This window comes from Papaver somniferum, chromosome 7, assembly GCF_003573695.1.
Source record: "Papaver somniferum cultivar HN1 chromosome 7, ASM357369v1, whole genome shotgun sequence".
NCBI lineage: Eukaryota > Viridiplantae > Streptophyta > Magnoliopsida > Ranunculales > Papaveraceae > Papaver > Papaver somniferum.
In genome coordinates, this window is record NC_039364.1 from 18,633,458 (window position 1) to 18,704,351 (window position 70,894).

A 70,894-nucleotide genomic window follows, 5' to 3' on the forward strand; every position below is an offset into this window, starting at 1 on the left:
TACTACCACCCCCATAGTTCAGGCACCCAACTGTAACCTACCCTTTGAGATCATGTGTGATGCTTCAGATTACGCTATTGTGTTGTGCTAGGTCAGCGAGAAAACAAATTACTTCATGTGATTTACTATGCTAGCAATACTCTGAATGATGCCCAGTTGAACTATACCACTACCGAGAAGGAACTTTTAGCCATTGTGTTTTCCTTAGACAAGTTTAGACCCTATCTCTTAGGTTCTAAGATCGTAATATATTCTGATCATGTTGCTTTGAAATATCTTCTGTCTAAAAAGGATACGGAACCTAGATTGATTAGGTGGATCCTTTTGTTGCAAGAGTTTTCTCCAAACATTAGAGACAAAAAGGGTGCCGAAAATGTAGTAGCAGACCACTTGTCTAGGCTAGTTTTTGATTCCCCTGATGATTCCCTTCTTATAAGGGATGGATTTCCTGATGAAAAACTGTTCTTTGTTACCCAATTACCTTGGTATGCAAATATAGTGAACTATCTTGTTACTGGTCGAACGCCCCAACACTAGGATAAACAAGATCGTTCTAGGTTTTTAGCCGAGGTGAAGCACTTCTTTTGGGATGATCCTTATTTGTTATTGTCCAGACCATATTATTAGGAGATGTATACCTGAGAGTGACCAGTCCAGTATTATTTCCTTTTGTCATGATCATGCTTGTGGGGGTCACTTTAGTGCTAAGAAGAATGCTGCTAAGATATTGCAGTGTGGATTCTATTGGCCTTCGTTGTTTAAAGACTCCCATAGTCACTGTGTTACTTGTGAGAGTTGCCAGAAATTAGGAACCATTTCCCGTAAGAACATGATGCCCTTTAATCCTATTTTAGTTGTTGAGGTCTTTGATGTGTGGGGTATTGACTTTATGGGTCCATTTCCTAATTCTTTTGGTAACTTATACATCATTGTCGCTGTAGACTATGTCTCTAATTAGTGGATTGAGGCGGTTCCATGTAAAACCAATGACCATAGGGTTGTGGTTGAGTTCTTGAAAGATAATATACTTACACGTTTTGGTACACCGCCTGCTATAATTAGTGATGGAGGGTCGCACTTTTGTAATGGACCTTTTAGGCTTTTGATGAAGAAATATGGTAATACACATAAGGTAGCTACCTCATATCATCCATAAACTAGTGGTCAAGTAGAGGTTTCTAATAGGGAGATAAAACATATATTATAGAAAACAGTTAATCCTAATCGGAAAGACTGGTCGTCTAGGCTTACTGATGCCTTATGGGCTTACCGTACTGTGTTTAAGACCCCCATTGGAATGTCACCTTATCGACTTGTATATGGCAAGGCATGTCACTTACCTGTTGATTTAGAACATAGAGCATATTGGGATGTTAAGCAGCTAAATTTTTCACTTGACAAGGAAGGAGCCCATAGGAAACTCCAGCTCAATGAGTTGGAAGAGATTCGTAGAGATGCATACGATAGTGCTAAGGAGTATAAGAACAAAATGAAACTTGTGCATGATAAGAATATTTTAAGAAAGTCATTTTCTCCAGGTCAAAAAGTTCTTCTGTATGATACATGATAGACGCATTTATGTGTCTAATATAGCTCAATTGTATATAGTGTTAGTGCTCAATTTTGTACTTATTTGGTTATTTTATTTATTTGTAGGTGTTTTTAGAAGAATAAGGTTTTGCGGCGAAATTGGCTGAAAATGCGGCGTTTGGGCCTCCGTCGAAAGTGTACCGGAAGCGCCCCAGAAGTGTACCGGAAGTACCCCAGAAATACCCCCGAGGAACCCCGAAAAAGTGCGGAAAATGTCCCAGAAAAATCACTATACGGACCCTCGATTTTGGATAAGGGGTAACCTAATTACTAAGGGGTGACCTATTTCCAGGCAGCTTCTAAAGGGAGAACATCACGGGATAGGGGGACACCCACCTTCTTCACGATTTGAATCAAAAAGATTTGGCGGGAAAAGATACCTCATGTCTGCAGATTTTGGACGTGAAGCTTTGGGCAGTTTTAAAGAGATTCAACACCGGAAATTGATTAGGCTGGACTTGATATGACTTAACAAGTTCATTAGAAGCAATTGGATCGATCAACTTGGGCTACAATAGCCGGGAATTGGAATCAAAGTCAAATAAGGAAACAAGGCTTCATGGGTTCAAAATCTGTTATTCAAGGAGATTAAAGGCAAGTAAACTCTTTCCAAAGATACATATATATATATATATAAGGAAGAGTTTGAGATAAGTTTGGAATCCCAGAAACGCGTGAAACAATTTTTAGAAGAGATTATTGCCGTGACTGCCAAGAAACAAAAAAAAGGAATTTAATTCAATTCGGGAGGTTTCTGAGTGATATAAAAGGATGGGTCGAGTCCCATAAATCATAATCGAGGTCTGTCGAGAGTTTGGGGTCGAGAGGAGAGCTTAGGAGGCGAGAATCAGAGATTACAGGAAGCTTGTCTCTGCTGCTGCTGCTGAAGAACAAGCGTTGCAGAACGAAGAACATCGTCTCAAATTCGCAACACTGCTACAATGTTCTCTCTGTAACAGCTGAACAACCACATTTATCTTCAGTTATCCACACCTCCTGTAACAGTGAACTCTGTAACGCCAGTACGTCGTTGCATATTCACTGAATCATATCATCTCTTCAATAAAAACAACTTTTGAGCCATGATTTATTCTTTTGAGCCTGTTTTTGATATGAGAAGCTAAACCCCAATGCTGGGATGACGGAGGAAGCCCTATTTCATGCATGTGGTAATTCTAATAATTCTTTTATGACTATTTGCATTGATTTTTAATCTATTTATGATTTTTATTGAATGGGTGTGATTTCGTTTGATGGTGTATGCTTGGTCTATGTATTTTTGATACATCATGCTTTTGATTTACAATCATTTCTTTTCAAAAATCTAATTTTTGGCAAAGAATAAGAGTCCATATTTTTAATATTTGATCTATAATTTATTGGAATTATTATTTGAATCACATGAATGGAATTTGGTGGAATCCTGAGTCTCAGTACCTCTCGATACTGTGAAAACTTTATTGTATATATTTTATTAAGTCTGAAATTGAATCTTACAAGTACGAGTTTGAACGAAACTCTACTTACCACTTTCAAAACTACATCAATACCGCTTGCATCTTTTCCCTGGGAAGTTACGTTCTCGGTGGACGGGTCCTTTTATTGTTCGCACTGTCTTTCCTCATGGAGCTGTTGAGATCGAGACACCAGATGGTAGTAGTTCTTCGAAGGTTAACGTTCAGAGATTGAAACCCTTTTTAGAGCCCTTTCCTATAGGTGATGTTGAGGAGGTCCCTCTGGAGGACCCTGTTTACCCTTGATTGACCATCGAGGCGATTGTATGTTGTATATTAGTTTTGATTTCTCTCTTCACCCAGGTACTATCTTTCTGCCTTCTCTCTTTACTGATTCCTCATGTTACTTTACTTTTTGGTATTGATCTTTCATTAGAAACATTGAGGACAATGTTATATTTAAGTTTGGGGGTGGGGAAGAAACTTTTTGTTAGCTTTTAGTTGGAATAAATAAACTCCAGAGCCTAGAAATTTATGGTTATTAAGGTTGGCACCAACCAATCTAAGTGGATGGGAACATCTTGGTTGTAGGAGTTGAGGAACCAATCTTATTAGATGGAAACATCTAAAGAGTCTATTCATAAAATCACAGAGCTCAGGTGTTAGAATTAAAAAAAAAACATGGTAGTTTTTCCATATCTCGTTGAATCCTAATTCCTTCTGTTTTTATTTCTTAAGTGATTTTGTGGGGCATACTGGTGCCATTGTATATGCCAGTTGTGTTGACCTAGAGTTAGGCTTATCGACCACTGGTCCCCTTGTATATGCCAGTTGTGTTGATATTAGTTAGACCGGTATCTCAGTCCATTAGGATAGGTTCATCTTGGCAGAGGCCTTCAGACAGATATGGGAAACACCATTCACTTTAAACCATCGATTTTTTCTTTTTATACATCTTCTTAATCTTTCCATGTGATTGGTTGACTCCGGTTATGATGTCCAGAAACTATCTGAGTAGAGCTATGTCACTTTTATGAATTTTAGTATGCTGAGTGCAAACTCGTGTACAACAATTGGAGTTTCGCATCAGGGTACTTCCTCCTGTAGTCAATGAGAGTATGCCAACCAAGGAGATTCTTAAGTGCCTTCTAAGGTTCTCCGCAGATAGCTAGGGTATGGAGTAAAGGTTTTGTGTGTACACCTCTGGTAAAACCTCCGGAGACAACACTCCGCCGCTAGGGCCACCTAGCGGTTTAACGGCTTGCTGCACGTGCTAAGTGTAGTCATTTTATTTTCTAGATTAGTTTTGCTCGAGGACTAGCAAATAATAAGTTTGGGGGTATTTGATAGACACATTTTTGCGTAGAATTGTCCTAAGTGTCTCTATTGTTAGCACTTGAATTTGTACTTATATGGTGTTTTTATGTTTGTGTAGGTGTTTTTGGAGAAATACACTTGTGTGGAAAAAGTTGCTCAAAAAGTGCTATTTGGAACCCCGAAGGAGATTTTCTATTCAGACTCTCAGTTTGGATAAGAGGCACCTCAATTACTAAGGGGCAACTTATTGAATATTTGCACCCCGGGCGCCAGTCACTATTCACACCCCAATCTCTGTTAGGGGGAGCTCATCTTCTTCTTCACGGGATTTTGGCGGGAAAATGAAGTCTGCAAGCTGCGTAACTTTCAGGGCAAGAATTAGACGTGAGTTTTCCGAGTTTCTCTCGGATTTGACTTGGAATAATTCTGTTTCACTAAAACAGGGAAGGTAATTGATTCATGCACGCGAATAAGGGAAGATTTGGGTTGATTCTCGATAAAACATGGAAGAAATATTATGGGGTTTATGGTTGATTTTCTGGTGATTTTTATACGGACGTTAAGTGCAGTCTAGGGAGGATATATTCTCTAGATTTTATACCATTGATTGGGAGAGATATTATACAGCTGGAGAAGGCGTGTAGAAGAAATAAAAAAAAAGGGAAGAATAGCTGGATTATTTCCATGACCTGCAAGTAAGGAAAGTAGATTGATCGGAGTTATTACGAGAGATTTTTTGATGTTGTTGGGTTATAAATAGTGCTAAGGTAGCATAGAGGCGTTACAGAGAGAATTTGGAGAAGTTCAGAGCATCACAGAGTCGGGACGATCACTTGCAGGAAAATTCTTTTCTGCTAGTGCATGAAGAACATAAGACGCAAGAGAACAGTCGTTCATCAACAGTGACAACGACAAACACCAGTGGGTCGTAAAGCTACAGTGACAGTTTTCGTTTATCGTTCTCTGTAACAGCTGGTTTGTAACAAACATAAGTGTTACAAACCCGATTTTATTAATTTTTCTCCCATTTCATCATTTGTAAACCATCTTTGAGCAACGAAATCAACTTTTGAGCGTGTTTCCAACATGATGATGAGCTAATTCTCCCACAACCAAGGCAATGAGGAAGCTATTTACGCATGAATAATTGGTAACTATTTTATTTTCTCTAATTTATAATTTATAATCCACTCAATCACTGCTTTTGCGGAGTTTTAAATTGTTTTCATAATTTTCTTAAATAGTTGTGATTCAATCTGATAGGTTATACTTTGTTTAGTCAATTGATAATCTATGCTTAGGGAATACAATTGATATTTGAGAATTTTCCTGATTATTTGTGAGTTAAGAAAATAAGGGACTTAAAAGATAATTAGAATTTTGGGTTATTTACCATAATTAATTCATGTGTAATAGTGGAATCCGTGTCTTGGTTATTTTGAATATCCTGAAATCAATTTTGCATTAAGTTCTCTTAGTTTTTTTTGGTTTTCCCTATTTGTTATCTCCACTTTTCCTATTTCCTACCCTCTTCACAATTTCTAAAGTCTATCTATTTTTTATTTCTGATTTTTCCTAAGTACCACCTAAAAAGTCAAAATATTATGACTACTAACATTTTTTATCTATCTTCATCATTAACCTCACATCTTCCTTTCCATTAAACCTTCACTAATCTCTCCTTAAACAAAACCACTTATAACAATCAAAGCAGAAACAATATACGAATTGATCGGCAATTGATTAGTAAATCATTATTATGGAAGATTTCATTATTGAAAGTCTAGAGAAAAATATCCAAACCCTAACCCTAGCTGAATCTAACATCGGAAGGATTATGTTAATTTTATTAAAAACCCATTTTGTGAATGAAATTTGGATGATGGTAACCTAATTTATGGCCGACCTAGCTATCAAGCAATCCTTTGAACGAGCTTAATATCTTGCCTCCACAGCACTTCCAAGCTCTCCCTAAGTTCGATATGCATACCATGTTTGTTCCAAACTCTCCACAACTACCAGGTACAAGGTTTTAATTTTATTATTAGTGGCCATAAAATGTACTGCACAACATCATCCAAGGTGAGCTTGCATCAGGAATGAGTAAGACGAGTTTAACTCAAGTCCATTGATACTTTCCATGTATTTTAATGGAGATTGGTCATGAACTTTATCATGCATTATAATCGTCAAAAGGTTTTCGGTGCGGCGCTAATTTTTGAATTTTATACCATTATAACCACCACCACGATTAGAAGTTAACTTTATCATGCATTATAAGTCCAGTTTAAGACGACAACAACTACCATGAGTTGGACAAAATTGGACGTCTACGGGTACCTAGCAAATATATACAGTTGATGAAGGACTACAAATGTTAGCAGTCTCGATAAACGACTAGTTCTCTAGAAAATAGTTTAATAAAATTAGAATGGTTGTTCAAAATAGAACAAATCGATGCAAAGCAAGATGACCAAAATCTAAAGCAACTAGAAACGACGATCAGAAAAAGTGATTGAAGGTGGGGGTGTATCGTGGAGATAGAGTAGAAGATGTAGTTGTCAGAGGCGGAGAAGAATGAACAAGTGATTCGTGATTTGGTTTCGTTTTCTTCACTTTTGATTAGTAGTTGGATTGTGTATTTATTTATTTTTTTGCTAATTTTATTATTGGGTGTACATAAATTGTCAAAAGATGGTATTTAGGATATTTGAAAATTTATGTGGGTGGCACTTAGGAAAATTGGGGATGGGAATTTAGCTGGATGGGAAATAGAGAAAACCTTATTTTTTGCTAATTTTATTATTGGGTGTAAATAAAATGTCAAAAGATGGTATTTAGGATATTTGAAAATTTATGTGGGTGGCACTTAGGAAAATTGGGGATGAGAATTTAGCTGGATGGGAAATAGGAAAAATGGGGATGGAAAATAGGGAAAACCTTTTTTTTTTAAGTTTTATAAGTCTAAAATCTATTGCTTTCACAAATCTTAACGAATATTTTACTACAACATCATTGAAAAATACCATCACGTGTCCATCTAGAACTGCATCCATACGTGGCACATGCAGCACTCTAGCTCGAGAAGGCACCCAAAAGTTATGTGAGTAAGGTTACATATGAACTTGACGTCCCAATGTAAGCTTAATTTAGTTGATATGCTTGAGCGCAAAGGAATTAGGCTATATAACTCTTGTGTAGTCTGTGGTGATGGAGTTGAGACTCAACACAATCTTGCTGGAGTGGACATCAGATTAGCAGGTATGTGATTGTCTGGATGCCCCAAGACAATTTTCCTACATTGCAAAATTGCTCATAGATTACGGTCTGTGATGCACACTACCAGCTGCTGGGCGTGGGTTGTTCCTAGCTCTATGAAAATGCTGGCAATTGGTCGGCATCATTCTTTCTTATCTAATTCTGGACACTTCATTTTAAGCTTAATTCCGACGGCGGTTGGGAAAGGAACTGTCGTATCTTTAAGAAAAAGCATAACTTCAAAAACTGATTTGGACTTGGGTATTGATGCTAAATCTCTGTTGCTAGAGTTCACTTGAACTTTGCTAGTTCAGTGCTCAACAATTGGGGGGCAAATATTTATTTGTTTTATTTTTTCTCTTTTTTCTCCCCCTCTGCCTCTGTTAGACTTTTCTATTTTTCTCTACCTCTAATGTGATTTTTTTGCATCTAATGCATCTTCTCTTTCGATCAAACAAAAAAAAAAAGACTTAACCTCTCAATGGAAGTTCGTATATATATCCAGTAAAAGGGCAGTAGTTCTGACTATTCTATACTTTAGTACCTATTGCCTGATCAAATGGAGGGAGAGGATGAGATATCGATGTGCTGAAGGTTCAAAGAGGTCCTAGTGACATACATCTCTACAAATTCAACTTTTACATGTATTTTGGTTTCCCTTCTCAACCCTATTAGCTTCTACGAACGGGTGGCCTGGAAGGGCAAAGATAAGTCAATTCCTACACTACGAATTCATTGACAAGAAAGAAGATACACATATTTATAGACAGGGGAGAACATACACAGCAACTGAAAACTGAAAAAACAGGACTAAACAAATTCTTTAAAAGAAAAATACTTTTTTTTTCTTCTTTTCTTTATTATTTACCAGATTCTTAAAGTGCATGGATTGCGTTACCCTCGCTGTTCTTTCCCAAATCTGATGCAGTTGCTGGCCGACTCACATGAAACGCCGACTGCCTGGATGGAGCTCCAAGCAACTCCATGGAAAGTGGCGATGGTTCGATACGAGTTCCACCTATACCACTCCCGCCTCCTAAAGTAAGTTTAGACATGCCCAATTCATCAACATTTACACGGTCTGTTCCGAGGATAGGTGTAGGCTTCAAGACCCGATGATTAGATATGGTAGTCTCGTTACCACATTGTTCCTCTTCAGTGCTTGGAGAACCAAGGTTTGGCTGCCAGAATGGGTATTGAAGTGGTATATATGCTGGGAAGAATATTGGGATTGGAGTGAAATTGTTACATGCTGCAGTCTCTTCTTCTATGGCTTCTACTGACGGTGAGGTTTCGTTGCAAGTGGTTTCCATATGTTCACAAACATGGTCGAGGGAGAGGTTCAAAGAAGGTAATGATTTTACATTGTCGGTTTCACCCATCTCAGACTCAACAAAGAATGGTTCTTCTTCAGGAACTGCTGGGGTATCAGACTGACAAACAGAGAGATAGAATATGAAATCAGTAACAAAACTATACAAAGAGTAAGTGAAAATCAACATGTTGATGAGTACTCCTAATCCAATTCCAGTTCTGTTCGATAAGCAAGTCCCAGAATCCCACCCTTGATCAGTTTACCATAATTTAGATGAAACTTATTACTTACAGGATATCAGAAACTCACCATGTCTGGAACCATGTCGAATAGACTAGACCGTCTCTTTCTTCTTGCTGCATTACTCTGTCGGATGAAATATTTCTGGGCATGGCTGGCGACCTGAGTAGGAGTCCTTGAGACAACATAATTACGGGCAATTCCACGCCAATCTCCTTTACCCAACTTCTGCAGACCCAGTAAGAACAGTCGGTGTTCCTCCTCTGTCCAAGGAGTACCTAAACACCGAACCAGATGACAACACAAATCAAAATTTACGCACTGTTTACCGAAATTTAATCAAAATTGAATTTCCAAAAAGCAATTACAGTGACACTTCTATAAGAAAACACTTCTCACTTTCAAGTGAGTGCATCAAAGACTACATAACGGGCAGGTAAGGCAAATCCCAGAATCAGCTAATTCAGATAAACAGGCAAGTCAACTCTCACAGTAAATAAAGCTCTCCGTGTACCCTTTCCAGAAATACAGGAATGTCTTCACAAAAAATGAAACTTTAGAAAATGCAAGTGCATGTCATCTTTTGCACCAAAAACCGGTTTAACAGTGAAATAAAGGAGAGAACAATCACTAACACTAAGACAGTCTAACTAATACGCTGACTACACCTATCTAGTTGAAATTTAGTTGTTCTACCTATAAGACTAAATGTACCCTCGAGACACTTAGCATTAGTATCTATTCGCAGGACAACCAATTCTTTTTTATAAAAAGCGTACACCGAAGTCTTCTGATTTCTCAGAATTTCTACTGAAAAAAACAGGGAAAGTACATAGAATGCTCATAAGAGCAAAATGCAGCAAAGAAGCTACTCTAAAGAACAATTGTTAAAACATATACATCATTGAAGATGATTCATGGATAAACTAGCATCCACTTCAGAAATCCTATCACAGTAAGAAACAAAATTATCTGCACAAACTTTGGAATTATAGAAAACTGTTGACATAAGTGACAACATTTTCTTGTTGCAAAGTTGTAACAGAAAAAAAATGATGTAATGGACAAAAAGCAATTCATGAAAATTCCAAGAAAACAAAATTAAGTTAAGACATGCAATACACCCTCCTTTTGGACATCATTACATCTCCAAGAATCACCACCAACCAAGCTAGAAATTGAGTCAAAAGACACAAAAACTAGATAAATTGAGCACTAACATAAATCATGAAAGTAGAATAAAAAATCAAATCAAAATGGATATTCTTATATGCTAAAAAATTGAAACACTTATTATGGATCAAAAAGATAAGTCAAAAGTTGTAACTAAGATACCAACAAGATAAGTTTTTTTTTTTTTTTTTGTATGATTATTATTATTGAGTAAAATACACTCAAATTTCAATTTTCTCAAAATTTCTCCACAACCCAAGATCTAACATTTAACAAACCCATTAACCAAAATTAACAAAAATTTCCATGCCCAATAAGATATATTCAGTATCCACAAGCAAATCCAATCTACATGAACCCATTTCTCAAAACACAAAAATTCAATCAAAAATGACCAAATAAGTTTAAAAAGAGGGTTACCTTTTTTGCGCTCAGCAGCACCCCGGCAATTAGAAGAACAAGAAGTATGAGCAGGATCATCAGAAACATACCCTTCTGGTATAGAATGATTATTATGATCAGGAGAAGAAGAATTATGAAGATTATTTGGTGATGCATTATTAGAAGAATTAGAACCATAATGAGATGACAAATTCCCCATACTAGCACTTTTCTTCATACAAGATCCATCTGTTAATCTAACACCAAACAATTTCACACCTCCTCTTGTTGGACATGTTCTTGAGTTATGTCCATTGTTACTACAATGAGAACACCTCCTTGTCATCTTCTCAACCAAAAACAAAAAACCAGGGGTCTCAAACTACAAATCCTCACACTAAAAATCAAATCTTTTTGAACAATTTACAGAGATATGATTGACATAAATAATGGGTTCTGCTCAAATTTTTTGTTTTTTTGATTAGAAAAGGATTGAAATTTCAAGGGAGAGAGAATGGGTCTCTTGGCAGAGAGAAAAAATAGAAGGGGATGAGAAAATGGGAGAGAGGGATTTTATTTAGTTTGGATTTAATTGATTTTTCTTTTTTAAGGTTTTTGAGCAACACGTGTCAGAATCAGAGGAAATGGTAATTAGGGTTTTGTTTGGATTTGATGATGAATTGAATTTGATGGATGGATAGATAGATAGATAGAGATAAATGTTACGTCCACTTGTTTTGTTGGGTCCGTACAAATGTTTTGTGTAGAGATGATGATGATAAATGAAGGGATGGTTTGACACGTGGAACGGTGCCAACTTGAACTTTTTTTGTTTGTTTTGATTATCTTGTCTTATTTTGGGATCAAATCGGTTTCGCACCTTGCTTCTAAATTGGTTGTTACATCTTATCTCTCTGCTCTGCGGTTGAATTTGTGAATAATCGGGATGTTTTACTTATCATGTTGATTTGTTTCCATTTTATCTGAAACTCTAATTTCGGCGATGCATTATATGTACAGGTTCATATAATTGGTGTTGCGGATTTTTCGTTTATCATGTTGATCATTTTATCTGGAAACCTAATCTCGGCCACCAATGCTCTTTATGAGGTGCCTATGGATGGTGTCTCAGATTCTTGGTTCATCATGTCAATCGTATTATCTGAAAGTTTATTTTGGGAAATGGTTTCTTTTTAGAGGTGCTCTTAAATGAAACTGAAAAGTTCTACGATTTGGTTCAGAAGTTATGGTTTATAGTGCGTTTGGATGCACGTTCAAAAGCTATTTTATGATTTCAAAAAGTCAGAAAATAAGAAATCAGTGTGGGTATAAAATTTTAAAACGAGTTTCAGAAATAAATAAGGTTTTGTTTCTGACTTCCGATTTTAGTATCCGAATGCGCATAATAGTAATTCGAAAAAAAAAAGCTGGGAAGTGTAACACATAATATGCATGCTGTAGCACATAAATGTGATTAAGATGTGTAACAGCAACAGTCTCAATCCAAAATCTTAGGTTTACTACATGTTTGGTGTGTGTTTTTTTTTTGGATGGTGAAATATGTATTCTTCAGATAATCTACTTTTCATTTGTTTTTCTCATTGTCTTACTCACGAAAGTTCAATTATATATCCCTTTTGTTTAGTTTAGATAACTTAGTTTTATTTATCCTTAATGGAAAATAAATATCTAGATATGTATAGCATATTCTAATATCCAAAATGTTCTCTCTCTGTATCACACCTTTGGAATAGAATAATGTTTGAAAATTACAAACCCGTATTATCTTAATTAAGAGTGCTAATTTTTTACGATTATCTAAACCTAAACATGGCAGCAGGGTATCTGTTTTTCATAATTTGGACTTTAAACCTTAGTCGACTATATTGTAGGCCTGAATCTTGATCAATTCCGTCATCGAACTCAAAGACGAATGCACAATTTCATTACTTTGTAGAAAAATGCACAAGTTATTTTCGTCTTTTATGATTTAATTTTCCGATCTCTTGTTTGATTTTGTGTATGTTTCTTTTGAAAGCTTAATTAAGAAGCTAACATAGTGTTTGGATGCCCTCACAAAATTTTGCTTTTAACTTTTGAAAGTAAAATAATAATAATCATCAGAAGTTAGGTTGACAACAAAATTTGAGAATAATCTAGAAACAAATTTTAAGTGCTTCTACTTATATAGAACTAGAAGTTGAATGTTCCGCAAAGAGTTAACTTTTTTGTTTCTAAAATCGTATTGTCAAACTAACTTTTGACTTTTAAAAATCGAATTTGAATAGATATTCAATGAGGTTTTTTGTGAAGAAATTTTCTTTTTTCTTTTGACTTCTACTTTTAGTCCAAACTCTATCAAAGAAACTTAAATGTTATATAATGCAGCTACACCTACCTGGGGAAACCCCGAGAACAATTTCGTCACTCTTTCTTCGTAAGTGCCAATAATCTCAGACGAAAGCGATGTAATTGTAAACCCGATATCATTCTTTGAATTTAGTTACGGAATTTTCCACGAAATTTCACCCAATCAACTTAAAATTATTTCAATGGTTATGAACATTTCTGAACAAACCAAGCCACAGACGCTTTGGAAGTCATGACCTAATTTGAACACAAAATTTAAGGTCTTGTGGTTCACACTTGAATAATTACGCGTGAAGTGACTGCTAAAACATGCAAAATCCACCTACTCAGAAAATTCAATCCTGTTGTCAGACTTGAGTGGATAACTTGTTGGACAGTTGCTTTAGATGTTCCTTTAAATGGTAACCGTCAATTATACAATGAATCTTAGATCAGCATCTTTTCTTCTCCCCGAGAAATGGATATTTCTCCATCTGGTCCCACATAGAGATATTTTTGACTCACTAGTGGGGGTCCATTCGGTTAACCAATGTGGTGCACTTTTGGTTAGACAGTCGACGGAAGAGATGAGATAAGGTGTACTGTTTTAGAAGGGTACTCCTTTATATACCCCTAAAAACACTAACAATACCCCTTTATCTGCCTACCCTCCGAGGTAATCTATCTACCCCATCAAAATATTTTTTTTGCGTACCCCGATAAACTACTGATATCTTTTCATTCACAATTATATACACAGTATATTCTATGTTCCACACTGGGTCGTTAGGGTTTTTGGTGAAGACTCGTGAGATTCATCTCATCAACCATACGAAGTCCATCAGTGAAACTCATCATAAAATTTGTTTGTTTTTGATCGATTAATAGTGATGATGGATGGGATTTTTTTAGTAAAGTCCTCACTGAACAACAATAAGTTTATCTTGTGATGGAAACCAGAACAAGTTGTGATTCATCCCAATTACCAGATTCTTGTTCGCGTGCACGTTATTCATTGGCCGATTAAAAATTTAAGTGTTGGACACACTGCCAACAAACACATATCAAAAGAACAAGCTTTCTTTCTTCTTCATTCTCTATTTTCTTTCATATAAAAAAAAAACCAATTACAGAAGCAAAAATAATCCAAGAACAGAAACGTATATATAGTTTTCCAAACTGATGTCAGGGAGTGTTTAACTTCTTTCAAACAAAGAGAATAATAAATAGAAATGAGAGCGACAATCTCCAATAATCCTAGTGTAATCCAAAATAAGGAAGAAAAGTAGAAGGAATCCAACAAAGCCAACATGAATGAACATGAAAGAACAAGTTTTCTGAAAATTTAAGCACAAGACCAACTGCAACTCCATCAGCAAATTCATCTCCTGTCTAAGCTACACCTGGCCAAGCTCCACCAAGATTTCACGCTTCTTTCGTTGCTTAGTGTGTATGTACAGTAGTAAACATATAATCATGTCACTGTTAAAAGAAATATAAGCCCCACAAATTTCAAATGCAGCATCAAAAAGTAAGAAATAACATAAGTTCACTTACAATATTCAAGGATCATCGAGGTCTACTGCAAATTCTCGTCGAGGTCTATGTCCTCTATAACATGCAAACCTTGCCCAGGTTGTTTTTGCTCGATATTTTCCCATCCTCGATGCAGCATTTCCATGTGTGGAGTCCACAATAGAGCCTCCTCGGTGCATATAGAATTCCATCCGTTGAGAACATGTGGTAAGGAAGCACCCGGTTTCAGTATTGCCTTAACGAAGTGTTCGTTGTCGAGATTGAAAATCGTCACAACCTTGAAATATTCTGGAGGTTGGGTCCTCAACGGTAACCATGTTGCGCATCCCATATTCGAATACGATGAGAAAATACATTTGAATGCAGAGGCAAAAATATATCCCATGTCGGGAAAAAACCATCCAGTACCTACGGGTTGCAGTGGGTTGTTTATATTGGATAGTGCGGAGTATACTGTTGTATTCCGTCATTCCATCAATTATAGGTACGTACATGTCTGGGTACATGGTCAGTTCTCGCTCCATTTCTATCTTGACAGTCTTCCATCCATCATCAGCACTCAACCCCAACATTTCGGCACAAGCTCGAAATCCACAATGCCCATCAGGTGCAACATTTTCCAGCCTCTCCACAACATCACTCAGAATCTTTGGATTATAAATATTTATTCCTCTAACCATATGTTGCAAGTACTCGTCGTCATACGATATATCCGGACTGTTTTTCTTGATCTTTTTCGTATACTTCCTTCTTTGTTTAGGCTCGTTTGTACATTGTGCTTTCTTCCTTTTCGACATTGTTTTACTGGGAAGAACACCATTTTCTGCTACTTCGTTCAAATCTGGTGGTGCATTCAGATCCGGCAAGTCAATACTATTGAGCTCATCACCCACTACATGAGATTTCATTGCCTTCTTTCGTGGCTGCACTTTCTTTGATGCTGCTGCAGAAGCCTTTCCGGTAGATGGTCTTTCCCAATCAGAAAGATCCCTCTTTGTAGATGCATCTCTCTTCTTTTGTGCTTATGTTTGTGCAATAGTTGGACGACCCCTGCTTGCAAATTTTTCTTTAGGTTCTTGCATATTTGTTTTACCCGGATCTGCAATCTCTATCAGCATTTCCAACATAAAATGCTTTTGAAACTCTGTGCAAGCTTCATATTTCATTCTGATCTTCCCAGACGAAAATTTCTGCCATCTTTTCATGTACAGGAACCATAGAAAGCTGCTTCCAATGGTCATGTATAGAATCTATAGAAATAGGATTACAATTCTTATGGTTGTTGACGATTTCACAAACACATGGTAACCCATGAGTTTTCCGGATGACACACAAGCATTTTCCCCCAAAACGACTTTTACCCATATTAGTTAGTTCCATACTAATCAACTGCAAGCCAGCATGAGACACTTTATACACCAATCTCTTTGTAACCGGGCTTTGGTTATATGCGTGTATCGCGACGGTTTTACTTTTCTCTAATGAAGCTTGGATATTGATAACGCTTGTTATCCATTGGTTGCCCATATCTTGCCTACATTTGAGAAAATCACCAGTGGAGCATTGAAGAATTTTTTTTAATGCTGCATGTTCGCTTTCAGCTCGATTTGTTGTGGTAATACCCAAGTGTAAAATATTATTTGTCCATGCATGAACGAACTGTTCTTTACGAGCCAACCATTGTTTACGCAAATAACTTACTGTGGTAGGATATTTCATGCTCCAAGTCTTGAGAAAGTAAGTCAAATCAATCTCATACATTGCATGGTTTGCGGACCTCCAGACATTCTTCCAATTTTTTTTGATGTTTTCTAGATATTTTGTTTCCTCACTGGGTATATCCTTGTCAAAATGTTTTGACACATTACAGGAGATGTGGAATGTGCATAAAAGGCGCGTAGCTTTAGGGAAGATTAAACTTACAACATTCTGTAGTCGTATATCATCATCTGTGACAACCACCGATGGAAGATGATTAGGAGAGTACAACTTCCTTAACCGCTCTAGAGCCCAAATATAATTCTCCGTCTTCTCCGCAGACATAAAGCAATACGCAATAGTGAAGCTTTGTGTGGTAGATGTCACACCCACAACATGAAACAACGGCATACCCCATCGATTCGTTTTGTAAGTACAATCTAGTAACAGAATCGTGGGGAAACATTGTGCAAGCCTTGAACCATCTGGATGTGACCAAAACAACTCCAAAACTCTTCCCGAGCTGTCTTCTCTCCGGTTAGATGTCACATAATGATGTTCGTCTAATAATTGCAACAATTTTTGCATCTTTGTTCTCCCTTCCATTACTTTCGTCCTGAATTTGGACTTGGCATTGTATATTGTTCGTGTTGTTGAAACATTTTTCTTATTTTGTCTCTTTAGCGTAGATAGAATTAAAGCGGGCTTCACTCCACCAACGGAAAAAGAAATGCACAAATCTTTTTCAGCAGGATTTAACCTACCTGAAAAAGAATGGCCGGTTAGTGTTTCATAAGGAAGATGATTGTGTTCGCCATTTAAAACCCGTAATCGCCAATTCGTTCCATCAAAACATGTAGCTCTCAGCCGAAAAGGACATTTACATTTTTTTGTTCCAGTCGTCCTCGGTTTTCTCCTCAGACATCGTGTTACCGCACTTTTTTCAACACTTATGTTAACACTTTTATACTCCCCAAATCTTTCACACGCCATTACAATGAAAGAGCCCTGTATTTTTGATTTTTTTCTTGGACTTCCTAATAATAACTACTGTTTTTGTCTCTGTTTCCTTGTCGTGACACCATTTAATAACCTCTTCACGACTCGCAAATACCTGCAGTAGTATATGAAGTTATTTATTTGCAAAGAATTATATTTAATGGTAATCTAAAATCCATTAGATAATTGAAACCGTACCTCATCAGTAGAGAATTCAGCCATCAAATCACAAGACTCTTGTGCTAGAGGAGATATTGGTTGAGGCTTTTCAAGATCAGTCTCCACTAGACCAGTAGATTCATAATGGTTTTCGATATACGACGACTATCCCTGTAGAAAATTATGCCTATATGTTAAATGCATATACAGAGTAACTAAGATCTTAGTTTCCATTGGGTCTAGAACATCATTTTTGAAGGGAAGAAATGACTTCAGTTGCACAACTTAAAAGATGATTTCAAAAAACTATTATCTTAGAAAAAATAATTAAATCATACCTCATGACGATATGGTTCGATCCCCAAACATTCCAAACGGGATTCTAACGATTCCATAGTGGAGTTATTTGGGGTTTTTGTATGTTCTTCCATGATATATAGTATATATCATCTAATGAACTAATAAAATTAAATTTTATAATTATTCTAGAAGAAAGATTTTATTTGTTCGCATATACAGGGATTCATTCATTTTTGCCGATACTATATATTCTGCTATATATGACTATTATGTAAAGAGGGGTACGGTTAAACAAAATTTAAAACAATTAATTTTTTTTTATGTTAACCAACTTATAACTGCCATAACTAACTGTAGAGGGTACCGTTAGCATTTTTAGGGGTATATAAAGGAACACCCTTTTAGAATAACGAGTGAAGCAGAGAATTAATTTCTAGTTTGATCATTTTTTAGGGAAATCGGTTCTTAGAATTTTGGACAGGAAGTTTTAGCGAATTACAAAAGCAGGACTGTTGGAATCTTTTCCTTGGCACAAGGGATATTATTATTCTTGCAATGTTGCTGCACCCTCGCGAAAAATTTGGAATCTTGCAGGATACTCATGGATTTTTTTTTTATTTTTTTTAGTTAATGAAAAAGTTAATGCTGAGTTTCGAAGTCACTGATATAATCACCCGATAATCTTAATGATTTTTTTTTTTTTTTTTGAAATTTTAATCTTTCATGTAGTTAGGAGACTTTTTACGGTCAACTTCTACAAGTTTTAGAAATTTGGTCATAAAGTTTTAGTAGTAAATGAATGAATGCAGAATCTTTTCTCCATCGTTGAGGGATTATTCTTCACTTTTGCTGTGTGATTACTTGGAAAGTGCTAATAATCAACATCAACTTGACCTTTCTGGTGGACTAGAGGGAGATAATGGATTACAAGTGAGCCAATTGGAGTTGGACAAGTTTGTGGTGCGATAATCCGATTTGGCTGCAGTTGATTATTAGACGTGGATAAAAAGGGATAAGTTGTTGTTGGATAGGTTGGTTTCTGACTGCAACATCATTCGTTTCGGATGGTGCATGCAGCATGCCGCATGAGTTATGTGACAATCATTTTGATATCTAGATCTTAATGATAAATTCTTTGTAGTAAATAAATGTGATGATTCAAAAACCACGTGTCTACGGCAGCACAAGAGTTACCATGTTGCTCATTATTTTATTTATTTATTTTGATCGGCAAAGGTTAAAAATGGATTGAAGATTTACAAAGAGTAGGAAAACAAGCTCAAAAGCTACAAACAACTGTAACGTTCATCATTAGCGTGAGTTAACGGTTATCGAGCTGATTGACCGCCGCTCGAAATCCTATACACTCTTACAGCTACGAATATTTATATCCGGAGAATGAAATTATCTTCTAAGCGGAGGATCTTGCAACCCTGGAAAGTAAATCTGTAAGCTTAAAAGGTGATAAGTTTAGTCCTTAAGCTAAAAGACTAACGCAGTTACGCATGTAAATACACATGAATTGATCTTACTCCCTCTATTTCCAAAAAAATAGACTGGTTAATGTGCAAATTCACACAAACCGAACCTATTCTTCAGAAAGGGAGGGAGTAATACTATTATACAAATGTGAATGGACAACCAATAATCTGACGATTTAGAATCGTATGCTCTGTCCATTACATTGATACCCAGCTTTGGAGTAGATTCCTTTATAGAGTGAACAAACACTTGCTGACTAAGACCAATTATTAGCTGCTCGCGCGTTCAAACAAAAGTTGGTACTCTAGTTAGTTGTTGCACTAGGAGAAGAATGATTGCACGTGACAATAAGATTAAGATCTAATCCCTAATCTAAGGATGCTTTGTAATCTACTAATCCGTATCACTTGCACATTAAAAAAACACAATTGATGATAAACCAAATTCTATATTAGAGGCTTCGTACCAAAATAAATTTAAAATGTTATCTTCCCCGTAAACTTGTCTTTGATAAACTAATTAAGTTTTGACCCCCTCATTTTAATATTCCTCCGATCATGTGCTCTACCCCATATAATATCTTTGCTGTTTTTAATATTTTTGTGCAGACCATTCCTTCTCTTACACATGACTAGAGATATCACAGACCCCACGTGCCAAACCTTTTCTTCCACTAGGAGGTTTTTTGTTTTCTTTTGTCAAATATAATCTTCCTAAGTTTTTTTCATTTTTGTTCTTCTTGAACAAAAAAATCGACAAATATCAGCTCTATTAAACTCATCTGAATCACAGTCGGCAATCCCATAAGAATTCTCCACTGTGGTCAATTCACTCATTTTCCAAACAGAAATGACTCAAAAGTTTGGGGAAAAAGAAAATTCTCATTTACAAGTTGTAGCATGTAGGTTGACTTAAGGGCAATTTTGACATCTACTATATTCTAAATCCGGCCATGGAACAGAAAAATGAAAATTTCCAAGTAAGTGTTATGGGGAATCAGCCTTAGTGTCAAGAGGAATCATATCACTGATAAAAGTACCAAATTTCACATAAAACAGAGTTAACTTACCCTGGTTTAAGTGAGGCACCGAGGCCCAAACCTTTTTTTTTTCTTTTTGTAATATATGTAGTAAATTCAGCATCTTAGCTCAACCCCTGCTAAAATGGTAGCCAAGTCCAACTATTTTTGTACGACACCGTTTTGTTTTCAAACCCTTCCTAGCTAATATCAATCCCAGTTCGGCCACTGCTAGCTTGCTGGAATGAAATCACATTTTTAATTTTATTTGACTCTCACATTCTCATTTATCAGGATTTACAACAAAATAAAAAAAAATCATCATTTTTAATTTGGTACGCCGGATATACATATAACGTATCTGGTTTCAGACCTATCCACATGAATAGTCTCCCGCCTCATCATCATAAGATGAGAAGAGATAACTGAAAGTCAGATTTTCTTTCTTTCTTTTAAGTAAGAAGAAATGGAAGCAAGCGAGCAAAGTTTGGTGATCTAAACAAATGAAAAGTCTAAATTTTATGTGCAAAACTCCAAGCTATCAACTGTCAAGAGAAAAGCAGTGAATGAGAGAATTAGAGATAGTAAAGACTTCATTTTTACTACTTTTCTTTATGAGATTGTTGTGGGTGGTGGTGGCAAGAGTGTGGGACTTTAGGAATCTCTAGACATTTTTTCTTTTTTAATTTTATCTTCTTAGATAGATAGATTTATAAAGTTAGTAATAAGATAAGCAGCATATTATTGAATTTCAAATGATTAATCTAAACAAGTAAAGTTAGATTAGATAGAGATATGTTGATTTATGTTTGTTTGAATAGTAGATTTTGACATCTCAACCCAAATCATAATCCATCCACACACTTTTAAGCCGCCCCCGCCCTTGGTTCTCGAGTTTCGCGTGAAAGTCGATACCAATCTGGTCTACACACGTGGAAATTATGCTGTGTGTGTTTTCTTTGAGATGAAGATGTTTGCGTATGATTATGATTTATGATTATTCTTGTGTCGTGGTTGGTTGGAGTAACTATTTGTCTAAGGTTTATAGGGACAAGGGCTATGAATTAGTGATCCATCAATTACGGATGCCGTCGATGGAAGACATTATTCTTTTGTAAGATTAATGGGCTTTTAGAGCCACTGTTCATCTTGTCTTTGATAAACTATTTGTCTAAGGTTTGGATTTTTCATAATTTTTCTGTTGTTAGGTTTGTGTAGTAAAGGGATCAATTTACTTTCGCCAACAACACCAAAAACATCCATTATCCACCAAATTCGATAACTTATTTTAAGTACTATAAAATCACAGTCGGTGGACGTAAATAACGGCATAAAAACAAATTCACAGGTAAAAGAAAATAATCAACAACGGTTGCCGTGGCCGTGATGGTATCACTAGAGATTAGTGATAGAAAATGATTTCAGATGGTTAAAGCTGTTATTGGGCTTACTTAAATTTCCCGACTCTAAACAAAATCCCAAATTTTAGGTAGTACTAATCTTTGGTCTGGGTAATGTAACGGGCCAATGGCAGAGAAGGCAAGAATTTGCCACAAGATAGATGTCGAAATAATCTTAAGGTTTGTAATAGTCCCATATCAGACAAAGGGATTTCAAAGATCTTCAATATATCAGATCAGGATTGAGATATCAATCACCAATCAGCTATGGTTTGGATGCCCAACAAATAGTCCTACATGGGCTATCAGCCAACCACCAAAAATATTTCAGAGCATATTGGAATCCCGGCCTCTCCATCCATTCCTGATTTGGTTTTCAGTTCTCGTCAATATCTTTTTGAGTTTTTGTTATTGCAAACTTGATTGGTTTTTGTTTTCGCAAACTAATCTAAACACAGGTATATGTCACATATGATTGGTGAATCTAAACAAAGATCAGCAAAAACTCCACAGCCAAACAAAGAATGTTTCACCAGGAAAAGAAAAAAGGCAAACTATATATGCACATACATAGCAACAAACTCAAATTTGCAGCCAAACAAAGAATGTTTCACCAGGACAAGAAAAAGGCAAACTATATACGCACATATATAACAAACGGAAAATGGGTTATTTGTCCAAATATTTTTAAAACATGGTTCTAATAAACGAGTAAAAATTATTAAGTGTGAAATGGACAAAAAAAAATAGCAATGATGAAACTGGATTCATCCTGTCTTAAACTTAAAGAATAGCGAGGATGAAACTAGATGCATCCTGACGTAAATTAAAAATAAGAAAAAGTATTTGAAAATAGGTAGGATGAAACTGTTTACATCCTGGCTATTTTTACATTTTTGTCCATTTAAACAGTATTAAAATCTAGATGTCTTTTCCTCAATTCTGTCATCTTGTCCAACATAAGTACATGAGCTGGGTAAAAATAAGCTCGTTACATAGCTCTCTGCTACGCACGATCCATAAATACCAGGAATCGTCACCTTTTTAGCTCTATCACTTCTTGGATTATATAAGATGAAACTATGATCATAATTTGCCAACAGAATTTCACCATTCTAAAATGAGTGTATCAGAGAATTGATGCAAAAAGGATAGTGTACAAGCAACTGATTATTAGCAGTGTAAAGTATAGACCAAGATTCTTTTACACCGTATTCCCACATTACCCACATACCAACACGACGACCAGGTTGTTGGAGAAATAAACAAAGATACCCATCTAATGCTCCAAGTAGCTGTTTTTTTTACTACACCATCATTTTCCACGGCCGCTGGTAATGTCAAATCGTGAAATCTTTCTTCACAAATACCAAAAGAAACAATAACATCAGGGACTCTTTGCATTTGCATACTTTCAACTCCTGGCCTGCCTAACCAGTGAAGAGATCCATGAACGGTAATTCTCGAACGTCTAATATACCACTGAAAACAGTAAGGTATGAATTGATAAGTGTTATTCCATGAGTTTGATCCAAGATTATAAAGCTGAACCCCACACCTACTAGTGACTCCAACAAAACCCACGGCTTTAATCAACTTAAAATCACCAATCTTACAATCATAACAAAACCCATATATAACTCTATGTTTATCGATTATTAAATCATATGGAAACTGGTTATTTGGCGATTTGGGTACTCTCTTATATTCTTTAGTTGTTGGATTCCAAATACAAATGATATGATCATCAAAATACTGATCACCAACAAGAATGCACAGCAAACCATAAGAAGAACCGAAAATATCAACATGACATGCAAATTCGTATGGATAGCGTATTTCAGTACCCTTTTCACATTCTTCAGATGTTGATAAATTCATAGAGTAGATTATGTGTTTACCATCCAAAAAACATTTAAAAATGGTATTAGGATGATTCTTCTCAACAGAAAGATCATAATGAGTTTTGACAAAACTAGGATTGGAGAGTAGAGTGTACCAGAGTTTGTATACACACCTACATAATGATATAGACTTAAATGGTAACCTTAAAAGGATGTTCAGGAGAATGTCTTCCGGAACAGGAATGCTTGACATGATATGTTCTTATTCTTGATTGTTTGCTTGTTCGATTGATATTGAGAATATTTATGTTCAAGGTTTGGTAAAAAAGAGTTGAAAAATGATCAAGCTTCCGTCTGTATGAGCTGAAATTTGAGAGTTTGGTGTTATTAACAGGGAAGACTCGGCCTGGTTCCAATTACATGTGGGCGGCAGGAACAAAGTACTGGTTACACGTGTTAAAGAAGTGAACGGTATTGTCTGAGGTTGTACATACACGTGTTAACAAAAAAGAAAAAAAAGAGCCCACACCGACCAATCCAAATTTTTGTACTAGTTTTGATTTCCCAAAATGTTTCTGTTCTTTTTCCTGAAAGTCAAAAATGTTTCAGAAGAGTTTTTTCGGTCAGCGTAATGTGCGAAATTCTCGACTAATGTTGTTCGAAAATGCTATGTTAAATCAGTGAGAAGAGTCAAGTAGACTTTTATGCATGCGAAATTTCAAAGGCATTAGACAAGCAATTCCATGTACGTTAGAGGTCACGTACATGCGCTGTTTAGTACGAAACCCAGTTATCGGAAGTAGAATGGAATAATACAAGAACTCCCAATATTTGAAAGCCGTGAGAATGCAATTCAATTATTCAAGTGCATGCTTTTAATTTCTATTGGAATTGCCCTAACTAGCATATATAGTACTATCCTTTATTTATTTTTCCTCGGTAGATCATTTTGGCATGATCCTAACCGACTAATTTTAAAGTGAGCATTTGAATGATACCAAAATCGAATACCCTGAAATGCGAAGACAAAATCTATGGGTATGCTAAACCCCACACAAAACTATAAAACCTACCAAAAAAGAAATGGTATGTAGGCGGTACTATAGAGTTTTTGTTACTACATTACCTAAAGTCTTAGACCTTATCTAATTGTAAATGGATCCTTCTTCGAGATCCCAACAATAGTATAAATCTCTATATGGTGATTCATCTGCCGCTCTAACAGGAGCTACACTTGTCTGGGAGATTCTAACACGTATGCCTGAGGAACATGGCTTCCATTAACTGTGTCGGAAACTGGGAAAGCTTTTATCAATTAGTAAGCTGTCTTGATACGACATTACACGAACTTGTAACGTAAGAACATCAACTATAACAGTAACATACACCATCACAATTGTGCTAGGTTTGCTGCAATGCTAACATAGTACTTTAATGGAACCTAGAGAAGAAATAACGAACACAAACCCACATTCAGAATCAAAATAACCCAAGATTGAAATGGATGAAAATAAAGCTTTAGAAGTTAAAGAATTCAATACAATGATAATAGAAGAAAAAGATTATCAAGGAAGTTTAATATGAAACAAATAGCACCACCAAGAAAAGATAGAAAAAAAGTTGATGGTAGAGGAAGAAGAACAAGGATGCCAGATTTATGTACAGCTAGAATCTTCCAATTAACAAGAGAATTAGGTCATGAATCTGATGGTGAGACTATTCAATGGTTATTACATCAATTTGATTATTGTAGAAATAGACAAGAAGTTGTGGGTGCTCAGCCAAATTAAAGTACACCACCCTCTTTTTTCAAAGTGATGATGATTGGAGAGTTTGAAAACAAGCTTGTAAGTTGCTCATATTTCTTCTATTTGATGTGAACTAAACATGCATGTTGATTTGAAGATGGTTTATCTATAATGTTGCAATTACCCTCATAATTAACTTTTAGTTGCATGATATTGTTGAATGAAATGTCTGAATTTGTTTATTATTATGACTCAATTATGCAGAAGATACCAGTAAATTTTGTTGGGAACTTCAACGGGATGATTCCTTATGATTCTATCCTTCGAAGTCCATCAGGATGTTGGAATGTGAAGGTTAGAGAGGAAGAAGACGGTGGTTTATCTTTCCGAAATGGATGGCCTGATTTTGTTGAAGCACATTATTTAAGCCATGGGGATACTGCTACTATGAAGTATGTCAGTAATTCACAGTTTGATGTTAAGTTGTATGGGACAAACGGATGCGAAAAGGTATTACCTTCTATGGTTAGCAATGGCGTAAAATCAGAATATGGACAAGCAAGGAAAAATTAACTGATTATGGTTCAGAGTTTGATCAGCATAAGTATCGTGCAAGCGATTTTGGAAGAGATTCCTTTTGTCAGGACAAAAGGAACCGTGAGTTATTCTTGCACTATATGCATCTTCATCATTTTATAAATTATTTATAAGCTTAGGCGATTAGCGTAATCCTATCTTTCTTATGTATGCATGTAGGTGGATTATTTAACCGCGATGCACTGAAGAGAAAAGCAAATGTCATTGAGGGAAGGTCAAAGGTTCATCACCCAGAATGTTTCTGTGAAGGGAAACCGTATTTTTTGGCTAGCTGGACAGAGAATAAGAAATATCAATTGGTGAGATTCCTCGTATTATTTTTCTCGTGTTAGAACTAACGGAATGTACCATGTTGGTCATCGTGGTGATTATGTACTTCTTTAATAGATTTTACTTAAATTGGGTTGGATTGTGTATTAATTGATGGTTTATGTCTCCTGCAGGAGATTCCCGAAAAGGTGGTAAGGAAATTGGAAAATACATTGTCTGATATTGTCGCTCTGAAAAGAACTAATGGAAGACTTAGGAGTGTGGAACTGAAGAGATCTGAAGGCAAGGTTTGGTTTTACAAAGGTTGGAAGGAATTCACAGAACATCACTCTTTAAGGGATGGTTATGTTTTAAGAATCAGTTAAGATGGGAACTCACAATTTTGTGTACGTATTACCAATTTTTTGGAGTCTCTAGATGATTCTGAAACCCAAGGAGAGTCTAGTCTAAAGAAAAGGTGTCGGTTAATCCAAAGGGAAGAAGATGATAACGTGACATCGTTGGACACACCTCTATGTCGAACTCATGTTGAAAGTAAGACAAATGAGGAAAGAGCAATGCTGACAGTTCCCCCTGGTTTCGATATCTCTGTGCAACTCAACAAAAATAAGGGAAAAAAGTCTTTAGTATCCCATGTAACCAGGTTACCGTGTCTAGGAAATGAAATAACTATATCAGGTGATTGTCTACCAGTTGTTAAACAAGAAGAGATTGAAGACACGTCCGATGCGCCCGCATCAAAACTTTTCCGTAAATCATCATGGAGAACCAAAGGCAAACAAATGGTTCCTACGGTTGACAAAATATCCTTTCTTTGCAGTTTATATTACGAGAAAGCTATATAACTAGTGCGTATCTGGTAAGAGATCTTGACCTAAAAACTCCACTCTTTTATAAAAACCCATGATTATTGGTCTGTCAGTCTTGAATATACAAAAACAAATTTTCTCCATCTATTTATGTGGTGTGTTACCTGTAAAATGAAAAAACTTTCTTACCTGTGCAGCATATTCCTAGCAGCTTCGCCAAGAAACATCTTCCGGAGAACATAAAGAATGTGATGGTTCGAAATTCAGACAATAAAGTGTGGACGATTGGATATCCTTTCAGAGGTTATAGAACACATCTAGCTGCTGGTTGGAGTTCTCTTAGACGAAATTTAGGTATCTCCAAAGGAGATGTTTGTGTCTTTGAGCTGCTTAAGGAAAAAGATGCAGAAATGAGAGTTTCAGTTTTTAGGGAGATTGACAATGTGATAACCAGGTTATGATTGGGTTACAAAAAGGTGTCATGCTTCCTTTTATTTTATTGTATCGAAGTAGTAATGTATGGTAATTTCTAAATTTCAACTTTTGTCATGAAAAGAAAGTTCACATACGGTACGGAAAGGTATCTGTTTACTCCAACCCAAAGTAAACAAAGCTAAGTTATGAGTTCACATATGGTAAATTAAGAACCACATGCCAAAATACTAGGCCACCCCAGCTGGATGTGGATAGGCTGTGTGGCGCGCTAACCACATGCCAATCTTGTCTAAGGAGGATCTTCATATACTTCTTTCAATATCAAAGCCTTTATCTTTTATCTTGGTCTAAAGTTTTCTGGGCTGATTTGGAAATACACATGTAACCTAGCTGGATCCCTTGGAATGAGCTTTATTCGAATCTATGAACTCGGTTGTTAACAAACCAAAGAACTAAATTTACAAAGTCCATCTCCAAATGACCATCCTTTAGTGCACTAGTTGTTGTCTCCTTTTGTGTCCAACTTTCTTGTCGTCTTAAGATTCTTTTTAAGAGCTTCACGGCCAAACAACCGGTAATCACCCCTGCGCAGATAGTTTCTCCTTTTGTGTCCAACCTTCTTGTCGGAGGGGTGCGTGACTTTTGGTAATCTAATCACATGCTCGATGCACACAACTGGTTCTTTCAAAAATTAGCAACCAGTTTAAGAATAAAACTTGACTACATTTCTAGTATAAATGACTTAGTGGCGAAGAATCAGTGAGTTCCCATTCGAGTAACCTTAGAGTTGCTGACAAATAAAACAATTTTTGTTAGGCCATTCACTTCCTTGTAAATTTGTTTGACAGTTGACAGTTGTAAATGGTAGTTGTACCATGCATGCAATTTCACCCATCATTTTCAGCTAATAATGAAAGAATATTTTAACATTTTATACTCATTTGTTTGTGGAGCGCTGACTAGTTGACTAATTTAATAGTCCCTTTCTCTTCCTTACTGTATAAAATATTTTTTTCAAGAATAGAAAGAGATATCAGAACTCAGAAGAACTAAGGTGGTAATCAGATGGAAAATGAACTTTATATCTACTGTTTGATTAATTAACCTACTCAGAAGAACTACGGTTATGTTTTGAAATCCCAATCAAAAATATTTAACAACCTAACATGGGATTCGGATCTTGAATAAAGTCCAGAACTATACATGATCACTTATGAAAAGCTATAATCTCACATAGGGAACCCGCACCCATCGGACATCGAACTCCTGTGGCTGTGTGGATCCACCCCTAACATCGACTATCCTGATTAGACTTTAGAGGCATGGTTCACTGCATCCTTCCTTAAAATTTCCAAAGTGTACAGTAAATTTTGTTGGGAACTTCAACGGGATGATTCCTTATGATTCTATCCTTCGAAGTCCATCAGGATGTTGGAATGTGAAGGTTAGAGAGGAAGAAGACGGTGGTTTATCTTTCCGAAATGGATGGCCTGATTTTGTTGAAGCACATTATTTAAGCCATGGGGATACTGCTACTATGAAGTATGTCAGTAATTCACAGTTTGATGTTAAGTTGTATGGGACAAACGGATGCGAAAAGGTATTACCTTCTATGGTTAGCAATGGCATAAAATCAGAATATGGACAAGCAAGGAAAAATTAACTGATTATGGTCCAGAGTTTGATCAGCATAAGTATCGTGCAAGCGATTTTGGAAGAGATTCCTTTTGTCAGGACAAAAGGAACCGTGAGTTATTCTTGCACTATATGCATCTTTATCATTTTATAAATTATTTATAAGCTTAGGCGATTAGCGTAATCCTATCTTTCTTATGTATGCATGTAGGTGGATTATTTAACCGCGATGCACTGAAGAGAAAAGCAAATGTCATTGAGGGAAGGTCAAAGGTTCATCACCCAGAATGTTTCTGTGAAGGGAAACCGTATTTTTTCGCTAGCTGGACAGAGAATAAGAAATATCAATTGGTGAGATTCCTCGTATTATCTTTCTCGTGTTAGAACTAACGGAATGTACCATGTTGGTCATCGTGGTGATTATGTACTTCTTTAATAGATTTTACTTAAATTGGGTTGGATTGTGTATTAATTGATGGTTTATGTCTCCTGCAGGAGATTCCCGAAAAGGTGGTAAGGAAATTGGAAAATACATTGTCTGATATTGTCGCTCTGAAAAGAACTAATGGAAGACTTAGGAGTGTGGAACTGAAGAGATCTGAAGGCAAGGTTTGGTTTTACAAAGGTTGGAAAGAATTCACAGAACATCACTCTTTAAGGGATGGTTATGTTTTAAGAATCAGTTAAGATGGGAACTCACAATTTTGTGTACGTATTACCAATTTTTTGGAGTCTCTAGATGATTCTGAAACCCAAGGAGAGTCTAGTCTAAAGAAAAGGTGTCGGTTAATCCAAAGGGAAGAAGATGATAACGTGACATCGTTGGACACACCTCTATGTCGAACTCATGTTGAAAGTAAGACAAATGAGGAAAGAGCAATGCTGTCAGTTCCCCCTGGTTTCGATATCTCTGTGCAACTCAACAAAAATAAGGGAAAAAAGTCTTTAGTATCCCATGTAACCAGGTTACCGTGTCTAGGAAATGAAATAACTATATCAGGTGATTGTCTACCAGTTGTTAAACAAGAAGAGATTGAAGACACGTCCGATGCGCCCGCATCAAAACTTTTCCGTAAATCATCATGGAGAACCAAAGGCAAACAAATGGTGGCTGAAGTAACCAAGTCATTCCAGTCCCAGACAAAATATCCTTTCTTTGCAGTTTATATACGAGAAAGCTATATAACTAGTGCGTATCTGGTAAGAGATCTTGACCTAAAAACTCCACTCTTTTATAAAAACCCATGATTATTGGTCTGTCAGTCTTGAATATACAAAAACAAATTTTCTCCATCTATTTATGTGGTGTGTTACCTGTAAAATGAAAAAACTTTCTTACTTGTGCAGCATATTCCTAGCAGCTTCGCCAAGAAACATCTTCCGGAGAACATAAAGAATGTGATGGTTGGAAATTCAGACAATAAAGTGTGGACGATTGGATATCCTTTCAGAGGTTATAGAACACATCTAGCTGCTGGTTGGAGTTCTCTTAGACGAAATTTAGGTATCTCCATAGGAGATGTTTTTGTCTTTGAGCTGCTTAAGGAAAAAGATGCAGAAATGAGAGTTTCAGTTTTTAGGGAGATTGACAATGTGATAACCAGGTTATGATTGGGTTACAAAAAGGTGTCATGCTTCCTTTTATTTTATTGTATCGAAGTAGTAATGTATGGTAATTTCTAAATTTCAACTTTTGTCATGAAAAGAAAGTTCACATACGGTACGGAAAGGTATCTGTTTACTCCAACCCAAAGTAAACAAAGCTAAGTTATGAGTTCACATATGGTAAATTAAGAACCACATGCCAAAATACTAGGCCACCCCAGCTGGATGTGGATAGTCTGTGTGGCGCGCTAACCACATGCCAATCTTGTCTAAGGAGGATCTTCATATGCTTCTTTCAATATCAAAGCCTTTATCTTTTATCTTGGTCTAAAGTTTTCTGGGCTGATTTGGAAATACACATGTAACCTAGCTGGATCCCTTGGAATGAGCTTTATTCGAATCTATGAACTCGGTTGTTAACAAACCAAAGAACTAAATTTACGAAGTCCATCTCCAAATGACCATCCTTTAGTGCACTAGTTGTTGTCTCCTTTTGTGTCCAACTTTCTTGTCGTCTTAAGATTTTTTTTAAGAGCTTCACGGCCAAACAACCAGTAATCACCCCTCCGCAGATAGTTTCTCCTTTTGTGTCCAACCTTCTTGTCGGTGGGGTGCGTGACTTTTGGTAACCTAATCACATGCTCGATGCACACAGCTGGTTCTTTCAAAAATTAGCAACCCGTTTAAGAATAAAACTTGACTACATTTCTAGTATAAATGACTTAGTGGCGAAGAATAAGTGAGTTCCCATTCGAGTAACCTTAGAGTTGCTGACAAACAAAAGAATTTTTGTTAGGCAATTCACTTCCTTGTAAATTTGTTTGACAGTTGTAAATGGTAGTTGAATCAAGCATGCAATTTCACCCATCATTTTCAGCTAATAATGAAAGGATATTTTAACATTTTATACTCGTTTGTTTGTGGAGAGCTGACTAGTTGACTAATTTAATAGTCCCTTTCTCTTCCTTGCTGTATAAAATATTTTTTTCAAGAATAGAAAGAGATATCAGAACTCAGAAGAACTAAGGTGGTAATCAGATGGAAAATGAACTTTATATCTACTGTTTGATTAATTAACCTACTCAGAAGAACTACGGTTATGTTTTGAAATCCCAATCAAAAATATTTAACAATCTAACATGGGATTCGGATCTTGAATAAAGTCCAGAACTATACATGATCACTTATGAAAAGCTATAATCTCACATAGGGAACCCGCACCCATCGGACATCGAACTCCTGTGGCTGTGTGGATCCACCCCTAACATCGACTATCCTGATTAGACTTTAGAGGCATGGTTCACTGCATCCTTCCTTAAAATTTCCAAAGTGTACTCACAAGAAGTGTTCAATAATCGTCGTTCACATCTATACACATTCTTTGCTTCTACATAAGATAAAGTTAATTTGTTATGATCAAATCTGCACGACTAGGTAAGCTAGATATCTTGCACTCGATAATGGACTTGAACTTACTAATCTAAGTTATTTCACACGTAAAATATGTTCCTTACCAGTTACCTCCTCTAATAGGGTGCAGCATGCTACTCCATTCTTTTAAGAGAGTTGTGCAGTCTCTAGTCTATAGATGTTCTAAGGATGCATATCATCAGGGAAAGCAGTTTTTATGATTTCATCTAAAGATTAAAGAATCAACAGAAATTAACTGGAAAAGAAAACCTTAATCATGAAATCGCTTCATAAAATCTTGATCAGTATTTAAACAGGAAACTTAAGATGGTTTTTTACTACATGAACCATAGTATTAGTAATACCAAATAAAACTAAAGCTAATTATTTAATAAAAACTGATTATTTTTGCTTCATCTTTACATCATAGCGACAAAGCGATTTCTTCTTAGAAAATTCTTCCCCATCCTTACATTGCCTTTGTCATCCAGTTTCTACTTTTCTGCTAATTCTTTTTTAACTTCAAGATGAGCAAATTCCTCTATATCTTCAAGATATGTTTCAAGTTCAGCACCTGTTAATCCATATTGTTCCACCGCGAACTTGTGCATCTCAAAATCCAAACGTCCTAAATAATCCAAATCAGTTGGAGTTGGGAGATTTCTTATTGTTGATTCTGTATACATGAGGCTGTATAGAAACTCAGCTTTCTCTCTGGCAAGTTCAAGTACCGGTTCAGAAAATCTCAAATCTTCCATGACCGTTCTTCTTAATTCCTCTATTTGTTCCAGATAGGTTTCAAGTTCATGATCTGATAATCCATATTGTTCTACCGCGGACTTGTGTATCTCAAAATCCAAACGTCCTAAATAATCCAAATCAGATGGAGATGGGCGAGTTGTTATTGCTGAATCTGAATCCATGAGGCTATATACAAATTCAGCTTTCTTTCTCGCAAGTTGACGTACCTCTTCAGAAAATCTTAAATCTTGCATGGCCATTGTTGCGCGCGTTGACAAACTTTATGCAAGTTTATGGAGTCTTAAAAAGAGTGGATGAGTATTCCTTATATAGGCTGTAAAAATCTTTGTATGCCGGCTTTCCGAATTCTAGTTGGAATTGAACATTAAATCCGAGTGGAGCTCTGCTGATTTTGTATTTCTTTAGGAAGAGAACTGGCGGATGATTCGCTTTCCTTAATTTGTTTTCTGGATATCGCATCATCATGGAAAGACACTTGGATTCCAAAAACCGCTAAATAAGGCAGGCATTAGATTTTAGATAGCCCAAGGTTTTACTAGACCCTGTTATGGCAATTTGCAATGCAATCGTCGACCAAGTCATCTATTGGGGTTGGAAAAAGACACCAGCAAGATGTATTGAAGCAACTCGAGTCATCAAAAGCAGGGTTTTTCAGACTAGTTGAACGAAGACCAACAATCCGCTCAAAAAAAAGTTCGAAAAGAAAAGAACCGACGACATAGGCTGTGCTGTCTTAAACTGCTTTTTGACATACCAGTGCAGCGTACGGCATATGCTCCTCTTCTGGAAATCTTATACGAGTCATATCCACAAACAGCTTTTTGATATGATGACTGAATTCCATTGATATGAGCAAAAATTTTGTTGTTTCTTGCTCATCTGTTTATTCGAGTTGTGGGTTCCGTTATTATGGTGCATCTTATTTTTTTGCTTGGTACGACCTATTGTTCGCGTTGTGAGGATATTTGTTATGTACATTTTGGACATGAACTGGACGATCTGACGATAAGAAGGTTTTTACGTGCCCGTGATTTGGTTGTCGATAAAAGGTTCTGCATTATTTTTGAAATATATCAAATGGAGACGTTCGTTTGTGCCAAACGGTTTTATCCCGGAATCGGGGATAGCATTTGATTTATCCCATAAAAAGTTGTTTATGCAAGGATTTGACAAGAGTGGACGCCCAACTGTAGTCACTTATGCTTCTAAAAATTTTCCTAACAAAGAAAAGGGAGTTGTTGAGGAGTTCAAGCGTAAGTTCTCAGATTTACCATCGAGTCAAGTTCGAATGTGATACAGTAGCACTAGTACTTGTCTGCATCTTAAAACAGCTTAATGGATTAACTGTGTAACTAAAATCGGTGAGTTCCAGGACAACTACCAAGAGAGGCTTCAAAAAGTCTACTTGGTTCACGTCCCTTCTGTCTTTATGGCTGGATGGAAGTTAATCTCCCCATTTATCGATAGTAACACCGGGAAGAAGGTAATGCCTTATTCACCCCAACAAGATCATATCTTCCCTTTAGATTAGATGGTTACGTAAATGCTCAAGTTTGTGATGTTTGACACAATCTTGCAGATTGTATTTGGAAAACAAAAACCTTATGTCAACTCTTCTTGAAGACATCGATGTGAGCCAACTGCCAGAAGTTTATGGAGGAAAACAACCCTTGGTTCCCATTGAAGAATGCTAAGTGGTTATATAGCGTTTTTGTGTACCTTGGATATTCATGCACATTCCAAAATCTTACCTAAGCAATCCTTAAGACATATCGATACTGAGAAGTTGAGGTAGACGATCCTATGTTTGACCTTAAATTAAGCACTCACTGTTGTTACTTCAGTTGTGTATCACAGCGCTTCAGAAGCTATGTATCATTTATTTTATTTTTCATGTGTAGTTTCCTACGGTTGAGATTCTACAGATAATTGTAATGGTGAGACAGATATATATCTCACCGCATCTTGTGCGATTAAGAAATACTGTAACTATTACATTGAATGGATTGTATCCGAGGAAAATATACTTCCGTAAACCATTTCGCCTGTTCTTGTGGTACTCATTTCTTAATATTTTTGCTTAAAAATCTAGACTTTGATCTCGGGATCTTTCATGATTTCCAGCGTGTCTAGAAAGCTTATGATTTCCAGCATAAGCTTGTTCACAAAGTGCGTATCTGGTAAGAGATCTTGACCTAAAAACTCCACTCTTTTATAAAAACCCATGATTATTGGTCTGTCAGTCTTGAATATACAAAAACAAATTTTCTCCATCTATTTATGTGGTGTGTTACCTGTAAAATGAAAAAACTTTCTTACCTGTGCAGCATATTCCTAGCAGCTTCGCCAAGAAACATCTTCCGGAGAACATAAAGAATGTGATGGTTCGAAATTCAGACAATAAAGTGTGGACGATTGGATATCCTTTCAGAGGTTATAGAACACATCTAGCTGCTGGTTGGAGTTCTCTTAGACGAAATTTAGGTATCTCCAAAGGAGATGTTTGTGTCTTTGAGCTGCTTAAGGAAAAAGATGCAGAAATGAGAGTTTCAGTTTTTAGGGAGATTGACAATGTGATAACCAGGTTATGATTGGGTTACAAAAAGGTGTCATGCTTCCTTTTATTTTATTGTATCGAAGTAGTAATGTATGGTAATTTCTAAATTTCAACTTTTGTCATGAAAAGAAAGTTCACATACGGTACGGAAAGGTATCTGTTTACTCCAACCCAAAGTAAACAAAGCTAAGTTATGAGTTCACATATGGTAAATTAAGAACCACATGCCAAAATACTAGGCCACCCCAGCTGGATGTGGATAGGCTGTGTGGCGCGCTAACCACATGCCAATCTTGTCTAAGGAGGATCTTCATATACTTCTTTCAATATCAAAGCCTTTATCTTTTATCTTGGTCTAAAGTTTTCTGGGCTGATTTGGAAATACACATGTAACCTAGCTGGATCCCTTGGAATGAGCTTTATTCGAATCTATGAACTCGGTTGTTAACAAACCAAAGAACTAAATTTACAAAGTCCATCTCCAAATGACCATCCTTTAGTGCACTAGTTGTTGTCTCCTTTTGTGTCCAACTTTCTTGTCGTCTTAAGATTCTTTTTAAGAGCTTCACGGCCAAACAACCAGTAATCACCCCTGCGCAGATAGTTTCTCCTTTTGTGTCCAACCTTCTTGTCGGAGGGGTGCGTGACTTTTGGTAACCTAATCACATGCTCGATGCACACAACTGGTTCTTTCAAAAATTAGCAACCAGTTTAAGAATAAAACTTGACTACATTTCTAGTATAAATGACTTAGTGGCGAAGAATCAGTGAGTTCCCATTCGAGTAACCTTAGAGTTGCTGACAAATAAAACAATTTTTGTTAGGCCATTCACTTCCTTGTAAATTTGTTTGACAGTTGACAGTTGTAAATGGTAGTTGTACCATGCATGCAATTTCACCCATCATTTTCAGCTAATAATGAAAGAATATTTTAACATTTTATACTCATTTGTTTGTGGAGCGCTGTAGAGCTGGCAAACAAGCCCAAAACCCGCGGGTTCACCCGGCCCGGCCCGTAAAAACCCTAACCCGGCTCGGCTGGTTTCTAAACAAGCCGGGTTAGGGTTGGTAAATTGCAGGCCAGTGCACAAACGGGTTAACCCGGCCCGTCCCGCCAAAACCGCGGGTTCAGCCCGTCAACCCGCCCTGGGTAACTTGTGAAGACACGTGGCGTCGCCCGACTCGCCCCTCCCATGAGTCCTATACGTGTCTGTCTCCCCAACTTCTATACTCTATACGTGTTCTAACTTCTCTACGCGTGGTATAAGAAAAAGAAAAACCTAGATAATTCCCTTTCGTTCGTTTCTCTAATTCTCTGAGAAGTGAACTCTGAAGAACCGTGAATCTCTAATTCTCAGAGTCTGAAGAACTCTGTCACTTCTCAATGTTCTCATCTTCTTCTTCTTAGCAACCTAAATCAATCGTGATTCGTGAGTCCGTGACTCTTGAGATTAAACATAAATCAATCGGATTCAGTTCATGTTAGCCTACAAGCGGAATTTGTTCTTTTGATTTGTGGATAACAAAAGAATCTCAATCATCAAAACTCAAAAGGTATTATTACTTTAATTTGCAGTCTATTTTCTTTTTGGATTGTTAATATAAAAACTTTTCTGATTTTGTGGTCTTATTAATCTAACTATTTGCAGTCAGTCTACCTTTGTGGTCTTATTAATCTGATTTTGAGTTTTTGACTATATTTATATCAGTATATGATTCTAGTTCTCAGTGATTTCGATTTTTGAATGTGTGAGGGTTTGTGTTAGTATAGATTCTATAGAATCATAGATGGATCTTATTGAAATATTGAATACTGATTAAGTACTGTTGTTGAACTTTTTTTTAATGATTTTCTATGAATGTGTGTGTTGGATTTGATTGATCATTATTTTTTCCCTAATTCTAGAAGGATACTTATTTGAATAGGTTCAATTATACACTACAGAAGAGCATTGTTTGATTGAAATGGAAGTAAAACCCATATGGGAATTTTGATAATTGGGTCCAGGGGGTTTCTAGGATCCCGCAGGGAAATTGGGTTTTGGCTTTTTGTGTCTATGTTTGATTAGCTTAAGGAGAAGCTGACAAAGTTTCAGGGAGAATTCACCTGATTGAGAATCTAAGGATATGGGTAGTGCCGTAGTGACTACTAGTTAGGTTATGCTTAATGACTTGTATTTTGTACAAATTATCTGTACTTGGCTAAATCATCTCACTTCTTAGTTCACTTTTGAGATAGGTTTCTTTATTCATCTATCGGAGTACTCTTGTTGTTTGATTGTTTAGAACTCTGTTCGGTGATACTTTTGTTGGTTGATTGTTAAGAGTCTAGTCTTACCAATACTCCAGCAAGAGCTAGTAGGGGAACCCAGTTCAATAACATCTAATGGGTCAATGGTTGACTGACTGGTGAAAATTAAGAAAGTGTTTTGTCAATTAGCATGAATGTCTGCAAACTGCAATGAACATTTATCTGTCGGTGGTTCATGTAGGATAACATCCATGGATGACGGTGGAGCCAATAAATTTAGATGACAAAGGAAAACACTAGAAGGAAGGATTGGCCTTTTGTGATAGGATATGTAAGCAGCTAAGCATGGCATCCAGACTGTAGTAGCATCACGATCATGCGGTGAATGCGATTTACAGTTCTGATAACCTTAACTAGATTGAATTCTATTTGCAGAGAGTTTTAAATTTTTCTGTAGCTTTAAATGTTTGAGCAATTCAAGGTGGATTTAAACAAAAAAAAATATAGGATGGATGTCTAACTGGGAGTAGTACATGATCTTTTCTTTGCCAAACCCAATGTTCATTTTCAGACTTCTTATATGTCTCATAAAAACATTGAAAGCACCTTTACCTTGCATTTCATTTCTCATCGCATTATATTTGGGAAGGGACCATTAACAATAAATAAGATTCTTTTTTTTTGGCAGTGTACTTGAGAACAAATTCAGTGGGATAAGAGAAGGATTCCGAAATAAATATTTATTGGCAGTGTACCTTAAGATAGAAAGAGAGTCCAGCAAGTGAGCATCCAAGGAAGGTTTCTGTCGCAGACACCTGAAAAACAAGTAAGCAAACCAGACTACATTTTTCACCAAGGTGTCTCTTTATACTTGTAGGCTAACATGAACTCATTGAACTGTCAATCCACTTACAATCATAAGAGGCCTTCTTCCTGATTTATCCATTAAGATTGCACCCAATATTTTTGTTGGTACCTGTTAATCAGTTTGTTATTTAGACTTTAGCTTAGTTTTCTCAAATTCTGAGTATTGTGCTTCTGATACGCTGTTTACGTCTTGTACATGGAATGGCACTGTGTATGTTTCCCTTCCAATAATCGTCGATCAGCCATCTTTTGAGTTTATACTTTATATGGACATTGTTGAAACTTGAAGATGAAATTAGATTTGGCCTGGTTGTGTAGAATTTAGAATGAGCTGATGTTAAGACAGCACTGCAGGTCAGTTGTTGTTGACACTTGACATGTTGTTGTGAATTTGGAAGATGAAAGTTTTTCAAATGTTACATTTTTGAGTAAGTAATGTACTGATTTTTGAGTCTGACCTATTCTTTGTGGCTCCATTATTCTAGGAGTCAAGTGTACAAGAACAGTATAACGATGTTATGAGTAGTGAGGATGACGATGTTGAAATGGTAGATTCTGAGAATGTCTCTGCAACTGTTGGTTGTGCACCTACAGCTATTTCAATTGGAAAGAAAGGAAACAATTCAAAGAAATCTCGACTTAGATCTGATGTTTGGGACTTTTTTGACCGCGTTAAAGAGAAAGATGGAACAGAGAAGGGAGTGTGTAAGGCTTGTAAATTTGGATATAAATATGAAAGCAGCAAAGGCGGAACCTCATCTATGAGAAGGCATGTGTGTCCTCAGCGTCAGTCTAAGGACATAGGGCAGATGATGTTATCTGCAAAGAACGGCCAGCTGTCTACCCGCGTACGCAAATTTGATCAAATGAAGTTCCGGGATCTTCTTTCAACATTACTCATTGCAAGAAACGTCCCATTTTCGTTGGTGGAATGGAAAGAATTTAGGGATATATGTGCTTATCTAAATGAGGATGCTAAACCAATATCAAGGAATACTGGGAAAGCTGATGTTATCAAAAGACATAAAACACGAAAAGAAGGTATTCGAAACATGTTGAAACTTGCTCCAGGTATGTTGCAGTCCAGAATTTCAAATTTCGGTGACATGTTTTGTTTCTTACTTTTGTATGTATGAGTGATTGATTATCATAATATTTGCTGATGTATTTGACTTATCCTTGCAGGTAGGATGTGTCTAACATCTGACATGTGGACTTCTGTTACGACTACAGGGTATATAAGCTTAACTGTGCACTATCTTGATCAAAATTGGGAGTTAAAGAAGTATCTTCTGAATTTTTGTGAACTTCCACCACCTCATACAGGTTAAGCACTTAATTCATGACATCTTTTATTTTATCATGTGATATTTATATATTGCTTATTTGCTTTAGTCTTGAGATTTTCCACCACCTCATACAAGTGAATTACTTAATTGGGGTTTTAACTTTTACCCATTCCACTCTTTGATAGGTGAAAATCTTTCTGCCATGCTATTTGCGATGATAGAAGATTGGGGAATTGAAGATAAAGTATCCAACATCACCTTGGATAACGCTGCAAATAACGGAGCTTGTGCTAGAATTATGCAAAGCAGACTTGTTGCGAAGAAGATCTTGTTTAACAAGGGAAAATACTTTCATGTGCGTTGTTGTGCTCACATCTTAGCTCTTATCGTAAAAGATGGACTTGTGAAGATTGATCCAGCTGTGCTTAAGATAAGAAAGTCTGTGAAGTCCCTTAAAAAGTCTCAAGTAAGAAAACAAAAATTCTTGGACATTGTTGATGCTTTAGGAATGTCTGGAACAAGAAGGGGTATTCGTCAAGACGTGAGCACAAGGTGGGTTTCTACTATTATTTTGTTATACTTATACAGTTAGAGATTGTATTAATGTTTATAGTATACTCACTTGGTGTTGTTTTATACAGGTGGAATTCAACTTATCTCATGTTGGACAGCTGTCTTGTTTATAGAGTTGTTTTTGCTCATTTAAAGGAGGTGGATCCAGACTATGAAGACTGTCCAACTGATGAAGAATGGGAGAAAATTGAAGTTGTCACAAAGTTTCTCAAGACATTTTATGATCTCACGACTTTATTTTCTGGTAGTAAGTATCCTACTTCCAATCTTTATTTTGAAGGAGTTTGTCGAGTTCAGGTGTTACTCAAAAAAGAAAGTACAAATGATATTGATTACATTAGGGAGATGGTAAAATAGATGCAAGAAAAATTTAACAGTTATTGGACGAACTTGAGTCCTATATTGGCTATTGCACTTGTGTTAGATCCTAGATATAAACTTCATTATCTGAATTTTGCTTACTCCAAGTTGTATCCTGATGTAAGAGTACTAGAAAGAAAAGTTAATGATGTGCGTGATGAAATGAAAAAACTTTATAATGAGTATTGCATCTTTTCAAGAGCTTCTGGAATTGGAACTCAGAATTTGGGTACTCAAACCGATGGGAATTCTGCCCATCAAGGAAGTGAGTGGTACGAGGTAATTTTGAAGCTTATTTATTACGTACATGTGGTCTTGTATTATTTTGTGTTTTATCTGTGTGTGTTTGTGAAGTTATTGTACTTTATGTTCTTATAGAAGATAACTAGTACTTTGCTCTCATTTCTAACTTCTTTCTTGTTTTATGCAGGAATACGCTGCAGCACAGGAAAATGGTGGTGGTGATCTGCAATCTGACTTGTCAGAATTAGATCTATATCTTAGTGAGAAACATCCTTGTCAACGGAATCCATCATTCGACATCCTAATGTATTGGAAAGGCCAGGAGCAACGATTTCCAGTTCTTTCAAGAATGGCTGGGGACATCTTGTCAATTCCTATTTCAACCGTCGCTTCAGAATCTGCATTTAGTATTGGCGGAAGGGTAATTGATCGATTTCGGAGTTCCTTATTACCTGAAAATGCTAGGCGGTGATAACAACTCGTGATTGGGACCTTGGAGTTGGTAAGTGCCTGTATTGCATTTAGTTGAATATCTAAATTTCATATTTAACTTCGATGGTGTTTATCCATGTAGGAAAAGAAGATTTGGATGAGGAAAATGGGCTTATTGGAGAAGATGTATTAGGATTTGAACTTGGTGTATTGGAGGATGAGGCATTGGAGGATGGCGAAGTAAGTTCTTATGCGTCTAATTAGTATGCGTAGTTGCATACTTCTTCAATATAAAGCGGGGTAAATATGCAAATTCTGACTTGTTTCTTTTTTTTTGTTTGATTTATTTTTGCTTGGAATTACAGATTCATAATAATGATTAGTTGGAGCAACTCAAAGATAGACATGGAAAATGAGAATGTTTTTTGGACAAATTGTTTTTTGGACAGACAGTTATCACAGTGTCTCCAAATTTTGTATAGAAAAGAGATTGGAGATGTTTTTTTGGACAGTTATCAGTTTTTGGTTTAACCACAATATATATTTTGTGCAGGATCTATGGTATGGTAAAATGGTATTACTAGTTACTACGGTATCGATTCTCAAAGGGTATTTTTCTTTGTTGAACTGTGTAATTGTAACTGTGACTGACTGACTGTGTAACTGGTATAATGGTATTAGTATTACTATTAAACAGTTGTTACTTGTTAAGATTTTCAATTTTATCATTTTGTTTCACTAGATTTTTAAATTTTGATAATGTCACTAGTGAATCTGTTGTTGATTGAAAATTTGAAATGAATCTAAATATGAAATGAGTTATGTGAATGTTATGTTAGGTTGCAGCAGTCTTGCCCAGAAAACAGTGAAATAGTGAATACTCTGTAGGACAATTCAGATCTGACATACGGGCGGGCTAACCCGTGAGCCCGCAAGTTCAGCCCGTTACGGGTACGGGTTGAAGAAATGCTAACCCGCGAAGAATTTCCACCCGCGGGTTTCGACCCGTATTAACCCGAACCCGTAGAACCCGTAACGGGCCAGCCCCGGCCCGCCCGGTTGCCAGCTCTAGAGCGCTGACTAGTTGACTAATTTAATAGTCCCTTTCTCTTCCTTACTGTATAAAATATTTTTTTCAAGAATAGAAAGAGATATCAGAACTCAGAAGAACTAAGGTGGTAATCAGATGGAAAATGAACTTTATATCTACTGTTTGATTAATTAACCTACTCAGAAGAACTACGGTTATGTTTTGAAATCCCAATCAAAAATATTTAACAACCTAACATGGGATTCGGATCTTGAATAAAGTCCAGAACTATACATGATCACTTATGAAAAGCTATAATCTCACATAGGGAACCCGCACCCATCGGACATCGAACTCCTGTGGCTGTGTGGATCCACCCCTAACATCGACTATCCTGATTAGACTTTAGAGGCATGGTTCACTGCATCCTTCCTTAAAATTTCCAAAGTGTACTCACAAGAAGTGTTCAATAATCGTCGTTCACATCTATACACATTCTTTGCTTCTACATAAGATAAAGTTAATTTGTTATGATCAAATCTGCACGACTAGGTAAGCTAGATATCTTGCACTCGATAATGGACTTGAACTTACTAATCTAAGTTATTTCACACGTAAAATATGTTCCTTACCAGTTACCTCCTCTAATAGGGTGCAGCATGCTACTCCATTCTTTTAAGAGAGTTGTGCAGTCTCTAGTCTATAGATGTTCTAAGGATGCATATCATCAGGGAAAGCAGTTTTTATGATTTCATCTAAAGATTAAAGAATCAACAGAAATTAACTGGAAAAGAAAACCTTAATCATGAAATCGCTTCATAAAATCTTGATCAGTATTTAAACAGGAAACTTAAGATGGTTTTTTACTACATGAACCATAGTATTAGTAATACCAAATAAAACTAAAGCTAATTATTTATTAAAAACTGATTATTTTTGTTTCATCTTTACATCATAGCGACAAAGCGATTTCTTCTTAGAAAATTCTTCCCCATCCTTACATTGCCTTTGTCATCCAGTTTCTACTTTTCTGCTAATTCTTTTTTAACTTCAAGATGAGCAAATTCCTCTATATCTTCAAGATATGTTTCAAGTTCAGCACCTGTTAATCCATATTGTTCCACCGCGATCTTGTGCATCTCAAAATCCAAACGTCCTAAATAATCCAAATCAGTTGGAGTTGGGAGATTTTTTATCGTTGATTCTGTATACATGAGGCTGTATTGAAACTCAGCTTTCTCTCTGGCAAGTTCAAGTACCGGTTCAGAAAATCTCAAATCTTCCATGACCGTTCTTCTTAATTCCTCTATTTGTTCCAGATACGTTTCAAGTTCATGATCTGATAATCCATATTGTTCTACCGCGGACTTGTGTATCTCAAAATCCAAACGTCCTAAATAATCCAAATCAGATGGAGATGGGCGAGTTGTTATTGCTGAATCTGAATCCATGAGGCTATATACAAATTCAGCTTTCTTTCTCGCAAGTTGACGTACCTCTTCAGAAAATCTTAAATCTTGCATGGCCATTGTTGCGCGCGTTGACAGACTTTATGCAAGCGTTTATGGAGTCTTAAAAAGAGTGGATGAGTATTCCTTATATAGGCTGTAAAAATCTTTGTATGCCGGCTTTCCGAATTCTAGTTGGAATTGAACATTAAATCCGAGTGGAGCTCTGCTGATTTTGTATTTCTTTAGGAAGAGAACTGGCGGATGATTCGCTTTCCTTAATTTGTTTTCTGGATATCGCATCATCATGGAAAGACATTGGGATTCCAAAAACCGCTAAATAAGGCAGGCATTAGATTTTAGATAGCCCAAGGTTTTACTAGACCCTGTTATGGCAATTTGCAATGCAATCGTCGACCAAGTCATCTATTGGAGTTGGAAAAAGACACCAGCAAGATGTATTGAAGCAACTCGAGTCATCAAAAGCAGGGTTTTTCAGACTAGTTGAACGAAGACCAACAATCCGCTCAAAAAAAAGTTCGAAAAGAAAAGAACCGACGACATAGGCTGTGCTGTCTTAAACTGCTTTTTGATATACCAGTGCAGCGTACGGCATATGCTCCTCTTCTGGAGCAAAAATCTTATACGAGTCATATCCACAAACAGCTTTTTGATATGAGGACTGAATTCCATTGATATGAGCAAAAATTTGTTGTTTCTTGCTTATCTGTTTATTCGAGTTATGGGTTCCGTTATTATGGTGCATCTTATTTTTTTGCTTGGTACGACCTATTGTTCGCGTTGTGAGGATATTTGTTATGTACATTTTGGACAGGAACTGGACGATCTGACGATAAGAAGGTTTTTACGTGCCCGTGATTTGGTTGTCGATAAAAGGTTCTGCATTTTTTGAAATATATCAAATGGAGACGTTCGTTTGTGCCAAACGGTTTTATCCCGGAATCGGGGATAACATTTGATTTATCCCATAAAAAGTTGTTTATGCAAGGATTTGACAAGAGTGGACGCCCAACTGTAGTCACTTATGCTTCTAAACATTTTCCTAACAAAGAAAAGGGAGTTGTTGAGGAGTTCAAGCGTAAGTTCTCAGATTTACCATCGAGTCAAGTTCGAATGTGATACAGTAGCACTAGTACTTGTCTGCATCTTAAAACAGCTTAATGGATCAATTGTGTAACTAAAATCGGTGAGTTTCAGGACAACTACCAAGAGAGGCTTCAAAAAGTCTACTTAGTTCACGTCCCTTCTGTCTTTATGGATGGATGGAAGTTAATCTCCCCATTTATCGATAGTAACACCGGGAAGAAGGTAATGCCTTATTCACCCCAACAAGATCATATCTTCCCTTTAGATTAGATGGTTACGTAAATGCTCAAGTTTGTGATGTTTGACACAATCTTGCAGATTGTATTTGTGGAAAACAAAAACCTTATGTCAACTCTTCTTGAAGACATCGATGTGAGCCAACTGCCAGAAGTTTATGGAGGAAAACAACCCTTGGTTCCCATTGAAGAATGCTAAGTGGTTATATAGCGTTTTTGTGTACCTTGGGATATTCATGCACATTCCAAAATCTTACCTAAGCAATCCTTAAGACATATCGATACTGAGAAGTTGAGGTAGACGATCCTATGTTTGACCTTAAATTAAGCACTCACTGTTGTTACTTCAGTTGTGTATCACAGCGCTTCAGAAGCTATGTATCATTTATTTTATTTTTCATGTGTAGTTTCCTACGGTTGAGATTCTACAGATAATTGTAATGGTGAGACAGATATATATCTCACCGCATCTTGTGCGATTAAGAAATACTGTAACTGTTACATTGAATGGATTGTATCCGAGGAAAATATACTTCCGTAAACCATTTCGCCTGTTCTTGTGGTACTCATTTCTTAATATTTTTGCTTAAAAATCTAGACTTTGATCTCGGGATCTTTCATGATTTCCAGCGTGTCTAGAAAGCTTATGATTTCCAGCATAAGCTTGTTCACAAAGTGCGTATCTGGTAAGAGATCTTGACCTAAAAACTCCACTCTTTTATAAAAACCCATGATTATTGGTCTGTCAGTCTTGAATATACAAAAACAAATTTTCTCCATCTATTTATGTGGTGTGTTACCTGTAAAATGAAAAAACTTTCTTACCTGTGCAGCATATTCCTAGCAGCTTCGCCAAGAAACATCTTCCGGAGAACATAAAGAATGTGATGGTTCGAAATTCAGACATAAAGTGTGGACGATTGGATATCCTTTCAGAGGTTATAGAACACATCTAGCTGCTGGTTGGAGTTCTCTTAGACGAAATTTAGGTATCTCCAAAGGAGATGTTTGTGTCTTTGAGATGCTTAAGGAAAAAGATGCAGAAAATGAGAGTTCAGTTTTTAGGGAGATTGACAATGTGATAACCAGGTTATGATTGGGTTACAAAAAGGTGTCATGCTTCCTTTATTTTATTGTATCGAAGTAGTAATGTATGGTATTTCTAAATTTCAACTTTTGTCATGAAAAGAAAGTTCACATACGGTACGGAAAGGTATCTGTTTACTCCAACCCAAATAAAACAAAGCTAAGTTATGAGTTCAAATATGGTAAATTAAGAACCACATGCCAAAAATACTAGGCACCCCAGCTGGATGTGGATAGGCTGTGTGGCGCGCTAACCACATGCCAATCTTGTTAAGGAGGATCTTCATATACTTCTTTCAATATCAAAGCCTTTATCTTTTATCTTGGTCTAAAGTTTTCTGGGCTGATTTGGAAATACACATGTAACCTAGCTGGATCCCTTGGAATGAGCTTTATTCGAATCTATGAACTCGGTTGTTAACAAACCAAAGAACTAAATTTACAAAGTCCATCTCCAAATGACCATCCTTTAGTGCACTAGTTGTTGTCTCCTTTTGTGTCCAACTTTCTTGTCGTCTTAAGATTCTTTTTAAGAGCTTCACGGCCAAACAACCAGTAATCACCCCTGCGCAGATAGTTTCTCCTTTTGTGTCCAACCTTCTTGTCGGAGGGGTGCGTGACTTTTGGTAACCTAATCACATGCTCGATGCACACAACTGGTTCTTTCAAAAATTAGCAACCAGTTTAAGAATAAAACTTGACTACATTTCTAGTATAAATGACTTAGTGGCGAAGAATCAGTGAGTTCCCATTCGAGTAACCTTAGAGTTGCTGACAAATAAAACAATTTTTGTTAGGCCATTCACTTCCTTGTAAATTTGTTTGACAGTTGACAGTTGTAAATGGTAGTTGTACCATGCATGCAATTTCACCCATCATTTTCAGCTAATAATGAAAGAATATTTTAACATTTTATACTCATTTGTTTGTGGAGCGCTGTAGAGCTGGCAAACAAGCCCAAAACCCGCGGGTTCACCCGGCCCGGCCCGTAAAAACCCTAACCCGGCTCGGCTGGTTTCTAAACAAGCCGGGTTAGGGTTGGTAAATTGCAGGCCCGTGCACAAACGGGTTAACCCGGCCCGTCCCGCCAAAACCGCGGGTTCAGCCCGTCAACCCGCCCTGGGTAACTTGTGAAGACACGTGGCGTCGCCCTCGCCCACTCGCCCCCCATGAGTCCTATACGTGTCTGTCTCCCCAACTTCTATACTCTATACGTGTTCTAACTTCTCTACGCGTGGTATAAGAAAAAGAAAAACCTAGATAATTCCCTTTCGTTCGTTTCTCTAATTCTCTGAGAAGTGAACTCTGAAGAACCGTGAATCTCTAATTCTCAGAGTCTGAAGAACTCTGTCACTTCTCAATGTTCTCATCTTCTTCTTCTTAGCAACCTAAATCAATCGTGATTCGTGAGTCCGTGACTCTTGAGATTAAACATAAATCAATCGGATTCAGTTCATGTTAGCCTACAAGCGGAATTTGTTCTTTTGATTTGTGGATAACAAAAGAATCTCAATCATCAAAACTCAAAAGGTATTATTACTTTAATTTGCAGTCTATTTTCTTTTTGGATTGTTAATATAAAAACTTTTCTGATTTTGTGGTCTTATTAATCTAACTATTTGCAGTCAGTCTACCTTTGTGGTCTTATTAATCTGATTTTGAGTTTTTGACTATATTTATATCAGTATATGATTCTAGTTCTCAGTGATTTCGATTTTTGAATGTGTGAGGGTTTGTGTTAGTATAGATTCTATAGAATCATAGATGGATCTTATTGAAATATTGAATACTGATTAAGTACTGTTGTTGAACTTTTTTTTAATGATTTTCTATGAATAGTGTGTGTTGGATTTGATTGATCATTATTTTTTCCCTAATTCTAGAAGGATACTTATTTGAATAGGTTCAATTATACACTACAGAAGAGCATTGTTTGATTGAAATGGAAGTAAAACCCATATGGGAATTTTGATAATTGGGTCCAGGGGGTTTCTAGGATCCCGCAGGGAAATTGGGTTTTGGCTTTTTGTGTCTATGTTTGATTAGCTTAAGGAGAAGCTGACAAAGTTTCAGGGAGAATTCACCTGATTGAGAATCTAAGGATATGGGTAGTGCCGTAGTGACTACTAGTTAGGTTATGCTTAATGACTTGTATTTTGTACAAATTATCTGTACTTGGCTAAATCATCTCACTTCTTAGTTCACTTTTGAGATAGGTTTCTTTATTCATCTATCGGAGTACTCTTGTTGTTTGATTGTTTAGAACTCTGTTCGGTGATACTTTTGTTGGTTGATTGTTAAGAGTCTAGTCTTACCAATACTCCATCAAGAGCTAGTAGGGGAACCCAGTTCAATAACATCTAATGGGTCAATGGTTGACTGACTGGTGAAAATTAAGAAAGTGTTTTGTCAATTAGCATGAATGTCTGCAAACTGCAATGAACATTTATCTGTCGGTGGTTCATGTAGGATAACATCCATGGATGGCGGTGGAGCCAATAAATTTAGATGACAAAGGAAAACACTAGAAGGAAGAGGATTGGCCTTTTGTGATAGGATATGTAAGCAGCTAAGCATGGCATCCAGAATGTAGTAGCATCACGATCATGCGGTGAATGCGATTTACAGTTCTGATAACCTTAACTAGATTGAATTCTATTTGCAGAGAGTTTTAAATTTTTCTGTAGCTTTAAATGTTTGAGCAATTCAAGGTGGATTTAAACAAAAAAAAATATAGGATGGATGTCTAACTGGGAGTAGTACATGATCTTTTCTTTGCCAAACCCAATGTTCATTTTCAGACTTCTTATATGTCTCATAAAAACATTGAAAGCACCTTTACCTTGCATTTCATTTCTCATCGCATTATATTTGGGAAGGGACCATTAACAATAAATAAGATTCTTTTTTTTTGGCAGTGTACTTGAGAACAAATTCAATGGGATAAGAGAAGGATTCCGAAATAAATATTTATTGGCAGTGTACCTTAAGATAGAAAGAGAGTCCAGCAAGTGAGCATCCAAGGAAGGTTTCTGTCGCAGACACCTGAAAAACAAGTAAGCAAACCAGACTACATTTTTCACCAAGGTGTCTCTTTATACTTGTAGGCTAACATGAACTCATTGAACTGTCAATCCACTTACAATCATAAGAGGCCTTCTTCCTGATTTATCCATTAAGATTGCACCCAATATTTTTGTTGGTACCTGTTAATCAGTTTGTTATTTAGACTTTAGCTTAGTTTTCTCAAATTCTGAGTATTGTGCTTCTGATACGCTGTTTACGTCTTGTACATGGAATGGCACTGTGTATGTTTCCCTTCCAATAATCGTAGATCAGCCATCTTTTGAGTTTATACTTTATATGGACATTGTTGAAACTTGAAGATGAAATTAGATTTGGCCTGGTTGTGTAGAATTTAGAATGAGCTGATGTTAAGACAACACTGCAGGTCAGTTGTTGTTGACACTTGACATGTTGTTGTGAATTTGGAAGATGAAAGTTTTTCAAATGTTACATTTTTGAGTAAGTAATGTACTGATTTTTGAGTCTGACCTATTCTTTGTGGCTCCATTATTCTAGGATGTCAAGTGTACAAGAACAGTATAACGATGTTATGAGTAGTGAGGATGACGATGTTGAAATGGTAGATTCTGAGAATGTCTCTGCAACTGTTGGTTGTGCACCTACAACTATTTCAATTGGAAAGAAAGGAAACAATTCAAAGAAATCTCGACTTAGATCTGATGTTTGGGACTTTTTTGACCGCGTTAAAGAGAAAGATGGAACAGAGAAGGGAGTGTGTAAGGCTTGTAAATTTGGATATAAATATGAAAGCAGCAAAGGCGGAACCTCATCTATGAGAAGGCATGTGTGTCCTCAGCGTCAGTCTAAGGACATAGGGCAGATGATGTTATCTGCAAAGAACGGCCAGCTGTCTACCCGCGTACGCAAATTTGATCAAATGAAGTTCCGGGATCTTCTTTCAACATTACTCATTGCAAGAAACGTCCCATTTTCGTTGGTGGAATGGAAAGAATTTAGGGATATATGTGCTTATCTAAATGAGGATGCTAAACCAATATCAAGGAATACTGGGAAAGCTGATGTTATCAAAAGACATAAAACACGAAAAGAAGGTATTCGAAACATGTTGAAACTTGCTCCAGGTATGTTGCAGTCCAGAATTTCAAATTTCGGTGACATGTTTTGTTTCTTACTTTTGTATGTATGAGTGATTGATTATCATAATATTTGCTGATGTATTTGACTTATCCTTGCAGGTAGGATGTGTCTAACATCTGACATGTGGACTTCTGTTACGACTACAGGGTATATAAGCTTAACTGTGCACTATCTTGATCAAAATTGGGAGTTAAAGAAGTATCTTCTGAATTTTTGTGAACTTCCACCACCTCATACAGGTTAAGCACTTAATTCATGACATCTTTTATTTTATCATGTGATATTTATATATTGCTTATTTGCTTTAGTCTTGAGATTTTCCACCACCTCATACAAGTGAATTACTTAATTGGGAGTTTTAACTTTTACCCATTCCACTCTTTGATAGGTGAAAATCTTTCTGCCATGCTATTTGCGATGATAGAAGATTGGGGAATTGAAGATAAAGTATCCAACATCACCTTGGATAACGCTGCAAATAATGGAGCTTGTGCTAGAATTATGCAAAGCAGACTTGTTGCGAAGAAGATCTTGTTTAACAAGGGAAAATACTTTCATGTGCGTTGTTGTGCTCACATCTTAGCTCTTATCGTAAAAGATGGACTTGTGAAGATTGATCCAGCTGTGCTTAAGATAAGAAAGTCTGTGAAGTCCCTTAAAAAGTCTCAAGTAAGAAAACAAAAATTCTTGGACATTGTTGATGCTTTAGGAATGTCTGGAACAAGAAGGGGTATTCGTCAAGACGTGAGCACAAGGTGGGTTTCTACTATTATTTTGTTATACTTATACAGTTAGAGATTGTATTAATGTTTATAGTATACTCACTTGGTGTTGTTTTATACAGGTGGAATTCAACTTATCTCATGTTGGACAGCTGTCTTGTTTATAGAGTTGTTTTTGCTCATTTAAAGGAGGTGGATCCAGACTATGAAGACTGTCCAACTGATGAAGAATGGGAGAAAATTGAAGTTGTCACAAAGTTTCTCAAGACATTTTATGATCTCACGACTTTATTTTCTGGTAGTAAGTATCCTACTTCCAATCTTTATTTTGAAGGAGTTTGTCGAGTTCAGGTGTTACTCAAAAAAGAAAGTACAAATGATATTGATTACATTAGGGAGATGGTAAAAGAGATGCAAGAAAAATTTAACAGTTATTGGACGAACTTGAGTCCTATATTGGCTATTGCACTTGTGTTAGATCCTAGATATAAACTTCATTATCTGAATTTTGCTTACTCCAAGTTGTATCCTGATGTAAGAGTACTAGAAAGAAAAGTTAATGATGTGCGTGATGAAATGAAAAAACTTTATAATGAGTATTGCATCTTTTCAAGAGCTTCTGGAATTGGAACTCAGAATTTGGGTACTCAAACCGATGGGAATTCTGCCCATCAAGGAAGTGAGTGGTACGAGGTAATTTTGAAGCTTATTTATTACGTACATGTGGTCTTGTATTATTTTGTGTTTTATCTGTGTGTGTTTGTGAAGTTATTGTACTTTATGTTCTTATAGAAGATAACTAGTACTTTGCTCTCATTTCTAACTTCTTTCTTGTTTTATGCAGGAATACGCTGCAGCACAGGAAAATGGTGGTGGTGATCTGCAATCTGACTTGTCAGAATTAGATCTATATCTTAGTGAGAAACATCCTTGTCAACGGAATCCATCATTCGACATCCTAATGTATTGGAAAGGCCAGGAGCGACGATTTCCAGTTCTTTCAAGAATGGCTGGGGACATCTTGTCAATTCCTATTTCAACCGTCGCTTCAGAATCTGCATTTAGTATTGGCGGAAGGGTAATTGATCGATTTCGGAGTTCTTTATTACCTGAAAATGCTGAGGCGGTGATAACAACTCGTGATTGGGACCTTGGAGTTGGTAAGTGCCTGTATTGCATTTAGTTGAATATCTAAATTTCATATTTAACTTCGATGGTGTTTATCCATGTAGGAAAAGAAGATTTGGATGAGGAAAATGGGCTTATTGGAGAAGATGTATTAGGATTTGAACTTGGTGTATTGGAGGATGAGGCATTGGAGGATGGCGAAGTAAGTTCTTATGCGTCTAATTAGTATGCGTAGTTGCATACTTCTTCAATATAAAGCGGGGTAAATATGCAAATTCTGACTTGTTTCTTTTTTTTTTGTTTGATTTATTTTTGCTTGGAATTACAGATTCATAATAATGATTAGTTGGAGCAACTCAAAGATAGACATGGAAAATGAGAATGTTTTTTGGACAAATTGTTTTTTGGACAGACAGTTATCACAGTGTCTCCAAATTTTGTATAGAAAAGAGATTGGAGATGTTTTTTTGGACAGTTATCAGTTTTTGGTTTAACCACAATATATATTTTGTGCAGGATCTATGGTATGGTAAAATGGTATTACTAGTTACTACGGTATCGATTCTCAAAGGGTATTTTTCTTTGTTGAACAATGTAATTGTAACTGTGACTGACTGACTGTGTAACTGGTATAATGGTATTAGTATTACTATTAAACAGTTGTTACTTGTTAAGATTTTCAATTTTATCATTTTGTTTCACTAGATTTTTAAATTTTGATAATGTCACTAGTGAATCTGTTGTTGATTGAAAATTTGAAATGAATCTAAATATGAAATGAGTTATGTGAATGTTATGTTAGGTTGCAGCAGTCTTGCCCAGAAAACAGTGAAATAGTGAATACTCTGTAGGACAATTCAGATCTGACATACTGGCGGGCTAACCCGTGAGCCCGCAAGTTCAGCCCGTTACGGGTACAGATTGAAGAAATGCTAACCCGCGAAGAATTTCCACCCGCGGGTTTCGACCCGTATTAACCCGAACCCGTAGAACCCGTAACGGGCCAGCCCCGGCCCGCCCGGTTGCCAGCTCTAGAGCGCTGACTAGTTGACTAATTTAATAGTCCCTTTCTCTTCCTTACTGTATAAAATATTTTTTTCAAGAATAGAAAGAGATATCAGAACTCAGAAGAACTAAGGTGGTAATCAGATGGAAAATGAACTTTATATCTACTGTTTGATTAATTAACCTACTCAGAAGAACTACGGTTATGTTTTGAAATCCCAATCAAAAATATTTAACAACCTAACATGGGATTCGGATCTTGAATAAAGTCCAGAACTATACATGATCACTTATGAAAAGCTATAATCTCACATAGGGAACCCGCACCCATCGGACATCGAACTCCTGTGGCTGTGTGGATCCACCCCTAACATCGACTATCCTGATTAGACTTTAGAGGCATGGTTCACTGCATCCTTCCTTACAATTTCCAAAGTGTACTCACAAGAAGTGTTCAATAATCGTCGTTCACATCTATACACATTCTTTGCTTCTACATAAGATAAAGTTAATTTGTTATGATCAAATCTGCACGACTAGGTAAGCTAGATATCTTGCACTCGATAATGGACTTGAACTTACTAATCTAAGTTATTTCACACGTAAAATATGTTCCTTACCAGTTACCTCCTCTAATAGGGTGCAGCATGCTACTCCATTCTTTTAAGAGAGTTGTGCAGTCTCTAGTCTATAGATGTTCTAAGGATGCATATCATCAGGGAAAGCAGTTTTTATGATTTCATCTAAAGATTAAAGAATCAACAGAAATTAACTGGAAAAGAAAACCTTAATCATGAAATCGCTTCATAAAATCTTGATCAGTATTTAAACAGGAAACTTAAGATGGTTTTTTACTACATGAACCATAGTATTAGTAATACCAAATAAAACTAAAGCTAATTATTTATTAAAAACTGATTATTTTTGCTTCATCTTTACATCATAGCGACAAAGCGATTTCTTCTTAGAAAATTCTTCCCCATCCTTACATTGCCTTTGTCATCCAGTTTCTACTTTTCTGCTAATTCTTTTTTAACTTCAAGATGAGCAAATTCCTCTATATCTTCAAGATATGTTTCAAGTTCAGCACCTGTTAATCCATATTGTTCCACCGCGATCTTGTGCATCTCAAAATCCAAACGTCCTAAATAATCCAAATCAGTTGGAGTTGGGAGATTTTTTATCGTTGATTCTGTATACATGAGGCTGTATTGAAACTCAGCTTTCTCTCTGGCAAGTTCAAGTACCGGTTCAGAAAATCTCAAATCTTCCATGACCGTTCTTCTTAATTCCTCTATTTGTTCCAGATACGTTTCAAGTTCATGATCTGATAATCCATATTGTTCTACCGCGGACTTGTGTATCTCAAAATCCAAACGTCCTAAATAATCCAAATCAGATGGAGATGGGCGAGTTGTTATTGCTGAATCTGAATCCATGAGGCTATATACAAATTCAGCTTTCTTTCTCGCAAGTTGACGTACCTCTTCAGAAAATCTTAAATCTTGCATGGCCATTGTTGCGCGCGTTGACAGACTTTATGCAAGCGTTTATGGAGTCTTAAAAAGAGTGGATGAGTATTCCTTATATAGGCTGTAAAAATCTTTGTATGCCGGCTTTCCGAATTCTAGTTGGAATTGAACATTAAATCCGAGTGGAGCTCTGCTGATTTTGTATTTCTTTAGGAAGAGAACTGGCGGATGATTCGCTTTCCTTAATTTGTTTTCTGGATATCGCATCATCATGGAAAGACATTGGGATTCCAAAAACCGCTAAATAAGGCAGGCATTAGATTTTAGATAGCCCAAGGTTTTACTAGACCCTGTTATGGCAATTTGCAATGCAATCGTCGACCAAGTCATCTATTGGAGTTGGAAAAAGACACCAGCAAGATGTATTGAAGCAACTCGAGTCATCAAAAGCAGGGTTTTTCAGACTAGTTGAACGAAGACCAACAATCCGCTCAAAAAAAAGTTCGAAAAGAAAAGAACCGACGACATAGGCTGTGCTGTCTTAAACTGCTTTTTGATATACCAGTGCAGCGTACGGCATATGCTCCTCTTCTGGAGCAAAAATCTTATACGAGTCATATCCACAAACAGCTTTTTGATATGAGGACTGAATTCCATTGATATGAGCAAAAATTTTGTTGTTTCTTGCTTATCTGTTTATTCGAGTTATGGGTTCCGTTATTATGGTGCATCTTATTTTTTTGCTTGGTACGACCTATTGTTCGCGTTGTGAGGATATTTGTTATGTACATTTTGGACAGGAACTGGACGATCTGACGATAAGAAGGTTTTTACGTGCCCGTGATTTGGTTGTCGATAAAAGGTTCTGCATTATTTTTGAAATATATCAAATGGAGACGTTCGTTTGTGCCAAACGGTTTTATCCCGGAATCGGGGATAACATTTGATTTATCCCATAAAAAGTTGTTTATGCAAGGATTTGACAAGAGTGGACGCCCAACTGTAGTCACTTATGCTTCTAAACATTTTCCTAACAAAGAAAAGGGAGTTGTTGAGGAGTTCAAGCGTAAGTTCTCAGATTTACCATCGAGTCAAGTTCGAATGTGATACAGTAGCACTAGTACTTGTCTGCATCTTAAAACAGCTTAATGGATCAATTGTGTAACTAAAATCGGTGAGTTCCAGGACAACTACCAAGAGAGGCTTCAAAAAGTCTACTTAGTTCACGTCCCTTCTGTCTTTATGGATGGATGGAAGTTAATCTCCCCATTTATCGATAGTAACACCGGGAAGAAGGTAATGCCTTATTCACCCCAACAAGATCATATCTTCCCTTTAGATTAGATGGTTACGTAAATGCTCAAGTTTGTGATGTTTGACACAATCTTGCAGATTGTATTTGTGGAAAACAAAAACCTTATGTCAACTCTTCTTGAAGACATCGATGTGAGCCAACTGCCAGAAGTTTATGGAGGAAAACAACCCTTGGTTCCCATTGAAGAATGCTAAGTGGTTATATAGCGTTTTTGTGTACCTTGGGATATTCATGCACATTCCAAAATCTTACCTAAGCAATCCTTAAGACATATCGATACTGAGAAGTTGAGGTAGACGATCCTATGTTTGACCTTAAATTAAGCACTCACTGTTGTTACTTCAGTTGTGTATCACAGCGCTTCAGAAGCTATGTATCATTTATTTTATTTTTCATGTGTAGTTTCCTACGGTTGAGATTCTACAGATAATCGTAATGGTGAGACAGATATATATCTCACCGCATCTTGTGCGATTAAGAAATACTGTAACTGTTACATTGAATGGATTGTATCCGAGGAAAATATACTTCCGTAAACCATTTCGCCTGTTCTTGTGGTACTCATTTCTTAATATTTTTGCTTAAAAATCTAGACTTTGATCTCGGGATCTTTCATGATTTCCAGCGTGTCTAGAAAGCTTATGATTTCCAGCATAAGCTTGGTCACAAAGTCTCAACTCACAAAATGTACAAGTAATGCTCTCCATAATGTAGTGGACCGTCTACCCATTAGGCCGTAACCGTTGGTCAAATCTGTACTGGTTGTGGCGAGAACCACACCAACTTAGGCAGCCAGTCTCTTTAAAATGCACATGACACACCACATCCTCATGCATGGGCTCACATGAGTACATGATCCTCTGATATGTACCCTTACACCCACTCAGATGACAGTCAGTGCATCTATTATGGCCTCCAAATAGGAGGAAACTCGTGTAAAAGTTTCGGCCACCTTGAAAATTATAAAAGTTTAACAGAAACAGATATCGAGGCCCCCCCAGTAGAGTACCCCCTTGGAATCGAAGAATTACAGTTTGCAAAATCTTTCTCCAAGTGACCATCCTCTCTGTGTTCCTCCAGCCTTGTTGTCTTAAGATCTCCGCGACCAAACATGTCACACTTGCCTCCAGTATTCACCCCTGTGCAGCCAGGAATTAGGATCCATTTGCAAAACCGACAGACAATCTTAGATCAGGCTCCATGCCCGCAGATGGTGCTTTCAAAGATTAGCAACTAATTTACCAACAAAACTTACATTCAAGTGTACGACTCAGTGACAGAAAGATTAGTGAATTCTCATTCAAGCAAACTCAGATTTGCTGCCAAACAAAAGAATGCTTCTCCAGGAAAAGAAAAAGGCGAGACTATAATATGCACAGAACAAAAGGGTGATATAGTAAAACATAAAATGGATACACATACAGGAGGCATATAGAGAAGTCTGATTTCCTACTTAATTCACTTTCATAATACTTCTTTCAAAAAGAACAAAAACAAGTTTCCTAGCAAGCACATTCATGTAAAATGCGTACAGGCAATAAACCCTGACATGCGCCCTTAACGCAAATTCCTGTGAATATAAGACTTTCAGCTAACCGTCTCCCATTATCCTTAAGTCTATAATTCTGTCATCTTGCCCAACATAAGTACGTGAGTTGAGTGAATATAAACTCGTTAAATAACTCGCTGGTACGCACAATCCACAAATACCAGGAATCGTCACAGTTTTAGCTCTATCATGTCTCAGGTTATATAAAATGAAACAAAATAAATTTGCCAACAAAAGTTCACCATTCTCGAATGCGTATACCAGAAAATTACCCATAAAAGGATAGTCTACATGCAACGCATGAGTCGTGAAAAGTATAGACCAAGATTCTTTCACACCATGTTCCCGCATTACCCATAAATCAACCTGCCCATTACTAGAGTGTCGGAGAATTAAACAGAGACACCCATCTAAAACCCCAATTTCTCGTCCTACAGAAAAATCCTGATTATTCACAGCTGCTGGAAAAGTCAACTCATAAAATCTCTCATCACAAATATCAAAGGAAACAATAACATCAGGACATAGTTGTACAAAACTTTTGGCTCCTGCCTTGCCTAACCAGTGAAGAGATCCATGAACAATAATACCCGAACGCATAGTATTACACGTAACATAGTAAGGTATGAGTTCATGAGTGCTCCACGAGTTTAATCCTAGATTATAAACCTGAACTCCGGACCTAGTTGAGTCTCCATCAAAGCCCACAACTTTAATCAACTTAAAATCATCAATCTTAGAATCATACCAGAGCCCATAAGCAATTCTATATATTTCGGGTACTAGGTCGGATGGAAACTGATTCTTCGGCGATCTGGGTACTTTCTTATATTCTTTAGTAGTTGGATTCCAAATACAAATGGTACTCTCATCATGACACTCACCAGCACGAATGCATAGTAAACCATTAGAAGAACCCAAAATCTCAACATGACCTTTAGATTCGAATGGGTAACATAATTTGTCAATACTCTTTATCTCACACTCAGATGCTGACATATTCAAAGAGTAGATAAGTTGTTTACTGTTGACATATTCTCTGAGAATGGTATTTGGATAGTTCTTCTCAACAGCAAGATCATAATGAGTTTTAACAAAATTACGATTGGAGAGTAAAGTCCGCCAGAATTTGCATACACACCTACAGAGAGAGATAGACTTAAATGGTAACCTCAAAAGGATGTTGATGAGAATGTCTTCTGGAACAGGAATGCTTGACATGATTTGCTTCTTCTTGGTTGTCTGTTTGTTTTCCTCTAGAGACCTCTGTATATGTTCAGGGGTTTAGTAAAAATCAGATGACAAATGAATCTCTAGTTTCTATGAGCTAAAATTTGAGAGTTTGATTGTTGTTGCGGGAACAGAATAATAAAATTTTATCTTTAATAGACTACTCAAACCCCAATTGATTGTGGAACCCTAAATCCCTAATGTCATCTGAAAACCCTAAATGTTCAAAATGATGAAATCAAACTCATAAAACTACAATTCCACAAGATAAATGAGTACCCATTCGTTCTTCTAGAAAGAAATCATCACCAATTGCAAAAATTAAACGAAACAAGAACCTTTCGAAAGTTTTAGAGCTACCTTTTCGTTTTGACGCAAAATGATATTGGTGAAGAAACCTGTTACCGAAACTGCATTTCCAATCAGTTTATCAAAAATCCTGGTAGGAGTGGGGGATCCGTGAAAGAAATGGTAGAATTGAGATGGTGAATAAACAGAACTTTAAAATTAAAATTAGGTAACAGTATAAACAGGACCTAATGGACTGGGGTGATAAGTGCCGCTGCAATTTTTGGCTGTGTCAAACAACTTTGATAACGAACGGGGGTGGTGATCATGGGCCGGTTTTTAACTCATTCGCATCCAATCCAGTTCTTTATAGATTTCAAACGGAAAAAATATCGTTTGGTCCTTTTTTTAGGTGGGTCCATGTCTGTTTGGTCTTTTGGTCAAATGTCTTTACTGTTTGATCTATAATTATTTAAAAATATTTAAACTGATAAAAATACCCTTCCGTGTTAATTTTTATTTATTTTCTTGTAGCATTTCATTCCAGAAATGAAGTCCATACAAAAACCTAAAAGAAACATATTTCATTCCAGAAATGAACTCCATACAAAAACCTAAAAAACAGAGTTCATTCCAGAAATGAACTCCATACAAATACCTAAAAAACAGAGTTCATTCCAGAAATGAATTCCATATAAAAACCTAAAAAAACAGAGTTCATTCCAGAAATGAAGTCCATATAACAACCTAAATAAACAGACTTCATTCAAGAAATGAAGTCCATATAAAAACCTAAAAAAACAGAGTTCATTCCAGAAATGAAGTCCATATAAAAACCTAAAAAAACAGACTTCATTCCAGAAATGAACTCCATATAAAAACCTAAATAAACAGACTTCATTCCAGAAATGAACTCCATACAAAAACCTAAAAAACAGAGTTCATTCCAGAAATAAAGTCCATATAAAAACCTAAAAAAACAAAGTTCATTCCAGAAATGAAGTCCATATAAAACCTAAACAAAACAGACTTCATTCTAGAAATGAACTACATATAAAAACCTAAAAAACCAGAGTTCATTCCAGAAATGAAGTCCATATAAAAACAGAGTTCATTTCTAGAATGAACTCCATATAAAAGCAGAGTTCATTTCTGGAATGAACTGCAACATCATCATCCTCATCATCTTCGTCGTCTTCAACAACATCAGCAACATCTTCGTCTTCAAAAACACCACCGTCTTCATCATCAACGGCAGTAGCAGTAGCAGATCTTTATCTTTTTCATCTTCTTCATCATCATCATCAAAATCAAGATTAACACCATCGTCTTCATCATCAACAGCAGCAGATAAAAAAAAAACCTAAAAAAATCGTATTCAACAGTACCAACATCATCGTATGCATCGTCTATAACTACCGGTCTAAATATCTAAATCGATTTTCACCTTCATCACCATCATTTACAGCAGCAGGAAGAAAAGGAGAATAAAAAAAATGGAGACGCCATTAACAGGAGGAAAAAGAAGAACAAAGAAAAAGAGAGAGAGATTAGATCTGGAAAGATGAGAGAGAAAGTAAATCTGAGAATGATTTATTCTCTCTTACTTTTTGACTATATATATGGTCCTTATCCAAAAGGGCATTTCTGCCACTACAATGTGACATTTACATCATCCATGTCATCAGCTTAGGACTAAACAATAATTTTTAGGACCAAACTATAATATATATATTACCAAATATGACCAAACAGAAATTTGACTGGGTCAAATGGACTAGACTCTCTCTATTATATTATTCCTAGGACCTAATGATATTTCCTACATTTCAAATTTGGCATCTGCATCCAATCCAACATCCAACGGATTTGCATCCAATGGATTCACGGATGAATGGATTGGATGCGGATAATCTAATGGTTTTGTTTTTGCTAAAATTTATAAGGAAGAAATAAAGTCAACATAGATGTCTTCTTATAGAACTCACGCATTTTGTATATGCATATAAATATAAAAGTGTCATAGAAAACACTCCAAGCAACACTACTTAGAGGTGGGATAGTCCCTCGTGCAAAAAAAAAAACCAAAAATACTACTTTGACAGGGAATAGTCCCCCGTCCCAAAAAAAAGAAAAGAAAAGAAACAAAAATTACTACTTTGACGGGGGATAGTTCCCCGTCCAAGAAAAAAAAAAGCAAAAAAAAAAAATACCTAGACGGGGGACAGTCCCCCGTCTAGTGTTACACTCCCAACCACTCGTTCATCTGGACGAGTGTATGAACGGGTTTGGGGGGAAAATGGGGCAAAGACTACCCATAGAAGCCTCTAATCTTCTCAAATTGGTAGTGCACTCCTTCATTTGAAAGAGTGACACTACCCATAGGATTTGCTCTTAAGAATTCCTAGATTTTCTATATGTTTTCTAAAAACTATCTGTATGCCCTTAATCTAACAGGTATAGATGTCCAACGGATTTTCAAGGTTGCATCCTGATGAGTGCCAAATATTGTATATATTTATCCCTTTTTGTTGGCATTTTAACTCATCTTTTATGCATTAATTCTACATTTTATCCCATATTCTGTATTTTCATTGTTTTCAAGAATAAATATTTTTATTAATTAATTTTGTATTTTTAGGCAATAAATAAAGTTCGGATGAGTCGCGGAGCGAAAAGAGCAGAAAAGTAGTGAAAAGCCGGGAGAAATTACGCAAGGAAGCCGCGAAGAATGGTGCGCACAATCTCATTTTCTACACACAAAAGCGCCTCCGTTCTCAGCCGTCAGATCAGTTCCCAGAAGCATCCGACGGTCGCTCCTTCATAGATCATCAAAATCTGATGTCTCTGCCGAGCACCACAGCGCTGAAATTCCAAGCCTTCAGATTAGATGGTAGTTGAATCCAACGGTCGCTCCCTTGCTGTTCATCAAAGTTTGATATCTCCGCCTAACACTACAACACCTAACTCCATCTGGCATCGTTGATTTCGTTGTATCAAAAAATCAGACGGTCGCTACAAGCTTCACTTCACATCACCGTCCGATCTACCTACCATCTTCGCATCTAGCAACTCAGAGTCACAGAACATCAAGACTCGATGAAGCCGCCTCACACTCTAACACCCGAGCCCTACCACCTAACCAAACACGCCCCCTACCCCAAACTCAGTCGAGCCACTCTCACCCATTCCTCTCTGCAACTTCACCACCGTCTTCAACAGAACCATGTCCTGCCACCACCAGAACACCACCTCTGCCACTGCCGCTTCACCACCACACCTCCACCATCATCACACCTATCCTCCACCATCATTACCCCCTTTGTTCTAGCCTCCTATTATATAGATTTCTCCCCTAATTTCTCTCTAAAAACCTAGGGAAGAAATCAATAAAATAGGACGAGTTGGAAAGACGTAATTGAAGCATGGGAATGGAGCAGGAGACTAAGGAGAAGCATGGGTCGAAGTCAGTAGCAGTTTTCAGAGATTAGGTATGAATTGATTTTATTTCTTATAAACCCTAATTTCATAATTTGGGGATAATTGGGGGAAAGTGATTGAATGTATAATTAGAGGCATGGGTCGACGTATTAGGGCTGTTGTCAGTAGGTTAGGTGAGTTAATTTCACTTTTTGGGTGAAACCATAACTTCACTGATTTCTTTTGGGTAGAACCCTAATTGTGCTTGTAGCTATAAATAGCACTGTGGTGTGATGTAAAAGTTATGCTTGGATTAGCCGGCATCCAGGACTTTCATGTCCTGTTAATGTTAATGTTTTTTTTCTCTTTAATGTGTTTCAGTTCAGTTTCATGTTCATGTTTCAGTTAAATTTCAGTTATGTTCATTGTTAATTGTTCATTGTTAATTTCAATTATGTTCATGTTAGTTGTGTTAGTCTCCTGTTAGTTCAATTCTGTTAAGGTTCTGTTAGATTCTAGAATATCCTGTTAATGTTTCTGTTGAATGTGCAATGTCATGTTAGTTCACTGTTAATTTGTCATGTCAGTTAAATGTTCACTGTCATGTAATGTTATGTTCCTGTGAATGCTAGGCTAGATACATTTGAAGCTTTGATGTGATTGTGCAATGGAAGAAATCAGTGCTTATAGCAAGCTGATTTTCTTGCCATTCCTTGTGTATGCTTAGATTGCAATGTGCTGATTGTGCAATGGAAGAAATCAGTGCTTATAGCAAGCTGATTATCTTACCATTCTATTTGTGAATGCCTGTATTCTTGCCTTAGTATTGCTTCATTTCAGTTTTTTTTCCACATCCCTGCCCTTGGCCTTAGGCCTTGGTTCATCTTGTTTTGTTTTGCTTTTGTTCACTGATTTGTTGCTGTTTAGTTTTCATTTGCTTTGTTCCTTGTTTTTGCCCTGTGTTGTCTTTGCTTGCTGCTTTCTCTTCTTTGCCTTGTGTTGCTGCCTCCCTCTGCAGCTGCTGTTGCTTTTGCTCTGCAGTTGCTGTGGCTGTTGCTTTTATCCTGCAGCTGCTGTGCAGCACTTGTGCTGTTGCTGCACTGCCTTCCCTGTTGCTGCCACCTCACTTCCCTTGCAGCTACCCTGCTACCACTGCTGCATTGCTACTTCTTTTTCTTTCCCTTTGCTGTTTTGCATTGCTCTCTGCTTGTTTAGTCCTTGTCCTGTAATTGTTCTTCATTGTCATCTTTGCTTGCTGTTATCTTGTTGTTTCCCTACCTTGCTTCTCCACTGCTTGTGCAGCTGCTGTGCAGTCTTGCTACTGCTGCTGCCTCTCCAAAGCCCAGCCCACTGTCCACTGTTAGCTCAATCCCATTGAGCCCAAAAGCCCAGACCACATGCCCAGCTCAACCCAAAAGCCCAAAACAAGGTTTAAGACCTAAAGCCCATAGTCCATATTTCTGAGCCCAAGCTCAGTTCAGCCCAACAGTTCCAAAGGGTATTCAAAGCCCATTGATATTCAAGACCCCTTTGGTATTCAAAGCCCATTAGCAAATTTAGAACCCAAAATAGCTAAACACTCCATAACACACCCGATCTCTGTGGATCGACCCGTACTTGCACGAGCTACAACTGACGACCGTGCACTTGCGGTATTACTGTAGGCCCGCGTTTTCATTGCGCTTCATTTTATACACATCTCCGGGCCCACCAAGTTTTTGGCCGGGGATAATTTTTAGGACCTTTTAGAAGCCTACCACATCCGGACCAATCCGTAATCCGTTGGATTTCGAAAATCTCATCCGCATCCAATCCTTTAGTGGACTGTCCGGACATCCATCCGCAAAAGTACGGTTGGTCCCGGTTAAATTCACGGATTATGGGTCAAATGCTCACACCTAACGAATAAGATGAGTTGGTATTCTACAACAATATAGCATGGCCGAACCGGGCTAATAGTCGACCTTCCTGGACCCTCCCAAGCCTGTTTGTACCCGTAGAAGCCCAAAACGTTATGCGTCGCATGACATGTCCTGGTTAGCTTAAATTGGCCGGCTCGGATTCTCCCTAAATTTAATAGCGTTGCCCAATACTTACCCAAACAATTCGGTCTGGTACCCATTTAAATTTACTTAAGAATTCTAGTTTTATGTTTGAGTAAATTGTTATGTGTTTATGTTAGAGCACTGCTCGGTCGAACTCGCAAGCGTTGTTATCTCAAGCTTGTTTGTCAAGTTTAGTGATCAAAACTATAAATCTTGATTTCTAGTCTATTTATAGCTATGTCTCGGACTAGGATAGATTGTGTAGTTGAGCTTTAAACTTCATGGTGTTAATCGATTGAAGACGAAGAACTACTAAGGAGAGTTTGTGGAACTTCATCAACAAAAGATATGTGGATACTGAAACTCATCTATTACTCAGAAGTTTATTTCTACTCTATCTCCTATTTGAGACAAAAGTCATGTAGCTACATAGTATTTGATTTATACACATTTGATATTTCGAGCTGAGTTTAACTCGCTTACATATTTCTCGAAATATGTGTTGGTAAGCTTTCGCTTTAACCAAGTTCATCTTATATTCTTGACGAAAGTCAAAAGATGATCATGTGAAAATCGCCTGGTAACATCTTACATGATTTATGTTTATATTCTCAGAATGTTTTGTATTGATCATTCGATCACTTGAAAATTTCTTTGAAGCTAATAGTTTGTGTGAGACAGCTATTGTCGTCTTCTAAGAATGTTTCAATGGTTCAAATAGGAGTTTAGAACGAATAACCATGATTGGATTATAAGCAGAATATGCGTACTTGCATCTGTGTAATCCAAAGAATAGAAACCTAGTATGCGTACCCGTATGCATACTGGTTGGTCAGTTGAATTCCGAGAGCTATAGTATGTGTACCCGTACGCATATTGGTGAAGTCATTTGAAGTCCCAGAACTTTAGTATGCGTACCCGTACGCGTACTGGTTTCAACTGAAGTTTGGATGTGTGACAGTATGCGTACCGATTTGCATACTGGCGAACACATTCCATGTCCGGCTATTTAGGTATGCGTACCCATTTGCATACTTGAGTAGGTTATGTTCTAAAATCGATTATGTCATGAACTAATACATTTATATTTTAAGGAATACAATCTTTTGCAAACCGTGGCTATAATGTTCATGAATCGATTCGAGTGAATCAAAACCGATTTTGCTTCAATTGTGTCTTGTATACTTCAATGAGAATATAAACAATTGAACAACTCTATAACTAGTTTCATTTGAGTCAATTGAACTAGTTGTGGTTAAGATGAATAAGGTTGATATGAAAGTGTTCATATGGCTAACTTTGCTTAACTATTGTTGAGCCAACCTAGTTTACACGTTTAGATACGATTACCCATATCTAAATGAAGGTACATTTCATTAGTGTGTAACAAGCTAAGTTCGATCTAATGGTTGAAAGATATTAGTTTGAATCTAATAAGGTATTCATATGATGGTGAATATTGATTGCTTTGTTCCAAAGCTATCAAACCATGATTTGATGACTATATTGTTAGAGCACTGCTCGGTCAAACTCGCATGCGTTGCTATCTCAAGCATGTTTGTCAATGTTAGTGATCAAAACTATAAGTCTTGATTTTTAGTCTACTTATAGATTTCTCGGAATAGGATATAGACTGTGTAGTTGAGTATTAGACTTCACGGCGTTCATCATTTGAAGACGAAGAATTACTAAGGAGAGCTTGTGGAACTTCATCAACAAAAAGTATGTGGAGATTGAAACTCATCTATCACTTGGAAAGTCTATTTCTACTCTATCTCTTACATTGAGACATAAGTCGTGTTACGATATAGTTTTCTATTTTACACATTTGAGATTTCGAGTTGAGTTTAACTTGCTTACATATTTCTCGAAATATGTGTCAGTAAGCTTTCGCTTCGACCAAGTTCATCTTATATTCTTGACGAAAGTCAAAAGATGATCATGTGAAAATTTCCGAGTAACATCTTACATGGTTTGTGTGATACAATCATTTGGTGTAAACTTAAAATGTTTCGTTATGATTATTTCAATAACTTGAAAATGGCTTTGATGCTAATGGTGTGTGAAAACGGCTATTGTCATCCTCTAAGAAAGTTTCAATGATTGAAATAAGAGTTTCAAACACTTAACCATTATTGGATATGACATGTTGTGTACTCTTGCACATATGTAATCCATGTCCGGGAACCATAGTATGCGTACCCGTATGCGTACCTATTGGTTTGAGAAATCTGGGAACCTAAGTATGCGTACCCGTTCGCGTACTAGCATAAGGTTCATGTCCGAATATTTCTGATGGGATTGGAAGTACGCGTACCCATTTGCATACTGGCGAAACCCAATCTTGGTCAGGGGTATTTCAAGTATGCGAACCCATTTGCATACTTGAAGGTTAAAGTTCTAGAATCGGTTGTGTACATGAACTTAAACATTTATATAATAAGGAAAGCAATCTTTGAAAACCGTGGATATAATTTTCATGGATTGATTCGAGTGAATCAAACCTATTTTGCTTCAATTGTGTTATTGTATACTTCTATGAGAATATAGCAATTGAACAACTCTTTAACTAGTTTTATTTGAGTCATTTGAACAAGTTATAGTTAAGATGAACAAGGTTGATATGAGAGTGTTCATATGGCTAACATCGGTTAACTATTGTTGAGCCAACATGGTGTACACGTTTAGGTACAGTTACTCAAACCTAAATGAGGGTATATTTAATTTGTGTGTAACAAGCTAAGTTTGATCTAACGGTTGAAATATATGAGCTTGGTTGAATCAGGTTTTCATCTGACGGTGAATATTGAATGCTTTGTTACCAAGGTAACTTAGATTGCAAACCATGATTTGAAAACTATATAAAGGAGAACTCTAGCAACTGAGAAACGTAATCCCCACACCTCCTGTGTGTTACTAGTTGCATAAGATAGAGTCGATTCTCCTTTAACCTTAGGTTTTTCACAAAAAACTATAGGTTAACGACTTAAAGACTTCAATGGGATTGTGAAGCCAGACCCAACTATTTTCTCTGTAGTTGCGTGTTCTAATCTTGCCTGATTCTATCGTTTGAGTACTATCTTCTCTAAGATTTGATCGAGATTTAGTCTACGACAGGCAAGATAAAAAGTAATCACAAACACCTTCGTCTCATCGTTTGTGATTCCACAATATCTAGTTTCCCTTCCATACGATTTAGATTATTATGAGGTGATTGATAATACTTGGTTGTTCTTCGGGAATGTAAGACCGGTTTATCAATTGGTTCCTGTTCACCTTGATTTATCAAAAGACAGAACAAAACTCATAGGTATTTTTGTGGGAGACATATTTATCAATTCCAATGGACTTTTCTGTGTGAGAAATATTTGTTTATCAAGTATTCAACTTTGGGTCGTAGAAACTCTTAGTTGTGGGTGAGATCAGCTAAGGGAATCAAGTGTGTAATATCTTGCTGGAATCAGAAACGTAAGGAATGCAACTGTACCTTGAATCAGTGTGAGATTGATTAGGGTTCAAATAAAATCCAGTCTAAAGTTCATTGGTAGTAGGCTAGTGTCTATAGAGGCTTAATACAGTCTGGTGTTCAAACTGAACTAGGTCCCGGGGGTTTTCTGCATTTGTGGTTTTCCTCGTTAACAAAATTATTGTGTATGTGTTATTTCTTTTCCGCATTATATTTTTCTATATAATTTAAATATCACAGGTTGTGCGTTGAATTGATCAATTGGAAAATCCAACCTTTACCGTTCAAGTTACTTCTTTTATATTTAATCGGGCTCGCAAATTTATATTTGTTGATTGCAGATTGAATAGAGAGTTAGAGATATAAACTCTTTGATATACTTTTCTAAAGATTGATTCTGACTGTCTAGTTGTTTCTCTTTAAAGTATATTGGAGTAAGTCCTCTCAGATTTCCAAACGAATTGTTGGGTATGGTTGTTGTACCCCCGCTTTTTCATATATAAGTGAGAACTCTAGGAACTGGGAAACCTAATTCCACACCTCTTGTGTGATACTAGTTGCAACTAGAGTCAATTCTCTTTTAACCTAGGTTTTTCCTAAAACCCGCATAAGTTAACGACTTAAATACTTCATTGGGATTGTGAAGCCAGACCCAACTATTTTCTCTATATTTGCGTGTTCTGATCTTACTTTATACTATCGTGATTGAATACTATCTTCTCTAAGATTTGCTCGAGTTTATCTCCGATAGGTAAAATAAAAGAAGTGACAAACATCTTCGTCTCATCGTTTCTGATTCCACAATATCTTGTTTCACTTCCATATGATTAAGATTATTGTAAGGTGATTGATAATAATTGGTTGTTCTTCGGGAATATATGTCGGGTTTATCAATTGGTTCTTGTGCACCTTGATTTATTAAAAGACAGAACAAAACCTTATAGGTATTTCTGTGGGAGACAGATTTATCTATCGATATAGACTTTTCTATGTGAGACAGGTTTGTTTATCAAGTCTTCGACTTTGGATCATATCAAATCTTAGTTGTGGGTGAGATCAGCTAAGATAATCAAGTGCGTAGAGTCCTGTTGGGATTCAGAGACGTGAGGAGCGCAATTGTACCTTGATCAGTGTGAGATTGGTTAGGGCTCAACTACATTCCAGTCTGAAGTTAACTTGTAGTAGGCTAGTGTCTATAGCGGCTTAATACAGTGTGGTGTTCAAATATGGACTAGATCCCGGGGTTTTTCTGCATTTGCGGTTTCCTCGTTAACAAAATTTATGGTGTCTCTGTTATTTCTTTTCCGCATTATATTTTCTGTATAATTGAAATATCACAGGTTGTGTGTAAGTTCAATCAATTTGGGAATCCTACCTTTGGGTTGTTGATTAAATTGATTGACACTTGGATATTGGTTTTTGATACCGTTCAAGTTGTTTCTTATATTAATCAGGATCACGGGTTTCTATATGTTCGATTTGCTGGTTACATTAAGAAACAGAGATATAACTCTTTGATATACTTTTCTAATTATTAAGTCTGACTGTCTAGTTGATTCTCTTGAAAGTATATTGGAATTAGTCCAGATAGATTGCTAAACGAAATATTGGGTGTGGTTGTTAGACCCGCGCTTTTTCAGTTTAGATTATAATTTTGATTAAAATTCTTATTTTCATTTGTATTTTACATTTTAAAGATTAAGTACTTAAGATTATTTTAAACTACAGTTCATCCAATCTCCAAATTCCAAACAGGAATTAAATCAGTTATTACAGCTCGTAACCTGTTCGGTCTGCCTAGCCTAGTAAATAGAATGGGATTCAGGAAGATATTGTTCCTCAAAATAAATGTTTTTACTTGACCTGTGCGGCTTGAATTGATCTGTATATAGCTGAATACAAAGCCCGTATGGCCTGACCTAGATTAGGAAATGGACCAGGCTGCCCGGCTGACCTAATTTACGGATAAGCTTTTGATGGGGAACAAACGATATGCTTACATGTGTGTTAGAGCACTGCTCAGTTGAACCCAAAAGTTTTTCTATCTCAATATTATTTACAATGTTAGTTGATCAAAACAATATCTTGATTTCTAGTCTACTAAGCCAAGTCTCAGACTAGGTATATAAGTTGGTAGTTGAGTATCAGACATCACCCTCGAAGACTGAAGATCTACGAAGGTAGTTGGAGAACTTCATCAACAAGATATGTGAAAACTGAACCATTGTATTTACTCACAAGCTTAACAATTCTTCCTTTAAGAGACTATGTCGTATGACTTCTACTAGATTTATTGCAAAGAAGAAATTTCGAGTCAGGCTTGTCTTGTTAAACATCTCAAAATATGATTCAAGAATTAGATGTTCAAATGTTCTTAACAATATTATTGCTCAAGAATTAATCTTGTGGATTATTTAAAAATTTCCTAAGCAAATTTCATCATTTGGGAATTGTTTCAAACATCAAAGGGAAAATTTAGAACTTATGTTATCTCGAATCAAGGTAGGTTGGTGAACAAGTTCGCAACTCGCAAGTTCAGAACGGGATACTTCACGAGCCGTGGTGATCTGAATTTTTATATTGGTGAAAAATGCTAACAGTTGGCTAATCCAGTCACGAACTGTTGTCATATGGATTCACGAGACGCGGTAGGGTTGGCGAACCCGGTTCAAGAAACATTTCACCCTGACTCATGAACTGCCATACGGTTCACGAACCGTTTCACCAACGCTCACAATAAACTTTAGCATATGCTCAAAAAATTATTTTTTTAAATACGTTTTGCATTGTTATGACTCTCATAAAC

The 70,894-nt window shown here is 36.7% G+C and overlaps 7 protein-coding genes across 8 annotated transcripts; 4 read left to right on the forward strand and 3 right to left on the reverse strand.

Annotated features, from left to right (window-relative positions):
* Nucleotides 1-8,327: 8,327 nt before the first annotated feature.
* On the reverse strand, nt 8,328-11,306 carry LOC113296589 (transcription factor MYBS3-like). Its single transcript, XM_026544892.1, has 3 exons — nt 10,768-11,306; nt 9,244-9,452; nt 8,328-9,052 (listed from the first exon to the last, which is right to left on the reverse strand). The coding sequence occupies exons 1-3, from the start codon at nt 11,072-11,074 to the stop codon at nt 8,495-8,497; spliced, it is 1,074 nt and encodes a 357-aa protein (XP_026400677.1). The 5' UTR covers nt 11,075-11,306; the 3' UTR covers nt 8,328-8,494.
* An 11,277-nt stretch (nt 11,307-22,583) lies between these two features.
* On the reverse strand, nt 22,584-23,550 carry LOC113294272 (F-box protein CPR1-like). The gene is made up of 2 exons (XM_026542669.1): nt 22,945-23,550; nt 22,584-22,784 (listed from the first exon to the last, which is right to left on the reverse strand). The coding sequence occupies exons 1-2, from the start codon at nt 23,548-23,550 to the stop codon at nt 22,584-22,586; spliced, it is 807 nt and encodes a 268-aa protein (XP_026398454.1).
* Nucleotides 23,551-25,486: 1,936 nt separating this feature from the next.
* On the forward strand, nt 25,487-27,398 carry LOC113294273 (B3 domain-containing protein At5g18000-like). The gene is made up of 5 exons (XM_026542670.1): nt 25,487-25,771; nt 25,861-25,918; nt 26,018-26,157; nt 26,302-26,415; nt 27,135-27,398. The coding sequence occupies exons 1-5, from the start codon at nt 25,487-25,489 to the stop codon at nt 27,396-27,398; spliced, it is 861 nt and encodes a 286-aa protein (XP_026398455.1).
* A 1,364-nt stretch (nt 27,399-28,762) lies between these two features.
* On the forward strand, nt 28,763-30,618 carry LOC113294274 (B3 domain-containing transcription factor VRN1-like). The gene is made up of 6 exons (XM_026542671.1): nt 28,763-28,972; nt 29,062-29,119; nt 29,219-29,358; nt 29,503-29,632; nt 29,747-30,207; nt 30,355-30,618. Exons 1-6 carry the CDS (start codon nt 28,763-28,765, stop codon nt 30,616-30,618), a joined length of 1,263 nt encoding a protein of 420 aa, XP_026398456.1.
* A 14,218-nt stretch (nt 30,619-44,836) lies between these two features.
* LOC113294276 (SEC14 cytosolic factor-like) lies at nt 44,837-45,376 on the forward strand. Its single transcript, XM_026542672.1, has 3 exons — nt 44,837-44,962; nt 45,053-45,163; nt 45,260-45,376. The coding sequence occupies exons 1-3, from the start codon at nt 44,837-44,839 to the stop codon at nt 45,374-45,376; spliced, it is 354 nt and encodes a 117-aa protein (XP_026398457.1).
* A 10,368-nt stretch (nt 45,377-55,744) lies between these two features.
* LOC113294278 (SEC14 cytosolic factor-like) lies at nt 55,745-56,284 on the forward strand. Its single transcript, XM_026542673.1, has 3 exons — nt 55,745-55,870; nt 55,961-56,071; nt 56,168-56,284. Exons 1-3 carry the CDS (start codon nt 55,745-55,747, stop codon nt 56,282-56,284), a joined length of 354 nt encoding a protein of 117 aa, XP_026398458.1.
* Nucleotides 56,285-56,478: 194 nt separating this feature from the next.
* On the reverse strand, nt 56,479-59,445 carry LOC113296609 (F-box protein CPR1-like). Of its 2 annotated transcripts, XM_026544911.1 has the most exons (3): nt 59,230-59,445; nt 57,912-58,905; nt 56,479-57,229 (listed from the first exon to the last, which is right to left on the reverse strand). In XM_026544911.1, exons 2-3 carry the CDS (start codon nt 58,858-58,860, stop codon nt 57,051-57,053), a joined length of 1,128 nt encoding a protein of 375 aa, XP_026400696.1. In that variant the 5' UTR covers nt 58,861-58,905; nt 59,230-59,445; the 3' UTR covers nt 56,479-57,050. The 2 variants fall into 2 exon arrangements, with proteins under 2 accessions (XP_026400696.1, XP_026400695.1); XM_026544910.1 differs by lacking the exon at nt 56,479-57,229 and having other exon boundaries at nt 57,245-58,905.
* Nucleotides 59,446-70,894: the final 11,449 nt, after the last annotated feature.

Excerpts from the sequence above, each read along its gene's own strand:
- LOC113296589 (XM_026544892.1), bottom strand. The coding sequence starts at position 11,074 with ATGACAAGGAGGTGTTCTCATTGTAGTAACAATGGACATAACTCAAGA. Across the intron at positions 9,453-10,767 it reads TGCTGCTGAGCGCAAAAAAG|GTACTCCTTGGACAGAGGAG; the intron begins GTAACCCTCTTT and ends TTCGGTGTTTAG. Across the intron at positions 9,053-9,243 it reads TCGACATGGTTCCAGACATG|TCTGATACCCCAGCAGTTCC; the intron begins GTGAGTTTCTGA and ends TCTGTTTGTCAG.
- LOC113294272 (XM_026542669.1), bottom strand. The coding sequence starts at position 23,550 with ATGAATTTATCAACATCTGAAGAATGTGAAAAGGGTACTGAAATACGC. Across the intron at positions 22,785-22,944 it reads CTACTTGGAGCATTAGATGG|AATGGTGAAATTCTGTTGGC; the intron begins GTATCTTTGTTT and ends CACTCATTTTAG.
- LOC113294273 (XM_026542670.1), top strand. The coding sequence starts at position 25,487 with ATGTCTGAATTTGTTTATTATTATGACTCAATTATGCAGAAGATACCA. Across the intron at positions 25,772-25,860 it reads GGACAAACGGATGCGAAAAG|CATAAGTATCGTGCAAGCGA; the intron begins GTATTACCTTCT and ends GAGTTTGATCAG. Across the intron at positions 25,919-26,017 it reads TTGTCAGGACAAAAGGAACC|GTGGATTATTTAACCGCGAT; the intron begins GTGAGTTATTCT and ends GTATGCATGTAG.
- LOC113294274 (XM_026542671.1), top strand. The coding sequence starts at position 28,763 with ATGATTCCTTATGATTCTATCCTTCGAAGTCCATCAGGATGTTGGAAT. Across the intron at positions 29,359-29,502 it reads AGAATAAGAAATATCAATTG|GAGATTCCCGAAAAGGTGGT; the intron begins GTGAGATTCCTC and ends TGTCTCCTGCAG. Across the intron at positions 29,633-29,746 it reads CAAGGTTTGGTTTTACAAAG|ATGATTCTGAAACCCAAGGA; the intron begins GTTGGAAAGAAT and ends TGGAGTCTCTAG.
- LOC113294276 (XM_026542672.1), top strand. The coding sequence starts at position 44,837 with ATGCAAGGATTTGACAAGAGTGGACGCCCAACTGTAGTCACTTATGCT. Across the intron at positions 44,963-45,052 it reads CAGATTTACCATCGAGTCAA|GACAACTACCAAGAGAGGCT; the intron begins GTTCGAATGTGA and ends GGTGAGTTTCAG. Across the intron at positions 45,164-45,259 it reads ATAGTAACACCGGGAAGAAG|ATTGTATTTGTGGAAAACAA; the intron begins GTAATGCCTTAT and ends ACAATCTTGCAG.
- LOC113294278 (XM_026542673.1), top strand. The coding sequence starts at position 55,745 with ATGCAAGGATTTGACAAGAGTGGACGCCCAACTGTAGTCACTTATGCT. Across the intron at positions 55,871-55,960 it reads CAGATTTACCATCGAGTCAA|GACAACTACCAAGAGAGGCT; the intron begins GTTCGAATGTGA and ends GGTGAGTTCCAG. Across the intron at positions 56,072-56,167 it reads ATAGTAACACCGGGAAGAAG|ATTGTATTTGTGGAAAACAA; the intron begins GTAATGCCTTAT and ends ACAATCTTGCAG.
- LOC113296609 (XM_026544910.1), bottom strand. The coding sequence starts at position 58,860 with ATGTCAAGCATTCCTGTTCCAGAAGACATTCTCATCAACATCCTTTTG.